Source organism: Phocoena sinus, chromosome 15, assembly GCF_008692025.1.
Source record: "Phocoena sinus isolate mPhoSin1 chromosome 15, mPhoSin1.pri, whole genome shotgun sequence".
NCBI classification, from domain to species: domain Eukaryota; kingdom Metazoa; phylum Chordata; class Mammalia; order Artiodactyla; family Phocoenidae; genus Phocoena; species Phocoena sinus.
In genome coordinates this window covers 1,194,095-1,263,256 of record NC_045777.1, presented here as the reverse complement: position 1 = coordinate 1,263,256, position 69,162 = coordinate 1,194,095, and the positions used below count along the sequence as shown (strand labels likewise).

General features: G+C 60.4%; 1 protein-coding gene across 8 annotated transcripts; it reads left to right on the top strand.

Moving 5' to 3' along the window:
- Positions 1-44,327: 44,327 nt before the first annotated feature.
- On the top strand, positions 44,328-68,733 carry SLCO4A1 (solute carrier organic anion transporter family member 4A1). Of its 8 annotated transcripts, none has more exons than XM_032606024.1 (13): positions 44,328-44,424; positions 55,173-56,098; positions 57,040-57,130; positions 58,139-58,260; positions 58,662-58,773; positions 61,632-61,786; positions 63,091-63,286; positions 64,311-64,476; positions 64,582-64,754; positions 64,998-65,062; positions 65,447-65,595; positions 66,491-66,569; positions 67,539-68,733. In XM_032606024.1, exons 1-13 carry the CDS (start codon positions 44,354-44,356, stop codon positions 67,763-67,765), a joined length of 2,532 nt encoding a protein of 843 aa, XP_032461915.1. In that variant the 5' UTR covers positions 44,328-44,353; the 3' UTR covers positions 67,766-68,733. The 8 variants fall into 8 exon arrangements, 7 of the variants coding, with proteins under 7 accessions (XP_032461915.1, XP_032461918.1, XP_032461917.1 ...); XM_032606026.1 differs by having other exon boundaries at positions 44,333-44,424; positions 55,308-56,098; XM_032606030.1 differs by lacking the exon at positions 44,328-44,424 and adding an exon at positions 44,955-45,403 and having other exon boundaries at positions 55,308-56,098.
- The last annotated feature ends 429 nt before the right edge of the window (positions 68,734-69,162 follow it).

Below are 69,162 nucleotides of genomic sequence, written 5' to 3'. Positions count from 1 at the left end.
CAGAGGAAAACCAGGGAGCTGTTAGCAACAGGGGAAGAAGGATGCGGGGTGGACAGAGCCAGGCTCCTCGCACATGGAGCCATCCCACCGTGCTGAGGGCCGCGGGCACGGGAGGGCTGGCCGATGGCCAGGGTCACTTCCACAGCTCAGCCACCCCACTGCAGCGGCGGTGGCTGTCCAGCTGCTTTACTGTGCTTTGGCCTTAGTTTATTTCTAAAAATAAGTGAAAGTAGAAATATTAGAATGCGGACGTCAACGAGAAGAAGCACACATCTTGTAAACTTAACATAACTGAGACCAGGATGGACAATGTGAGGGCCGTCGAGCGGCTTGTGTTTGTGGATTTTAGTAACGCTTTCCAGGCCTGCGTTGTGTCCACAGTGAGAGAGGCCCACAGAAGGACACACACTGGCCCCTGGGGCCGCACCTCCCGCGAGGGGGTCAAGCGTCTGAAGACACGGGGCGCTTTCCTGGCGGTGGGTGGCAGTGCGGAGCCCTGACAGGCACCCGGGGTGGGTGGCTTGTCTCCGGCTTGTGGGCGAGGTCCGTCAGTAAGTTCACTGGCAGACGGTGGGGTCGTCTGCTCCCAGTTAAGATCGGAGTGAAAAACACATGACAAACAACAGATCACAAGGCGTTTCCCACCCATACACAGCTGGACCGTATTTCTCAGCTCACCCGCCAGAAATGGGCTTTCTCGGGGGAGCAGGGCCAGACCGTACGGAAACTTCTAGATGGAGGCTTTCTGCGTCTTCCAGCACCAACCAGGGGACACAATGACTGACGGGATCACTTGCACCTGTTAAATGAAAGCCCGACATGACTGCAGAGACACCGATGATGACCTGTATGAATCTGCTCGCCCCTCGCTTTGGCTAAGTGCCCCGTCTACGTAAAGATATCTGATCGATAGCCACACACTTGCTCTTCCCGAACGAGCCGAATGGCAGCTTCCCCGATCTGCTTCTCGCTGGCTGGGCCTTTTCCTCCTGACCTGCCACCCTGCTGGTGTTGGGGGCTGGCTCAGGCATCTCTCCGGAGGGCCCCAGGGGCTGGGCTGAAGAGGAGGGTGTTCTGTGTCCCCCAGAACTTGGAAAATGCCTGGAGAGCAGGTCTGGGGGGCTCTGAACTTTTTCTGAGGGTATCTGGGGTTGCCTCTGCCTTTGGACAAGGTTTTCCGGAGGTTTTAGAGTAGCACCATTGCCAGGGTAATTGTTCCAACCTGGTGTGCCCCCTTCCAGTCCCCCTTCCTCTTAAGGCCGCAGAGGGGCGTGGGGGGCGGGCAGAAGCCCACGTTCCCCCAGCCAGCTGGTTGGTCAGGAGCAGGGGGGCCGACGCTCTGGTTGAAGACCTGTCAAGGGTGGGGCTGGACGCTTCAGTCCATCAGGGAGGGGAGGGGTCTCTGGCCAGCACAGTGCAGAAGGGGGCCCAGTGGGGACTCCAGGTCCAGCCCTCTCCTTGCTAGGCACACCAGAGACACAAAGGTGGGCTGACGTCATTGGCAGTGTGGCGGGGCTGCAGGCAGGCTGGCTGGCATCTGCTGAGGAAAACCAGGGCCACGGACATCTGACCTTCGCCACAGGACCGAAGGGCACTGGGTCCCTGGAAAACCAGGGCCACGGACATCTGACCTTCGCCACAGGACCGAAGGGCACTGGGTCCCTGGCCCAGGTTTGTCCGAGAAGCTTCTCTGTTCAAGCAGCAGAGGCCAGCATCCCCTCCGAGAGTGAATTCCTGGAACCAAGAACGAGGGAAATTGCCCCAAGGAGCGGGTTTCTCCTGTCCTTGTTACTTTGTCGCGAATCAGACACGTTGGAGCCTGAGAGCTGGGTTGAGCTCGTGTGGGGCAGGGCTGACACCCACCACCCGCCTCGCCCACCCTGGTAGCTGCAAGCTGGACCCCTGTCCATGTGGCCGCTATCCAGAGGGAGATGAGAGCCAGGGAGGGAGATGGGAGCCAGCAGAGCAGGGGCGGGGCCAAGCCCGCTGGGAGATCAGGAGAGGCCTCTTAGGTGGACCTAAATGCAGAGTCGGCCCTGCACTGAGGACGGCGCTGGGAGCCCATGGGCCAAAGCCCCGAGGGAGGCCATGTGCCGCCCTGAAGCCTCCTGGGCTTGCGTGCGGAAGCCTCAGCAAGTTCCTGGTCTGGGACCTTGGGGAAGGTCCCCAAGCCTGTCCTCATCTGTAAGCCGGGGCTGCCCTGCATTCTTCCTACGGTGAGGGTGAGGGACCAAAGACGCAGGGCCCGGGGTTCACAGCCCACGAGGGGCACCCCTCCACCCCCAGCCCTGCTCTGTCTCGTGCAGTCTGACAAGCAGGGAATCTGGGGGCACAGAGAAGTGGGGAGCCCCCCGGGATGCAGGATGTGCTCCCTTGAACATCCAAACTCCCCTGGACCCCAAGTCTCTCACTAGGGGGAAGGCGCCATGGTCTCCACGCCAGCCTTACTCCTGTCCCTCCTTCCAGGTCAGCAGAGGCCCCCCTCCAAGAGGCCCCCCTCCAAACCTTCAGCCATCCTGGTGGGTCTCTCCCCATCCACAGCAGTGACCTCGGCCACTCTCAGTGAACGACATGTCAGCTGTTGATGGCACAGTTTCCAATCGGTTCTGTCATAATATTAACACAATAATAAAAATAGCATCTGCGCACCATGTGCCTCATCACCCCCAAGCGGAAGGCCCTCCTGCCCCCCAGGAGTTCCCTGCGTGGGAAGAGATGGCGCAGGGAACTGGATGGGGCACAGAGGAAGGCTCGGGGACGGGAACTTCCAGGACGGGCCAGTGGTTCGTGGAGGGTCTGCACCTGAGCGACACCTGCCCAAGAAGGCCAGCCGGGTCAGGCCAGAGGATGTGGGCACAGCGCTTCATTCAACAGTAGAAAAAGGCCACGTTGTCAGAGCCTTTTCAGGACCTGCCTGCGGACAGCTCCTGCTGCAGTGCTCACCGCGGGTCCCCAGGCGAACCCTGCGCTGGGCGGGCCGGGGAGTCGAGGACGCCCGTGGGCACACGTGGGTTTGCAGGAACCCGGCACCCAGTCCCCTCCCCTCCGTGTGTCTCTGGGTCTCAGGCACTGATAGTCTGTCCAGAGGAGGACAGCCCCAGCTCTATCACACGGACCTCGAGCTGGAAGCCGAGCGCCGTTCATCTGACCCTCATCAAGTTAATTAAAATGCTTGCTTGGTTTGGGGCACAACTTGGAATGAGGGTGTTAACACAGAGACTCGCTGTATTTGGGGACGCCCTGGCCTGAAAACAGGCCTGACAAGCTTCTACTACACCCTCCGCAGATGGAGCGCCGATGCGTGAATTATTCAGGGGGGGCTGCACTAACTGTATGGATGTATTAATAATTAATAATGACATGCTGATAACTGCCGCTGTGGCCAGTCCGCGGCGCTCGCTCACGCCGTCCCGTGGTGTCCGCCCTGGGGGGAAGGGCGTACAGCTCCAAGGCGCTGGATCCTGGCTGAAGGGCAGCAGAGAGCGGTGGGCGCGTCCCGCGGCAGTGTCCCCCTCCCCCCGCTCCCCGCCGCAGGGAGGTGCCGGGAAAGCGGCGCCGGATGGCATGGTGATGCAGCTCCGCCTCCAGGTGTTCCCGGGGGGTGGGGGGGGGGAGCCCAAGGACGCAGCCAGGCGTGTCCCTGAGCTGACCGTTTGCACAGGTGTCCCCGACAGTCGGCTGCGAGCTCCGTGCTGCTGCGTCAGGCCTGTGGGGGTGGGGTGCGTGAGCTCCGGGCCCACGCGATCCGCTTTGCCATCTGCAGAATGGATACAGCAGTTGGATCGCCTTTGCGGAGGGTTCCCACGGGGCAGGAGTGCGGCACCTGTCGAAAGCAGGCGCCTGGACTCGCTTTTTCATCCCCCTGAGGGCTTTGCCTGATTTCCTTCCTTGGGAAGCATGGCGGTAAGTTCTAGAAACTGCTGCGCTGCTTAGCGCCATGCCCCTCCTGGCCCAGAAAGGGGGCGAGGGGTGGGGCATAGGCTTGTTTTAAAAACAAGGTCTAGGGGGTGGTGTTGGGAGAACGCCGTGGAGGCCGGTGCCGAGCCCTCCCGACACTGCGTTCTCAGTCCCTCCTCATGGCGACACTTCCACCCAGACCACTGTCATTAGCCCCATTTTACAGGGCTGGAAGGGAGACTGGCAAGTCAGTGCCTTGTCCGAGGTCACAGCCACAGACAGGCCAGACTGGGCTTCAAATACAGGCAGAAGCTTCCAGAACCAGAGACCATAACCACTAGGTGTCCCCCCTCCCGTCCGAGAGGCTGGCACCATGGGCCCGTCAGACGGCCCCTCGCCCTGCATGGTCCTGCAGCCCCTCCCCCTCTTTCTCTCTGCGTGTCTCTCTCTCTCTCTTTTCTCTCTGCCCCCGGTAATGATGGCTCCAGCATGATTATCTGGAGGGGGCCCCGAGCATATGAAGCCTGTCCCCGATGGGGGCCTTCCAAGCACACGTGGGGACCCTTGGCAGCCTCACACCTGCCCGCACAGGCTCGTGTCCTTGGCCTTTGGGGGCTGGCTCCTCTGGGGCAGCATGACTCGGAGTGGAGCTGTCACAAAGAACAAAAGCTGTGGAACGTGCTTTTATGCCCTTTTGGCAACTTACCCCAGAATAGGCCTCTCACTCCTGAGCAAAGCATCCCCCCCGAGCCCGGCATCTCGGCGAGATCCCGGAGGGGCCCAGCGAGGCTTTGTCCCCTGGTGCTTCCTGGGGGAGGGGCAGGGTCATCAAGGACGCCGGGAGGATGGGCTCATGTGCGCACAATGAGTTCTCCCTGGAGGCTGGCTCTCATCCCAGCCAGGAAACGGGGGTTTGCTCTGCCAGGCCCGCACTGGGGCAGGGCTCCTGTCCAGAGTGGTCCAGGGAAGGGCCGCTGGGCACTGTCGGTCCCCCCAGTGCCGGCTGTGCGCTGGCGTGGCGTCCTTGAGCCTCGAGCCTTGGGGACGCCTCGGGGACGAAGGCTGGGCTGACGCAGCCCCTCTTGGGTGGCGTCTCCCCGCAGGGCTCAGCAACCATGCAGGGAACTAGGACTGTGCAGGTGGGGTTTGCGGTGGGACGGGGAGGGGGGCCATTGGGGTCCTGGGTGGGCCATGGGTTTGAGGGCAGGAGGCCTCCCAGGAGAAGCCAAGGTGCAGAGGCTGTGTGACACATGGGACCTGCTGGGCGACTGTGGCCAAGTGACCATATGTCCTGACGTCAGTGTCCCGGGCCAGCCGAGCATCCTCATGGCTGCCCGAGGGTCAGAGGGAAGACCTTGCTCAGCATCTGATGGGGAGAGCTGGGTAGGTGGGCAGGAGAGCCCAGCCCCTTGGTGGCCCCTGGACCCAGAGGGCTGTGGGTGCCACTGGGGTGCAGCCCCCTTCCCAGGCCTGGCCTCCTTCTCTGTGCGAAGATGCTGTTCCTGCCTGAACTGCCCTCGAGGAGGAAACTCCTGTAGCGGGAGGCCCTGCAGGCCTGCGTGGCGATGGTGCAGCCACACCAAAGCTGCTCGGCAGCAGCTGCAAAGATTGCGGGGGGTCTGCGGGCACCGAGCCCCAAAGCCGGGGAACCTGTGGTGATGAGAGGCTGTGCGGTCCCATCAGGGGATTCACTCTAAAGCGAGTTTGACCAAGGAGCTGCTGCTAAGGCTTTGGAGAAACTGCTGGGCAGACGACTTGGGGGAGGGGCAAGGGGCGGGCGGGCGGGGTGATTGGCACTTTTCTCACAGTCCGGATGTTCAACCAGCTGCAACGGCTGCTTGCATTTAAAAATGGGCCTTGAAAACTTTTGGAACACGAAGCTCAGGCGAGGAGGGAGATGCAGACCCCAGGTCACGAGAAACCAGGTTTGAGCGCCCCCCAGCCCCCAGCACCCTTCCTTTGTGAAGCCCCGGCAGGATGGAGGAGTCCCAGAGCCTCCACCCTCACCCCAGAGGCCTTCACAAGGGCGCTGCGGGTCTCTCACTTAACTTCTATTAGCTCCGCGTGTCAGGGCTGTTTAGAGAGAAAGCATTAGTACTTCCGCCAGGGTTTGCAGCCCAGCACAGGTGTGATATATGAGTGCTCTGTGATTCAGACCTACAGTCCCAGGCTGCCCATAATATCTGTCCAGGAACCTGGGCGTGCGTGCAGGTCGGGGAGGCAGACAAGCCCCCGCCCCCCACCCCCTGCTCCAGAGGGGCGTGCCAGTCGCTGCCTCTCTGGGCTGAGAGGAAAGATGGGCAAACAGTAAAACCACTGAAACCGATGCTGGTAAATGGTAGCCACTCCCCACCCTCCCCAGTGGGGCCACAGCTGGGCTGGACGCACCCACTCGCATCTCCGGCTGAAGGGCCGCCTACCCACCGTGTGCCCACAGAAGGAGGGGGCCTTGCCGGGGAGACATCAGTCTTTGCTCTTGCGGCCTCAGCTGCTTGGATGGCCCACCCACATCGCAGAGGGTCACCCACTTTCCTTGAAGTCGGCTGGTTTAAGTGTTGATCACATCTGAAAATGCCTTCACGCAACATCTGAACTGGTGTTTGACCAAAGAACTGGGTCCCGAGGCCCAGCCAATCAACGCAGAAAATCACCTTTGCCTTCCCCAGGGTGATGGGGGTGGCGGGTGTCTTCTGAACTTCACTGCCAAGAAGAGCAGAAGTCTGGTGTTCCTGGGAATTAGGTCAGATCTTCCGCCCATTTTCCCAAGGAGGCCAGTGATCCAGTGGCATGAGTCACAGACGGATTTGTGGCTCTCTGGTCCAAGGAAATCTGCAGGCCTGGGTACCGCTGAGCTCTGCGTTCATCCACACCTTACTGTGCCCAGGAAATACCCGAGGAGGTTCTGTGCCAGGCATTGCAGAGTTCAGTGAGGGGCAGGGCACGTGGGGTGTGGGGCTCATGGCAGGTACTCGTTACCTGCTTTGGGTGAGTGGTCAGGGAGGACTTCCTGGAGGAAGGGATGTGTAAAATGAGACCCAGATGACGGGTAGGAGTTCTGAGCAGGTGAATTCTCCCCAGTTGTCCCCACACCTGCTGGCTACCTCAGACCTGAGGTGCCCCCTGAGCCCGGGGACAGGTATGTACAACTTGTTCTGAGAACCAGCAACAGGCCCCTGCAGGTCTTGGCCACACCAACTGCAGGGCTTGTTCTGCGATGACAGTGGACTTGCCCCCCGTTCCCCGGCCTCACGTGGACACTCACAGCAGAGCTGAACACACGATGTGTGGGCGGAACCCCCCTCAGACCCAACTTGCAGTGTGAGGCCCACCTGCGCCACGAGTCAGGTGTGACATGGCCGCACAAACACACACCGCACACCCTGAAACACACATGCCACTCACACATGTCCCCTGTAGGTGATGGGTCGCCACACAGACAAGGTGGTGGCTGGCGTCTAGTGCAGTGCACGCGTGACCACAGCCAGCGGGGATCTGGCATCGCCAGCCCAAGGTGGCGGCAGGAGGCTCTGCACAGAGCTGTGTCTCCCGCTGGCCACATTCTTCAGCACAGCTCAGCCGGACTCTCCGAGGCAGAGTGGGCCGGGAGGCTGGGGCCTGTGTGACCTGGGCAAGAGGCTGCCTCTGTCTGGGCCTCGGTTTCCTCATCTGTAAAGTACGATGACAGAAAACCAGCACGTTGGAGGGGGCGCCACTCAGGCCCAGACCCGGGTGGAGAGATGCCCGAGGCTGGAGGCGCCTCAGGTTCCCCCCTACCCTGAGGCTGCCACCCAAGTAGAACCTGGCATTGCACGTGGCTCATCCTTGCCACCAACACTTACTGGGTTGCCTGGGGCTCTGCCATGGGGCTCTGGAAACACAAACCGGGATGATGCATCACTGCCGCTCCGGGATTTCACAGATGTGTGAACTACATGTTCCTGAGGCCGAGTGTGGAAATCTAATCTGATGGCTTCACGCTATTTAAACGCGCTAAGGAAAGCCACTCTGGGAGCATGTCCAATCAGTTCCTCCATGAGCTGCGAGCCACCAGGAAGCACGGGTTCTGGGACACGGGTTGACAGCTGTCAGCAGAAAGAAGGGTTTCCTGGACGAGTTCATTGGGGGACCACCTGGCACCAAGGTCACAGAGCCCCTCCTGCTGGCCTGTGGGCCACCTCTGGGAAGCCGTGTGCTGAGGCTCGTGGAGCGTCCATGGGACCAAGGGTCCTGGGTACCACTGTGGGAAGAGCTGCTTCCAGCCGACTTCACCCCGGGACCGTGAGGCTGGGCCCCCGCTGGCACTGTTGAAGCTGGAGGGCGGACGTGGGGCGCCTCTGTCAAGAAAAACTTGGTGTGACACATTCCCCAGGGTTGCCACAAGTGGGGAGCGCTGGTGTCTTCATCTGGGTCCCTGACACAGGCCCTGGACAAAGGTTTGGGGCACATAGTTTGTATGGAGGTGATGCCAGCAAATGCCGTGAGGAGCTGGGAGGAGAGGCCAGGAGGGGAGGAAAGGCAGAGAGGCGGAGCTGATGAGAAGTGACCGCCGAGGACTCTCTGATGCGGTCCCGAGTGGGGGACCCCCAGGTGGGGGATGCTGAGTGTCTACCACCAACTCCCGCCCCTTTTGGTTGGGGTCTCTCTCTGCTGGAGGCTCTCCACCTGCCCCGCACGCCGTCCACTCAGGCCAGAGATGTTCTTGGGTGGGTGGGAGAGGCCGGAACTGTCCAAGGTGGCCTCGAGAACGTCCATGGCCCCCCACCTCCCATTGTGAGGCTCGCTTTCAGCACCGAGGAGAGTGGCCTCCGGGCCTGTGCTGGTCCCACACCGGGATCCGTGTTCTCCGGGAAGCCGACGCCAGGCTCGGCTCACGTCAAAGGCAGGGTTTTATGTCCCCGCCGGCCGCCGGCCGAGGCAGAAGGCGCTGCACCTGCTGAGGGTAACATCTCAAGCAGCGATTTACACGGGGGCGAGATTTACTCTTTCATTTGGGGCACGAATAACCAATTTCCTTCTGATCTCCCGGCGCTCTTGTTAACGTTACATGAGTTTCAGTTGTATAGCACTACAGTTTGACGTCTGTATACACTACAGAGTGGTCCCCACCACAAGTCCAGCTGTAGCCCACCCCCAACCCGTCCCCTCTGGTAACTGCCAACCTGTTCTCTGTATCTATGCGTTTGTTTTGTTTCATTTTGTTTGTTGTTTGTTTTGTATTTTTAGGTACCGTATGTGAGTGGAATCATATGATATTTGTCTTTCTCTGTCTTTCTCACTTAGCATCATACCTTCAAGGTCCATCTATGTTGTACAAATCGCAGGACTGCATTCTTTTTTATGGCTGAGTAGTATTCCGTGGTGTATATACCGCATCTCCTTTATCCATTCATCCACTGATGGACCCTTGGATTGTTTCCATGTCTTGGGATTTCTTTATCTATCCATCCATCCATCCATCCATCTATCCATCCATCCATCCATCCATCCATCCACCCACCCGTCTGTCGGTCTGTCCGTCCGTCCGTCCATCCATCCATCCATCCATCCATCCACCCACCCGTCTGTCGGTCCGTCTGTCCGTCCGTCCATCCATCCATCCATCCATCCATCTATCCATCCATCCATCTATATATCTCCTTGCTTATTGCGGGCAGGACAGGGCTGGCACAGGCCTGGAGATTCATGGGGCCCTTCCCTCAGCAGAGCTGTTGCCAAAGGTTTACAGGGGCCCACATATTCGGGGGGACGTTCTGGATAAACCAGCAGCAAACGGCAGTGATAAGCCCCAAAACCAAACCCGGGGAAGCCAACGCTGAGCAGGCCCGCGGCACGCAGGGCCCGAGCTCCAAATCCTGCCCGGCCAGGACCTTTGCACGTCTCTGCACGTGTGCAAGTGTCTGCACATGTACACAGGGGAGCCAGAGGGCAATGGAAGCTGTGCTGAGTGCAAAGTGTTGCACGTGTGACTCATGCAGGAACCTTTTCACGCACACGCACACGCACACGCATGTGTGCACACACAGGCACAGCCCAGAGCGTGCCCTCCCCGTGGCCCTGGGAAGCACTTTTTGAGAAAACAAGGCAAACCATGTGCAATCCCAGCCTGCGGAGCCTTGGAGCCCGTTTCCATCCCGGGTCCTTGCCTGGCTGGCGGTGGGGGGTGGAGGTCAGCTCGGTGACTGGGTGGAGCCTGTTTGCAGCGCTGGGCCTGGCGCAGTGAACGTGGCCCCCGCGGGCAGTGGAGGCAGGGCTTGGGCCGGCGTGGCTGCGGCAGTCTCCGCTGTGGGTCCATTAACAGCGTGGGCGGAGGCTCCAAGCTGCAGCCAGAGATGACTTAAGAGAGCGCCAGACGGAAGGGACGTGGTCCGGGAGGGCGCCCCCGGCCCCCCTCACCGGCCTCGTCCGGCCGGGGGCGCCCTGTGCCGAGTGAAAAATGCAGCAGGCCGGCTGGGACAGGCGGGCAGGGCGGCTCCGGGCAGCCAGCGAAGGGCGGGCAGGACGAGGGCTGCGGGGGCGCGTATGTGCTCCGTGGGTTCCGTGTCATCCCCACGCCCCCGGAGAGAGCAAGCGGTGACTATTTCAGAGCTGGGCAAGCTGAGGCCTGGAGGGCTCCCTGCCCAGCCCCTGGGCTGGCTCCGCGGCACAGCAGGCCCGCTCCCTCCGCTGCAGAGGTGACATCAGGGCCCCGGGGCCTCCAGGAGCAGAGCGCACCTCCCGGGGGGAGCAGCAGGGCTTCCCGGCCAGGACACAATGGCTGCTTCCTCCTGCCCTGGCCCCAGATGCTCTGACCGGCCCCTAGCTTAGCGAGGACATCCTGAGCCCCCGAGATCTGGAGCCCACCCAGCCACTCGCCGGGACCAGGCGAGAAGCGATCTCTGCTGTGGCCCCGCAGAGGGATCGGCGCGGCTGGGAGGGCTGCCTCCTGGGGTCTGCCCTGGGGCTCCTCAGGCGTCCCAGGTGGGCACACCGCCTCCCCTGCTCCAGCTCCCTTTCCCAGGGAGGCCCTGCCCAGCCTGGCAGGAGCGCTGTCGGACCCCTGGCAGCTGCCTGGAATCTTTCTGGGCTGGGCACGGACCCCACGGCAGCAGCCTCCCTCCAGGACCTGCCTGTGGTGCGGATGGAGCGTGGGAGAGCACCCACGTGAGCACGTCCCCAGACAGGACGAGGCCGTGGTCCCCCCGAGGTGGGTTCAAGCCCCACTCCGCTGCTCACTGCTGTGTGTCTCCATTTCTTCATCCACACGATGGGCAGCACTGATCCAGGAAACCTCTGAACCGGATAGAGGAGGTCGCTGCCCCCAGGGGCTCACGTTCTAGTGGGAGGTATCGGGGGGCAGTGCCTATATAAGAGCAGCTGAGACAATGTCAGGTTTTTATAGGAGATAGGCAGATGGGGGCGTGGAAGGCCAAGAAGGACTCCCCCCGGAAGAAATGTCTGATTCATGCCTGAGCCGCCATGCAGCCTCGTGGGAGAGCATTGCAGGCCGCAGGAGCAGCAGGTGCAAAGGCCCTGAGGCAAACGGGCCGGAGGGCAGTCCACGGCCAGAGGGGAGACCCATGCGGCTGGAGCCCAGGCGGAGAGGGCCTGCGGCAGGTCTTGGGGGACATTGTGGACCCCAGTAAGGAGCAGGTTTTGTTCTGAATGAGGTGGGGGCAGAGACGGCAGGATCTAATCCGTGTTTTCACAAGGTGCCTTTGGCTGCTGTGGGAGGGAGGTGGAGGGGTGGAGCCTACGGGCAGAGGGAAACTTGAGGCTTATTGTGAAGGAGGAACCACAAAGCACAGAAGGGATGGGACGAGGCGGCTGAACTGGTGGCGGGGCCGTGGGATGGCCTGGGCCTGACGGAGCAGCAGGGCGGTGCTGCCTGGCCACACTGGGCCTGAGGCTCCCGCTGGCCTTCACGTGGACAAGCAGGCCTTCGAGGGCTAAGACGAGCTCAGGGGAAATGTAGGGAATGTGGACGTGAATTTCAGGTCGTCAATGTCCGGGTGACATTGAAGCCCTGGGACTGGCTGAGGTCATGAGGGGTGTGGACAGCGGGGAGAGGAGGCCTGGGTCCCGTGGCCCTGGGAAGCAGAGAGAAGAGGAGGGGCCTGGATGGGGGAGTGGGAGGGGAAGTTGGAGGACGGTGTGTGTGGTCAGGGCGGGCGTACAGTAAGTGCTCAATAAATGCAAAGTCAGTAAGTTATTGACACAAAGTTCCCTGGTCAAGAGACAGTGGGACTTAGCTGTCTGAGTCCGGATGGACAGTGAACGGGTCCCTGGTGTCGGGGGTGGTGCCGTCGCCATGGCAGGGCGCCCACGTGGTTCCCACAGAGGGAAACGGAGGCTCGGGTTACACAACCTGCGCAGTGTGAGGGCCGCTCCGGGACCCACACGGGCCTTCGCGCACCTCCCGTGTGCTCTCCCCTCGAGGCCGGGGGAAGGGCCTCCCGTGGACCTCTGCCCTGGGCCACGCCCACTGTGACTGCAGGGCAGGTGTTCAAGCCCATCATCCAGGTGAGGTGACTGAGGCTCCCACAGGCAGGAGGGCAGCAGCCAGGTGGAGGCCCAGCGCAGTAGGACAGAACCCCCACCCCTGGGCCCCTAACACCCGAATCAGTGGAGATGAGCCCCCTGGAGTCACCTCCATAGGGCAATGACAGTGACCCTCCAGCAGCCGGGAGGGGAGACGGCTCCAGGCCAGGTGGTCAGCCTGGGACAGACGCCGGCTGTGTCTTCCCGGGAGCACCGCTCCCCATGAGTCCCCGTGTGGCCTGGTGGGGAGGGGCTGGCTGTAGGGGTGCTCAGCCCAGGTCAGCTCGGTAGCCCCAGGGGCCTCTGGCCATGTCGGCCCCGTGCAGGTCAGGCCCGGGTGCTGGAGCGTATTCTGGACCTCACCTGGACAGCCTGAGGGGAGGCCGGGCCACATGAACATCAATACTGCCTTAGCCAGCTAGGCTGCCTCGATAAAATACCACAGCCTGGGTAGTTTGAACACTAGAAACTCATTTTCTCACAGGTCTGGAGGCTGCAAGTCCGAGATCAGTGTGCTGGCACAATCTGGTTTTGGCGAGGGCTCCCCTTTGTGCCGGCAGTCGGCAGCCTTCTTGCTATGTCCTCACGGGGCCTCTCCTTGGTGTGCATGCAGGTAGAGTGGCTCTTCTCATGGGGCCACTAATCCTACCATGAGGGCCACATCCTCATGACCTAATCTAACCCTAATTACCTCCCAAAGCCCCCTCTCCAAATACCATCACATTGGAGATAAGGCTTCAACACATGGGTTTCAGGGTAGTTTTAGGGGCACCCAAAGGTTCAGTCCATAATGTGCAAAAATCCCCAACAGATACTAGGAAATTGAATCTAGCAAAAATAATGAGTCTGTCGTAACTGAGTGGAGCCATCTCTGAATGCATGGCTGGCTCGATACTCGATATTCCAGTTACAATACCTGGGCAGTGCCGTTAGCTCAGGGAGGCAGTGAGGACTCCATGGGCAGCCACCACAGCTGTCCTGCAGCTGGCAGGGGAGGCCGAGTGTCAGCAGCCGGTCGGGTGGGGCGTGGTGTCAGCACATTGATGCAACCTCTTCTTTTTCTGCGTCAAAGTCGACCAACATCCCTGGACTTGGGCAGCAGCTGCACATCCTCCCGCCTCGACCGTGGGGAAAGTGGGGCAGGGCCGGACTCCAAGTCTGAGCTGGGAGCTGGGAGCCACTCGGCCACACATGGAGTTAGGAGCAGAGGGGCTGGAGCCCACACTGGCCTCTGCCCACCATTCTCCGAGCCACTCAAGCTGCCTGGGACCCAAAGCCCCTGTCAGATCCAAGTTTCTCGCCCCACACCCCAGCTCTGGGGGTGAATAATGGATGACAGAGGTGATGAGCTCAGAGCTGGTGGGGTGGGGGGCGGTCTGGCTGGATTGCGGTGACTCAGTAAGGAGGAGGAGACGGGAAGAGACGCGTCTCAGCACACCGGCCCAGCGGTAACGGGCAGGAAGGGGGACGTGAGACATATGGGCTGTGACAGCTTAATGGCCTTTGGTTAGAGCAGCCCCTGAATGTGCTAGCTTGGGGAGGCTCTGAGGTGAGGCCACACCATTGGCCGGGCTGGGAGGGCGGGGTGGCGCCTCCCGCTGCAGCACCTGCTGACCTCGGAGGGGCGGTGGTTGGGTGGGAAAGAGGCTGCATCTTGGGGACCCGCACCACCCGGCCACACCTAGATGGGGACGCATCAGGGCCGGACCCGGGCCCACCCTGTCTGTTCACCGTGACGCTTGCCTCCCCTGGGGGCCCTCCCGGGACCTGCCCGCAGAGGCTGGGAGGCCGGGGTAGTGAGGGCCTGACTACATGGGTTCCCGTTACTGCTGCATCACGGGTGCCCAGACTTGGGCTGTAAGATGACCCAGTCCATTGCTTTCGGAGCCTGTGTCGCAGGATTCAGACAGGCCCCATGGGATGGCCTGGTTTGTTCCTCAAGGTCTGGGAAGACTTGCGCCTGGGGGTCCCGTCACCTGAGGGCGTCTCCTGCAGTCGTGGCCTCTGTCAGCAGGAACCTTGGCTAGGACCCCTCCCAGGGCCCTGAACATGGCTCCGACTTCTGCACCTGGCGCCCAGCAGACACCAGTGCAGCCTGGGTCACCTTTTATGGCCAAGACTCTGGAGTGGAATGGCGTCATTTCCACCATGGTTACAAAGCCGCCGGATTCCAGAAGAGGGGACAGAGACCCCCACCCCTCCACGGAAGGGTGTCAGAGTAACACTGGAGAAGAGCCTGGGGCTGGGAGAGACCTGTCTTTGGAAAAGTGCATCCGACCCTTGAGTGGCTGCCAGCAAGGCCCAGAGCTACGTGCAGCCACCCACAGGCCCTGCCGCCAGACCCCGCGGACCGTCCTGCTCCGCCAGGCAGCCCTCCTTCCTTGGAGCCCTGGGTACAGCGGGAGCTGCTTCTCTGATTACTGTGACCCCTGGGGGAAGGGGTGCACCCCACACACACCTAAACACTCCCAGAGCTCGCCCAGGACAGGACTCAGGTCGGGGCCTCCCTGCTCAGAGCCTGGGGGAGAAAGCACACCCACTCCCGGCTGAGCCCAGACAAGCTCCTAGACCCTGACTGCGGTCATGCTTCTGTGACCGGCTGCCCTCCCAGCCGTGCTCCCAGGTGAGAGGCCCAGCCCCCAGCCTCCTTGCCTGTCTGGAGCCACTGGAACCACACTGGTGGCCTGGCACCCACCAGCCTGCTGTGCTCAGCCCTCTGTGAATGTGGGGCCCCTCCCCTGCTCTGTACCACCCAGCTGGGCTCCACTGGTCACAGACGTCTCATCCCAGCCCAGCCCGGTGATCCACTGGTCTGCCTTGGGATGTCTGCTTTTCTGTTGCATCGGTGACGGGGGTTGGGGGGTGTGATGAGAGGTGGGGGTCTCAGCCTGGCTGGGGTCTGAGGACGTGGTCCCTACACCCCCTCCAAGGAGACTGTGCCCACTCCCCTCCAGCTGTGCGGGGCAGCAGGGGAGCGGCCGGGTGGGAGGGGGAGAGGCTGAGCGGAAGGGGCCCCGAGTGGGGAGACGGGGCCACCTGGACCAGCCCTAAGCCCCAGATCTCTGGCAGCTCCGGTCGAGCCCCACTTGGGGCCCCTTTGGGGCCTGATGCCACCTTTCCCTGACCCTGCAACACTCCTGCGGCCCTCAGCAATGGCCGGCCATTCTCTGCCAGGGCCGGCCCACGCGCAGGGACAGTGGGAGGAGGGGTGCCCTGCAGGCCCATCCTCATGGGGCCGATGGACAGCTCACAGCAGCTTTAGGACCCAGCGGGCCTGCAGGTGGCCCCTCACTGGTGGCTAGCCTTCCAGGTGAGTGAGCCACTGGTGGAGACTGGCTGGCCGTTGGGAATCATGTGAACTGTTATTTGTCATTAACTCTTTTTTTTATAGTTTTTTTTTTTTTTTTTTTTTGGCTGCGTTGGGTCTTTGTCGCTGCACACGAGTTTTCTCTGGTTGAGGCGAGCGGGGGCTGCTCTTCATTGCAGCGCATGGGCTTCTCATTGCAGTGGCTTCTCTTGTTACAGAGCACGGGCTCTGGGCACGCGGGCTTCAGTAGTTGTGGCGCATGGGCTTAGTTGCTCCACAGCATGTGGGATCTTCCCAGACCAGGGCTCGAACCCGTGTCCACTGCATTGGTAGGCAGGTTCTTCACCACTGTGACACCGGGGAAGTCCTGTCATTAACTCTTCTCTGATGTCACTCTATGACTTGATGAATAGTTGAGCTGGGCGGCCCCAGAATGTTTAAACTTTTTCGCATTCGGGAATTGCAGGGAAGCACACATCTCCGGAATGTTCTCCCTCACACCTGTCCGGGCAACTTTATAAAATCCAAATTGCCACTCCCACCTTTTGGCCACCATCTCATTAGTAACGAATAGAGCACTTATGGACGACACCTTCCTCTAAATGCAACGACTAACCTACTTGGCTTTCATGCAAGTGGGTGGCATCATCTGAAATTCCAAAAGGAGAGAAAGACACTGCTGGTCAGAGAGCGGGGAAAGCAGGGAGGGCCGGGGGCTGATGAAAGACACTGCTGGTCAGAGAGGGGGGGAAAGCAGGGAGGGCCAGGGGCTGATGAAGTCCCTGCCATCAAGAACAATTCCTTGCTGGAGAACAAAGGGTAAAAATAGCAACCCAGCTAAATGGACCACACTCCTGGCGAGCGATGCCGGCTCTTCCTGCCCCCAGCTCTCCGAGGACCTGCGGGTTGACCCTGAGCTGGGAAGTGCTGGGCTGGGGGCCAGTGAAGCACTCAGCGCTGAGAGCAGCCCAGTTTTAACTGGTGTTATTCATTAGCTGATTTACTCAGCTGGCTGGCAGGGCCCCAGCATGGCCCCAGCTGCCTCCACGGCTGGAGGGACACGGGACTCTGGGTGAACGCGTCCCCCAGGGCCAGGCAGGGTGCACCCCCCACCACAGCATCCTCTCCTCCCTACTCTCTGGGGGCGTGTCCCGGAAGACCCGTACCCCCAGCGCTCACCACCCGTCCCCAGGCCCCGCCCGAGGAAGCTGGCTGCCAGCTCTCACTTTCTGTGGGTGACTGAGGCCCTGGCCTGGGGAACCCCTTGACTGCATGCCTGTCACGAGCGGATTCTCCGAGCTGCGGCCCAGCCAGAAACGCAGCTCATTTCAGCTCAATGTTCACACTGAGGGGTATGAGGGTCCGCTATGTGTCCACTGTGGGCGCACGCATTTTAGGGAATTGGTTCCTCCTTAAATAGCATTCGAGGGGACTAGCAAACTCGCCCCCCAACCAAGCTCCCGACAGAGTAAAGGGCCTTGTACGCAGCGTGCTCCCCAACGACGCTCGCCCAGACTGCAGCTAAAGTCTCCCTGTGCCCAACACTGCCCAGGCCTAAAAAGGAACGAAATAATGCCATTTGCGGCAACATGGATGTGACTAGAGGTGACCATACTAAGTGAAGTCAGCCAGAAAGAGAAGGACGGATACCATATGACATCACTTACATGTGGAATCTAAAATACGGCACAAGTGAACATATCTATGGAACAGAAACAGAATCACGGACATAGAGAACAGACTGGTGGTTGCCAGGGGAAGGGGGTGGGGGAGGGATGGAGTGGAAGGTTGGGGTCAGCAGATGTAAGCTTTTATGTATAGACTGGATACACAACAAGGTCCTACTGTAGAGCACAGGGAACTATATTCGATACCCTGTGATAAACCATAATGGGAAAGAATATTTTTAAAAAATGAGAAGCTATATATGTATAACTGAATCATTTTGCTGTATAGCAGTAACTAATACAACATTGTAAATCAACTAGACTTCAATTTAAAAAAATTTATATATATAATATATATAATTATATATATATACATTTTATATATATATAGGGCCTACCTTCAAACCAAGGCGACAACGCCCACATTTAGAAATCCATTCTGCTTTATTGTCTCTTGCCTGGAAACTATTGCAGGGGTGCAAACACTGCATCTCACACTCTATGATGGTCTGAGATGGGCCGATAAAATGTCTCGTAAACCTAAAAACGACGCTCCCCTGACCCCCTGCTCCGTGGCCACTTACAGCGGAGTTCTGCAGCTCCGAGGCCACAGGGAGATCGGGTCGCTTGGGACTTCCTTCCCCGCTGCAGAGGACATCTGTGGGAGGACCCCGTTCTTGAGGTGGGGGGACCTGGTTTCTCCTGGGGGTCCACCCCTGCCCCATCCCAGCCCGCGTGTCCCAGGTCTGGCTGGCTGGCCCTGGTCCAGGGCTGGCCCGTGGCCTTGGCAGCATCAAGGAGACAGTTCTACGAGCAGTGATGAAAGGAGCAGCCTCTGTCTTTTCGGGGGGCTGCTTCTATGCTGGCAAGATGGGCCTGCAAGGGCGGATCAGCGTGGGTAGGGTGGATCTCGTGTTCATAAATGTGCAGTGGGGCCCGAGAATCACTGATTTAAGGCCTTGTTGGCCATGATAAAGGTGAAATGTTTAAATGAATCAGGTGCTGTGCAGAGAACAGCCTGGGAGGAAAAGGGTGAAGTCGGGGTCCCCCCACCGTTGGCCAGCCTGGGGCGGCAGGGACAGGGAGGGTGGGAGAAGACACTGGGGGCCAAGGGGCTCCCCGCAGTGGCAGGTGACCCCCACCCCCCCAAAGCCATGTCCTGGCTGGTGGCCGCCCTGTCAGGGGACCCAGGGGAGTGAGCGGAGTGGGGAGGAGAGGGAAGAGGTCGCTGGAAACGTCCAGGGGGCCCCTGGAACACCGGGTGGAGGGCCCTGCCCCCCACCGCCTGGGCCAGGGGACACTGGGAGGCCCCTGCAGGCGTGTGGGAGCTGGACCGGCATGCACACCCTCATTGGGCGTGTCCCCGAGCCCCCGAGGACAGGCCCACGTGGGCGAGGGGCCCAAGCCGGCGGGCCTGGGAGCATTTTTTTTTTTTTTTTTGCGGTACGCGGGCCTCTCACTGTTGTGGCCTCTCCCGTTGTGGAGCACAGGCTCCGGACGCGCAGGCTCAGCGGCCATGGCTCACGGGCCCAGCCGCTCTGCGGCATGTGGGATCTTCCCAGACCGGGGCACAAACCCGCGTCCCCTGCATCGGCAGGCGGACTCTCAACCACTGCGCCACCAGGCAAGCCCCTGGGAGCATTTTAGTTGCGAATGGAAGGATGGGTGGTGCTTAACTGGGAGGGAGGAGGACGGCCCATTCCAGGGAGTCGGTGTGGTCAGAGGCTGAAGGGAAGCTGGGCCAGGCCACTGGGAGGGGTTTGGTCTGTTTCTAACGCAATAGAGAACCACTAATGGGCTTTTAAACTGGGCTGACGGGGAGGGGGACGTGATATGATTCAGCAGCTTGTGTCTTTCAAAGATCACTGCTCTTGTGACTGGATTGGAGGGGGCAGGGTGAGGGATGATGGGGTGGTGGGGGGATGTGTTAGGTGTCAGGTGACAGAAGGTGACGGTTTGTACGGGGCGGGGGGCAGGGGGAGGAGAGACGCCCACAGACACCAAGGATGCTCAGGGGCGAAGTCAGAGGGATGAGTCCCAGCCATGCTCAGCCGAGGCCCCTCCTGCATCGGTCAGCTGTCACCGTGTGACCAGCATCCCGGCAGGCGCCCCAGGCGTGTCCCCCTCACTCCCGGGCCTGTGGGTTGGTTGGGGGTGGGCTGTGGAGCCACAAGCTCTACCCACTGTGTTTCTTGTTCTTCCGGAAGCAGCGGCCTGCCAGGGCCAGTCCTTCCCACGGAGACGCCGAAGCAGAGCACAGCCCACCCGCCGACGCGCAGAGCAAACCTTTGCTGGTCGAGTACAGGGTCCCTACGGGGTGTGGAGTCCCAGGACTGCCCCTGGGAACAAGGGCCTCTGGCCCGGACAGCGCTCCCGTCCCCGGTCATCTCAGAGGACTCAAGGGCCAGTGACCAGCAACCTTTATCGTAGGTCAAAGGAAAAGCTTCACAAAGCGGGAGGTACTGGCATCAAGTCATCTTACGGGGCAATGTTCACTAGGCGCGTAAACTGTTTTAAAAGGCCTCTCCCCCGGGGTATGTCCGATGCAAACCTGGGTCAAATGAACAAAGAAATGCGGGGCGGGGGGGGGGGGGGGCTCCCAGGCTGTCCACGTGGAGGAGCAGGAAGGCTGAGCGGAGTCCCGCCCAGAGGTCTCAGCTCTGCCCCCGAGGGGTCGTCAAAGGACCAGGTGCTTTGGGGACAGCGCACCCGCCTTCTGCATCCCCGTCTGGCCAGCAGCCCCAGTACAGTCATCGGTCGTGAGGATGCTCAACACAAAAGAGTTGCTTTCCGGGAAAACTGCTGACGCGCAGGACTCTGGCACAGAGAGAGCTTGAGGCAGTCGGGCCTCCCGGATCCACACGACCCGTAATCAATTTTCAATCCTTGGAACAAAAATAGTCTTGATTTATGAAGTTCCACAAGTTGTTTCTTTTCTGCATCGCCCGGCGTTAGAAGCGGGGACGTCCTGCCAGGCAGCCCCATCGGGCGCGGGGCGGGGGGCCTCAGACAGGCACATCCATGACCCTCCCGGGCTCCCACAGGGCCCAGTGCCTCGCACGCTGACTCCAAACACAGCAGCAGCAACCCAAGCGTTCACGTCTCCCGCGGGAACCCGGCCACACCCACGCTGGCCATATCTGGGGGACCGTGTTTCTGTGCTTTTGTGGCGCTCATGGGCTCTCCTCTCTGAGACCTTGTGCTCGCTGGGGTCAGCAGTGGCTCTGAAACTGACTGTTACTTCGGGGGGGTCACTGCCCGGTAGAGGGAAGATGACCGATTAAGGGAAAACAATTCTCTCCAAGTCCACTGACCTGGGAAAACTTTGTATTCAGAGGGGTTGATGAAGATCTATAGGATCTATAGGAAAAATCAGCTTCTACCCATTTAAAAACCATATAATCATATTCCATCTGCAATCTCTGGTCACTAATGCAAGATCCTCAGCTAATTTTTAAGTAAAGCATCTGAAGCGTATTAGAAGCTTTACGTCACCACATATCCCAGTCCACCAGACAGATAAAATAGTGGGCATATAGATGAATCATTTCATTATTCTGGGATGGTGAGGCCCTTCCAAGCACCGCAGAGGAAAAGAGTGATATATTTGGCTACATGAAAATTCAAAATGTCTGTATGGTTAAAGATACCATAAACCAAAATTAAAAGCAAATGGCAAACCGGGAGTAAGTGTTTCAATCCATGTTACAGACAAATGGTTAATAATGTTCTGAAAAAGCAGTATGTTTCTGAAGGACAAGCACATCCACAGAAAATGGGCAAAAGACTTGAACAGGCATCTCACAAACCGCGCTGATCGGCTCATGACAAACACTTGATTTCGCCTGAATCAAAGAAGTGCAATGAAAGCACTGATGATAGTCTATTTGTCTTCTGTCAGACTGGCAAATAATGGTTTAAATTTTAAAGCCGATACTGGCCAAAGAAGAGAGAAAAGACATCCTCATGCCCTGCCAGTAGAAGTATAAATTGGCACGTCATTTTTGGAGGGTGCACAGATGGACTAAAATCCCAATAAAATCCGTGGAACTACGTCCTAAGGAAATAAGTTTCTGCCTGAAGATTCGCAGGCAAGAATAGTCATTACACATAATCCCCAAAGCTGGGAACAATCTACATAAGTTAGATAAATTATGGTAGAACAGGATGTAGCCCCCGAGAAAGCTGTAGACGACTATTTATGGGCACAGAATGTTATCCATTATACACTGCTAAGCGGAGGAAAGAGGGTTACAAAAAACAGCGGGCATCGCGTGTGTGCTATTTTATAAGAAAGGAGCGAGTGAATAAATAGATGGTCGAGGACGTGTGCATGCTGGTCATCGCTCTCACGTGACCACAGGCCCTTCATAAACTTTCTTGCTACAAATCAGAAGAAATTACAAGACAGGCGGATCAGTTTCCTAGCTACCCTCTGACTGATCGTCATTCTGTTCCCAATAATTTTGCTCTACGAATCATTTCCAATTGAGTTATTTGGAATCATAATGCCAAGAGGCACGCACTTGCCTGAGACCGGCAAACACAGACGAGGAAGACGGGCACCCCCCAGTCAGCCGGATCCAGCAAGTCAATTACTGTAATAACAGAGGGGGAAGCAGCAGACGGCCGGGGCAGGCCTACTGTCATAATATTTTCCTTGCAATTAAAACCGAATTTCTAAAAGGTAACGTGAGTGGTGGAGAGGAAGACAAGCGCCTACCTTTCAGAGGTGAATAAAGGCCGTGTGAGTCGTGGGGACCAGTGCCGCCGGATCTGCATTCCAGCTCCCCACTCACCCGCAGGGGGATCTGGGCAAGCTACCTCACCTCAGGGTTTATCCTGACCTGAGACGCTGGGGAACGATCGCGTCTGGCCCACGGAGGGGTTGTCACAGGGTTAGAATCCACTTTGCAAGTATTTGAGAAATACGTGTGGCGACTGTCAACCTTGGTATGTTACTGTATTTAAGCACAAGACAACTCCTTTCCAGGGAATTTTGCATGGATAAGGCTTGTGAAAAGCCAGTTAAGGGCTTCCCTGGTGGCTCAGGGGTTGAGAATCCTCCTGCCAATCCAGGGGACACGGGTTCGAGCCCCGGCCCGGGAAGATCCCATGTGCCACGGAGCAGCTGAGCCCGTGTGCCACAAGTGCTGAGCCCGCGCTCTAGAGCCCGCGAGCCACAACTACTGAAGCCCGTGCGTCGCAACTGTTGAGCCCACGCACTGCAACTACTGAAGCCCGCGCTCTTTAGGGCCCAAGTACCGCAACTACTGAAGCCCGCATGCCTAGAGCCCGTGCTCCCCGACAAGAGAAGCCACCGCAATGAGAAGCCCACGCACCGCGACAAAGAGTAGCCCCCTCTTGCCGCAGCTAGAGAAAGCCCACGTGCAGCAACAAAGACCCAATGCAGCCAAAAATAAATAAATAAATTTATTTTTAAAAATCCAGTTGAGGCACATGCATACCCTGGACCCATCAGCTCTGCACAGGTCTCCCCAGGCACGGGCTATGATGTGCAGGTGGCGCTATTCGTAACAGCCCCAAACTGGAGACAGCCTAGCGTCCACGAGCCATTTAATGGATAAATTGTTGTGTGTTTGTACAATGGCACACAACAAAGCAGTGCAAAGAAACAGTCTGCCACTGTATGTGACAACCAGGGTGAATCTCACGAATATAATGTCACATGAAGGAAGCCAGACACACACACGTACTGAACGATTCCACTTAAGGTAAAAGACGGGAAGACTGGAAAACAGGACGGCAGTTCCTCAGAAAAGTAAAAGCATAGAATTACTGTCTGATGGGACTTCCCTGGTGGCACAGTGGTTGGGACTCCGAGCTCCCAGTGCAGGGGGCCCGGGTTCGATCCCTGGTCGGGGAACTAGATCCCACATGCGTGCCGCAACTAAGAGTTCACATGCCACAACTGGGGAGCCGGCGAGCTGCAACTAAGGAGCTGGTGCAACCAACCAACCAAACAAATAAATAAACAAAAGAAGAATTACCATCTTATCCAGCAACTCTGCTTCTGGGTATTTACCTGAGGAATGAAAGCAGGGTCTTGCAAAGATATTTGCACACACGTCTTCATAGCAGCATTATTCACAATCACCAAAAGACAGAAACAACCCGGATGTCCACTGATGGATGAATGGACAAAAAAATGTGGTCCATGCAATGCAATATTATTCAGCCTTAAAAAGGAAGGGAATTCTGACACCAGCTTCAACATGGATGAACCCCGAGGGCACGATGCTAAGTGAAATAAGCCACTTATAGGAGGTCCCCAGAGGAGTTGAATCCATAGACAGAAAGTACAATGGTGGGTGCCAGGGGCTGGGGCAGGGGGGATGGAGGGGTCAGTGTTTAGCATGTAGTCAGTCTCCGTCCCAGCAATGCAGAGGCTGGGCTGGCTGGCTCCACGGCACCAGAGGGCATTTCTCCTTTTCTCCAGGCCAGAAGGAAGGAAAGGAATCTCTGCTTTGCACCCAGCACCCTGACGTCTGATCCAGCACAGGGATTTGGGAGACTGGCCCCTGCCCTCCCCAAAGAGCAGCCCCCAAGCGCAGAAAGTCAAGCTCCACCTCTATCTCTGCTGTGCAGCGGGGAGACAAGCGCAGAGGAGAGAACATTCAGGAATCCTTCAGGGAGGGAGGCGGAGAAGTGGGGGGAGGGAGGACCAGTCCTGAGAGTCGCATCCTTGGAGGCCCTGGAGGAGAGGAGAAAGAGTGTTGAGTGGAAAAAACATTTAAAGAAATAGTGGCTGAAAACTCCCCCAATTTGGTGAAAGACATAACTTCGCAGATTCAAGAAGTTCAGTGGACCCCGACCAGAATCAGTTCAAACAACACCACGCCCAGACACATCATCATCAAACTGCCAAAAACCAAAGGTGAAGAAAACTCTGGGAAGCAGCCATGGAGAGGTGGAGAGGAGGCGGAGAGGAGGCAGAGAGGAGGGAGGGAGGGCGGAGCTGAGGGAGGGGGGCGGAGCTGAGGGAGGGAGGGCGGAGCTGAAGGAGGGATGGCAGAGCCCCCAGGGATGCCAGGCCCGGGGCTGACACCAAGGCATGCAGCTCCAGTGCCGGCTGGGCTGTTCCCTCAGTGGGATGCTTTGCGATGCAGACCCAGACAGCAGGGAAGCCCGCTAGAGGGAAAAGGGAGGCTCCTACCAGGGCTGCCCCTTCTGGGCTGTCTCACCTGGAAGAATCAGAAAATGGGATTTCACGGGTTACAGACAAAGGGGAGACCGATCTGGGGATGTGAAGGACACCACAGCTGCAGGTCAAGGACGAGAAGCAGAACCCCAGAGCTGGGCCCAAGAGTTAGAGGGACCTGTAGGACAGACGGAGTTGGAGGGGAGGATGGTCCAGCCTCTTGTCGTGGACCCAAGGGCAGAGCGCATCCTGCGGATGCCTTCCCCCAGGCTGGAAGGGGCTCAGGACCTGGTTCAAAGCCAGCTCTCTCTGCCACTAGCTGGTGGTGGGCTCTGGACCAAATCTCTTACCTGGGAGACTCAGTTATCCCATCTATAAAGTGGGGATAAGACAGTCTGTGTTCCATAGGCTTGTTGTGAAAGGCCATGCTCGGTGCCTGGCCCGTGGCTCCCACGTATGGCTGTTACTGTTATTTTCCATGGTCCCGCCCAACCCCTAGACAGGCAGGACTCTGAGTGGGGTGGCCTCCCTCCTGGCCAGCTGGTAAAAGCGTGGAGGTTTGTTTTCCTGAATCTACTCTCTGTGGATTCAAATCTCAGGGCAGATGCCGAGGAGAAGCTGCTCGCAGAAGAACAGTTGAAAGTGGACTCCATTCAAGCAGAGCCCACTGGGTTCTCATCACCTGGGCAGACAGAGCAAAGAGGCAGAGGCCAGAGGACCGGCAGATACCCTCCCCCGCCCGTTGCCCAGCCGAGGACCTGACACAGCACTTCCTGCAGGTGGATCCGCACTTGTGCACGGTGCGCCCTCCCCTCACCCACGCACAGGGGCTTCCTCCACAGGTCCCGCCTCCAGACAGCCCCCTGCCCGTGGCGTCCCATGGCAGCCAGCTGTAAGCACGAGGTGATGGCTCTGGAAGAGGTGGTGTCCCCTAGGTCTCCCACACCCACCTTCCTGTCACCCTCTTTCTCCTGTTTGGGGGAATGTGGAGCCCAGGCCTGCCCTGGAGGAGCCGTGGCCTTGATGATTCAAGACAGGGCTCAGATCAGTTCATTCAGTATCTGAGTCCAGAGGACTCGGTCGAGGATGCCCCCTCCTGAGAGGATCCGAGTGGACACCGGAGGCCCTGCGGGTGCGGGGCAGACATGGGAACCGGAGAACGGAGCCTCCTGGGGGATTTTGTAGCTTCCTTTCCTGCTGCAGCAGAGACAGGGACTGTTGGGCATGGAAGAGCCATGCCTGTCTGGACACAGAGCCACGGGCAGGAATCCGGCTCAGAAGCCAGTGCTCACAAGGTCACCAAGCAAGGTCACCTTCCTAGGCGATGCCGCTTCACTCCCCCCCTGGGAAGGCAGTCCCAGGTTCTCCCTCAGCAGGACCAGCAGCCGCCCCTCCCCTCCAGCCCACAGACACCAGCAAAGACACCGCCTGTCCTGTGGCTGCCGCAGCCAGGGCGGCCAGGGCGGGACCGGGGCCTGGGCGGGCTTTCTCACCTGGCTCCGGGGCCCGGGGCAGCCGGTGTGTTCTGAGCCGTGAGTGCGGAGAAGCCGGCTACCATCCCTCACGTATACCTGATCCTTGCTCACAGAGCCCCTTCCTCCAAGGGCAGGCTTCCTGCGTGGCTGTACCCCTCTCAGGGCCAGGAAGGAGGGCAGGAGGGGGTGGTGACAAGACATGCCCGGCTGGCCTGCCTGTGTTCTCGGTGGCTCCAGGGTCCCCCGATGGCAGCCAGCTGACTTATCACCTTCCTGCATCATCGACCTTCTCAGACCCGAGTCCCAGGGAGGAGCTGCCTGAGGGGCAAGATGGAAACACAAAGGAAGGACACAGGTAGGAAACACAGGTGCTGGGGGCCAGCTGGGTGGCGTCCAGCTCTCTGCGGCCTTGTAAGCAGCTACCGTCCAGGCCCACTGGGCTTTCATCGCACCTGCTACCCCAGGGAGGCACCAGGAGAAGCGGGTGTCAGACCGCCTTCCTTCTTATCCACCCTCAGTGGCCGTGGGAAAGGCCGACGGGCACCTCCCGGCTTTTGCGAGGCAGGTGACCTCGAGGGGGACACAGGACAGCGGGCTGAGCATCCCGGGGAAAGAGCCACGGCCACCCCGGCAGACCCAGGCCAGGAGGATGGACGTCCCGCAGTGGGTGTGGGCCAGCCCTTACCGTGGCCCGGCTCTAGGGGGGGTCCCGCGGCCCCAGCCCGCTCGCCACCAAGCTCCCCCGCTTCTTGCCTCAGCCTGGCTTTGCCAGCAGCCCTGGCGGGGACACTGAGGAAACAGGGCCTGGGCCACACAGACTCCCTGCTGGAGCCCAGCAGGTCAGGCCACCGTGCTCCCCTCCCCATCCCACCCTCACCCCCCTCACGGCCAGGGCTGCCAGACCCCTCCCCCGGCCTGGTGTCCAGCCCGGAGCCACCCGGGAGCCCGAGGGGTTGGTGGCCCCCTTCCCAGTCCGGGCTCAGGTCAGCTCCCCACCAACACCTCCCCCAGGCCCGCCCGGGGAACTCGTGGTCCTGCGGGAGACTGGAGAGTTTCCCAAAGAACGAGTTCCGACTTGTCAACGTCTCCACTGTGGCTGCGGATGGCAAGTGCCCCCCATGTGACCTCCGCTTCCTGAGCACGGGGGTGGGGGGGCGGGGAAGAAGGAGCTGAACAATTCTGGGACCGCAGAGCCCCAGGAAGTGGCCTTGATGGGAGGGTGACGAGACCGCAGCTCAAGAGCAGCTAGCAACCAGCGAAGCCCAGCCCCTCCCTGGAAACACCCCATGCGAGGCCTGCCACCTTGCAGGGGAACCACCTGTCACCCAGATTTGCCTTCCTGACAACCACCCTCTGCCCAGGGATCTGCCTCCCCTGACACGCAGGGGCTGGGGGCTGGGACGCCCCTCAGGCCCCAAGAACCTCTATGTGATCCAGCTGCACGCAGGGGCTGGGGGCTGGGACGCCCCTCAGGCCCCAAGAACCTCTATGTGATCCAGCTGTGTGGCTCTCAGAAGAGGAAGCTTCCAGCCTGGACCACCCTCCAGGGAGTCCTGTTTCTGGATGGAGAGCAACCTCTCCCCTGGGCTCCAGCCAGTGAGCTGGGCTACCCCCCACAAAGGAGGGGTCAGTGGGGCATCCACTCTGCCCACTGTGCTGGGGACTGTGGCCCAGACTGGCCCTCTGGAGGCAGAGACCACGGGCTTCACATCCTTGTGTGGCCAGCACTGTGCCCTGTGCCACACAGACACACAGAGACACAGACACACAGACACAGAAGCACAGAGACACAGACACGCACGCGCACACACACACACACAGACACAGAGACACACATAGACACAGACACAGAAACACAGACACACGCATACACACACAGACACACATAGACACAGACACAGACACACAGAGACACAGACATATAGAAACGCTGACACATACAGACACACACACGGAGACACAGACACACATACACACACACACACGTACACACACACATTCCCACCACCCTGCAGAGACGCTCACAGCCCCCAGCTGCCCTTTCGAAGTTGCCACTAGGTGGTGCATTAAACTTTCAGGTTTTGTTTTTTAAACTTTTGTGCATCTAGACCACCACAGTTCAATAAAAATATAATAGAGCCATATATGTAATTTTCCATGAAACAGGTCAAAGTAATTTTAATATCTTTTAATTTAACCCTAAATAGCCCCCACATTATCATTTCAACATATAATCAACATAAGGAATTATTAATGAGATATCTTACTTTCCCTTTTTTCTGGTGAGTCTTCAAAATCCCACGTATGTTTTATGTTTACAGTACATCTAAATTCAGAACCTAAATCTTTATCAGAAATCATTGCTTATACTTAAATTTCATAAAATTTATGGTCAGAAAAGGATACTCATTTACTTAAGTTGTTTCAAACATAAAAGTTTTCAGAAACTGCATGGGTATCGGTTTAAGTTTTTAAATTTAACTTAAAATCAGAATAAAATGCTCCATGGCTGCTGCATGGGACTGAGTTTCAGAGACGGTGTCTCCAGCCCCCACCTTCAGGCAGCCCACCTGGCTGAGCAGCTGTGAGATGACATTATCGGTGTTCTGAGGGACAAACAAGGTGGGATGGTAGCAGACGCGTCCCCTGCCAGCACAGCACCGACAGCAGAAAAACCACAGGGGCCAGGCGCTAGCAGGGTGACCCTGGGGGGCCAGCTCCACCCTGACAGAAAGAAGGGACACCAGCCGAGACCCCAGAGTGAGAAGGATGGCCAGGCTGAGGGATTGAAAGCCCCTGGGAGCAGGCACAAAGAGGGAGGAAGGACAGCAAGGTGACCAGTGGAGGGAGGGTGCCTCTTGGCCCCAACAGCACCGCGTCCTAACCCCCGAATCTGCGAATATGTTACCTTACCTGGCAAAGGAGTATGAACTGTGAGATGGAAGATGAGCCTGGTGGTCTGGGTGGCCCACTGGTCTCCAGCGTTCCAAGAGGAGGGAGGCCAGAGGGTCAGAGCCAGAGGAGACGCAGCGATAGAAGCAGAGGTTGGGGTGATGCGAGGAAAGGGCCATGAGCCACGGGGCGTGGAGCCTCTGAGGGCTGGAACGGAAGAGAAAGCCTCCAGGAGCTCCATCCCACAGACACCGCACCCGGGGGACCCAAGACTCTGGCCCCAGAGCTGCAGGGTGCTGTCTGCGTGCTGCTCCCAGTCTGGCTCGGTGATCTATCACAGCAGCCGAGACTCACCACCTCCTGGGGAGGAGCTGGGTGCCGGAAGCCATGGATGCTTTAGGCAGGAAAGGGACAGTCTAATCCGTGCTTCTGAAATACGGGCTCGTGATGGGATGGCCACCCCAGGGCCAGCCCGATCGATGCTCACACCGTTCTGGGCAGCTTGTGGCCTTGTCTCCGGAGCTCCTACAGCCCTGCTGGCTCCCCCACTGCACAGACGGACAGACTGAGGCCCACGATGCAGCCTGTGTGCTGGCCTCTTGGGCACAGGATCGTGGAGGAACCCGGAAGGGTTGACGTCGTCATGCGGACATATCATGTGTCTAGGGTTAGGGTCGGCTGCTCCGGTTTGCCCTTGTTTCCACCCGTCAAGTTTTATGTGGCCCCGGACGGACCCGAGCGGAGCTGTGTGTAACTTCCCAGTGGCTTCTCCCCTGGAGCGTTTAGGAACCTTCCCTGTGACTGACGGGGTTTACCTGTGTGTGCTGGTGTGACACCCACACAGGGGGGACAGGTGCCCCAACCAGGGACAGAGGGAGATCAGAGGGGGTCACGTTCCCTCCTCGATCAGAGAGGAGGGAGAGGGGTGACACAAATATTCAGATCAGTGGCATCTACAGACCTGAACGGCATCACCAGTGCAGGTTGGGGAGCCCAGTGGGCTCTAGACCTGCCCCCCACCCCAGGACTTCCAGCCTTAAGTAGGCTGCTTGGCAATTATGTTTTCTGCTGTAATGATTTAGCTGGTACTCAACCCACTTTCCATATTTACCTGACTTCTAGGTGCTTTGAAAGGGAGTTTGCCCAGGGAGGGTGGGGGAGGGCCCGGACTCCTGCGCACATAGGAAGCATTTCAGGCAGTCTCTGGGGTTTGCCATGCTTTCCAGAAGGAGTCCATGTGTCTGAACTCACAACTTAGGGTTTGCACCTGTTCCAAAGGGCAGAGCCGCTTCTCTGACAAACTAGCTTGTGTCCATGAGGACAGTCTGGGACACGGCTTTCCTGCTGCCAGAGGATCAGGAAAGCGGTTCTAATAAAGGTTGCCAGGAGCCAGTGTCTGTCCTCGCAGTCTGAGACCAGTCGGGAAATTCTCTCTCAAACTGCCCCAGGGCAGAAACCTCCCTAGCTTCCTGGCCTGGTAATTTTCCAGAGCAGAAACTTTCCTCTCAAGGGGCAGGAAGGACGTTCAGCCACTGACAGCTCAACCAGAAACATTTCTGACCCACCAGAAGCCACAGCCGCCCTGAGCGGGAACGGAACGTGACTCAGCAGGGTGGGGGGCGGGGCAGCCCGGGGACCGCCGTGTCGGGCCGGGGTGGGATGGCCTGGCCGCCCCCCAACTTTTCAAATCACGTGCGTCTCTGGCCTCACGTGAGCAGCCTTGACGGGTATAGATCGGTCCGGGGGCGGAGGCTCAGGACTGGGCCGAAGGTGGGAGAGAGGCCACGGAAGTACCTGGCCCCTGTTCCCATTTGGTGGGAGCATGGGGAGAAGGGAGGGTCCGCAGACTCAGGTTCCTCCCCGTCACAGTGCAGATGGTGGGGCCGGGTGCCTGAGCTCTGCCAGCTCCCCCGAGATGACCCCTGGATCAGACCCAAACGAAAAGAAGTGTCAGGCCGCGACTCTGTCCGGAAGTCCTTCTCTGGCCTCAGGGCACGTGACAGGAGGTCACCTCCCCGCACCGGGGGTGGAGGCCCCCGTGGAAATTGAGGTTCAGGTGGGAGCCCTCAGGGCTCAGCAGGTGTGAGGCTCACCTGCCCCTCCTCCCCTGACAACCTGGGCCCCTGCACTGGCCCCTCTGGGGCCACCTGGGACGGAGCCCCTGGACCTTGGGCCTGCTCGTTACGGCGGCAGAACAGGGTCTGTCGACTCATGCCCCTCTGAACCGGGCTCAGCCCCAGAAGTGCTGCTAACAGAGCCCCCTCTACTAAGCAGCTTCTGCAATTCTCTATTTGGATATCTTTAAGGGGAGTGCTTTATTATTATCTAAATATGTCACTGTCAAAAAAAAGGGGGGGAAAAGAAAAAAGGGAAATGCCCATCCAAACCACACTTCTGCCAGTTTCACCAGAAAGACCAGATAAAACCGGAACTTGCATGAAGGGACAGAGTGAGGCCTTCATCCAGATAGAGGAAGCGGGCATCACATCCTCTTGCTTCCAGAGGGGCCACACTGTCTCCACCCTCGAGTGTCTGCCAGGGACAAGTGTGGATGACACAGACTGTGTCCCCACGTCCCCATGTCCCCGAGTCCCTGTTGGCCACTGACAGTTACAGATTGGTCTGAATAGAATCCCTTGGAGTCCACGCAGGTCACTGGAGCCCTGGCATGTGCTTCCAGAATCACCTGTGTGGAGACACCCCACCTTTGCTTTCCTCCCCAGAAATGAGGGCAAAGAAAACTTAAATGCAAATCCCCATTTTATGAGTTTGGTTTTCATTATAAAACGTCTCCCCATTTCCAGGCAACTGCCTGTGAAGTAGAACAGAAGCCGAGAAAGCTCTGTAAGGGCTGGAACCCGCAGCCCCACGCAGCAGGCAGAGCAGGGCATCACCAGGGTGGCAACTGAGAGCCTCGTCTGTGGCAGCACCTGGGCCCCGAGAGCACTTTCCTTGACCGCCACCCTCATGAGAAGTCCGCTCCGCTGCCAAGATCAGTGAAATTCCCACCATTTTCCACCCTTTGGTTTGTGACTTAATGCTGCTCCGACTAAGAGAGAACAAAGCAGCGCACGGAAAAGCCCTCCCTGTGGCCGCCTTCCTGCCCCCGCGGCGCCAGGACGACAGCTGCCAGGATCGATTTCCTTGTTGGGCCCATCCTGCCAAGGGTGTGGTCGGCCCGGGAAAGCAGTGCCAAGGACAGGAAGGGCGCAGCCGTGGGTGATCCAGGAAGGAGACTGCAGAAATCAGACAGGTGGGTCTCCGTGAAATGGGAGCAACCACAGACCCCAGCGCGACCTCACCTGCAGGAGGTGGGCGGAGCTTTGCGGGCAGGACCCTTGCTGCCCCCAGGCCTGGTCCCCATGCCCCGTGCCCCCAGGCCTTTGCACAGTGAAGCAGCTGAGCTCAATCTGGGATGTGCCGGGGTTGGGGGGCTGCTCAGACCTGAGTCCAGGGCAAGCGGCCCAGGGCGAGGAGCCCAGGGGAGGATGGGGTGACAGGTGACTCAGTGAGCAACAGACCGCCCTCCTCCCTGCAGCCTGGCCTTTGCTGTGTGCTCTCCCCTCCTTGCTCCAGATAACTCGGGGCCCACTGAGACCTCAGACCAGGGAGCAGGGATCTCCGGGTAGAAGGACACCTGGGGAGAGGTCAGCAGCCTTCACATGGGCTTCTTGGGTGCTGCTGTCAGCTGTCAGGGTCATGGGGGAGGAGCTGATGCCCCCTCCTCCTCTCCACGCCCCTCTTCTCTGTTGGCGCCTCCTTCCCAGGCTCCTCCCTGCCAACCTCCACCCCGGGGGCCCCAAGCCCCACATAAGTACCGCCTAATTTCTGCAGATGAAGTCCCATTTCTTGCATCCAGGCCTGACTGTCCCTGAAACCCAGAGCAGTGTGTCCAGCTGCTGACCCTGGGTGTCCAACAGGCATCTCTGAGCAGCTGAATTCAGAAACTTTGGTCCAGGTCTGCTCTCCCCACCTCCACATCTCGTGGTTGATTCTCTCCCTTAACTGTCACATCTGCTCCAAGAGCTAGTCCTGGGCTCTACCTCCAATACATCTCTTGAATCTGCTGCCTTCTCATCAGCCCTCCTGCCCCCATCACCTCCTGCATGACTCCTTGTGCTCCTTCTGGTCCCCTGCACCCACTATGGAGTCTGACTCCATACTGTGACATCCCCCAAGAACACACTTAGAATCATGTCCCAAAGCAGTGAAAACATCTCCATGGCTCACCATCATTCTCCAGATAAAGTCCAAGCTCTTTATCATGTGCTAGGAGGAGCGCTGACGTAGGAGGACCTCCATACATCACTGTCACCACCATCACCACCACCATCACCATCACCACCATCATCACCACCATCATCACCATCACCATCATCACCACCATCACCATCATCACCACCATCACCACCATCACCACCATCACCACCATCACCACCACCACCATTATCACCACCACCACCATCACCATCACCACCATCACCACCACCATCACCATCATCACCATCACCACCATCACCGTCATCACCATTGTCATCACCATAGTTTGCCTACAAAGCAAGGGAGAATCTCCCTACAAGTGGAACCCAGGAGGCAAGGACACCCCCAGACAGTGCTTCTGTCACTGTGAGCGAGGCCCGGAAAGAAGGAAATTAACACCTCCCAGGCCATGTAGAGACATAATTAATGAAGGTGATGAGGAAAATATTTATTAAACACTCAGGGTTTTTCCACTTCCCTGACCTGAGCCAACCGGCTATGAGTCACTTGTCACTCGCGGTTGAGTTAAGCAGGCTGGGCAGCCCCCACCTCACTCAGCCAAGTGTGGAGCCTGCCATCTGGAGCCCCGCCCAGCACAGCTGCCCCACACGGGCTCCTGAGGCCTGAATTCTATTCCATTGTGCGGATAGGCACCTTTTGTTTATCCTTCACCCATCGACGGGCACTTAGTCCGCTTCCATCTCTTGCCAGTTGTTAATAATGCTGCTTTGAACATGGGCGTGCAAACATCTTTTCAAGTCCCTGCTTTCAGTTCTCTTGGGGATAATATACCCAGAGGTAGAATTGCAGGATCACACCGTAATTCTGTTTTTAGGGTGCTTTTTTTTCGGAATTGCCAGACTGTTTTCCACAGTGGCTGCGGCATTTTACATTCCCATCGGCAATACATGCAGGCAGACTTTTTGAAAAGCCCCCAGCAGGTAGAGGATGGGGTGGGTGTGCTCTTGAGAAATGCTGACATAAATTCCCTGGAAACTGAGGTCCTAGCTACCCCTGGCCTCCCCCAGTGGCCCCAGCCCACGGAGGAGCCGGGCTCCCGTGTCACTTGCAAACACGGAAAGGATGAGAACAGGAAACAAAGGCTGAATCAGAGCAGCTACAACTCTGAGGAGGTGCAAGCCTGGTGCGGGCGGCAGAGGAGGCTTCCAGGGAAAGAGAATGGCTTGGCCGGGGAGGGGTGGGTCCTCCTCAGGGCTGGGTCCTCAGTGGAGCCAGGCACCCCCAGCCCAGTGCATGGGGAGCAGCCTGGAGAAGGGACCTTCCCCAGGAATGGCTGAGCCCAGGAGGGTGTCCAGCCCGGGCCCAGCACACCTGGGGGCAGGCAGCCAGCCTTTCTGGTCTCTGACCCTGAAAGCTGCAGCTCCCAGCCCATCAGCTTGATCTCCTCCCCAAAACCATTCTCTGGGTTACTTGGTCTGGGCTGCCAGGCTGCCAGGGCAGCCCCCTCTCCTGGGAGTTGCACCGCCACCCACCCAAAAGCAGTAAGGGTCCCCCACAGGGGGTAGAGTGGGCTGGGGGCACCTTCTCTGCAGGTTCCAGGCCTGGGATTCTGGAAGGGGATTTAAAGGGGCACAAGTGGAGCCTGGATCGCAGCCGGAGAGACGGCAGAATGCGTACTGGCTGTAGGAGATGCAGAGGCCGGAACAGGAACAAGGTAGGGGTGGGAAAGGGGGAAGCAAAGGGGCAAGGTCACACCTGGGGCAGAGCCTAGTGATGTGTTGGACGGTGACACCGCTGGGCAAGGGAGGGAGGAGGGAGGAGGGAGGAGGGGGAGAGGAGCTGCAGGTTTGAGGACCAAGGGCTCGAAGGTGGGAGCCCAGCCCCCTCCCTCGGTGGGTGGTGTGTGAACTGGGGACCATGCTGGGAGATGCCCAGCTGCCCACCGCTGGACCGGCTCGGGACAGGCGTGAGTGGGAGGTGCTGGGTGATAACTGCTGGGTGAGGAGGCCACCCAGGAAGCCGGTGCTGCAGTGGGGAAATAGCTCTGGCCTCGAGAATGTGCTGTCCTGGGCCCGGCTCTCCACCAAGGTCCGTTCTCTCGCTGCTTCCCGTGCGCTGGGCTGGGGGTGCCTGGAGCCCACTGAGGAACCAGCCCTGCACCCCCAGTGGACCAGGTTAGGGGTGTCTAGGAAGTCAGCACCCCCGCCCACACCCCCCAGGGTGGACAGTGGGTGCCCTCCCCACCTTTTGCTAAGACAGGTGCCAGGCCCCAGGGGTGCAGCTCCCGGGTACCTCTCTCTGAGGCATCAGCGCAGCACGGATGTCCTCCAATAGCAAGGACCTTGCTCTTCCATCACGCACCCTCTGCTCCCCTGCCAACGGGCACTGGGCTGTCTGCACGAGCTTGGTGGGGTTACGTGCAGTCTGTGTTTTAGCAGCTCTGCCAGGTCATTGCCCCCAAAGTGGAGGCAGGTAACCACAGCCACCAGTCCTCTCTGGAGTCACCTGTGCCAGCTCCTCAGGGACCTCAGAGACGTTCCCGAGACGAGGAACAAAGAAAAACACAGAGCACAAGTGGCCCCCACGGCGGCCAAGCAGGGAAAAGGGCCCCAGCCCCGTGTCCATGCCAGGGCATGGCCATCAGCACGAGGGCGGGACCACACTGGTGACAGGGATGGGGCAGTGGGTAAATGTGGACGCAGTGGCAGGAGAGGGTGTCTCTCAAGCTGTGTGATGCAAAAGAGGCCGTCACCAGCCAGGACTGGAGAGAACGTGGACACAGGAACGCAGCCGCTGTGCACGTGTGGAACCACGAGCGAACGGTTCTCCTTTAAAAATATCCTTTAACATTGTTATAATGTCGATCTTGCAATAAATAAGATGCTGGGACAAACAGGAGGCAGAGAACGAGACAAACAGAGGGATAGAGACGGAGAGACACACAGAGAGCCAAGGGGAGAATAAAGCCTGGCAGGGGCAGATCAGCAGGGCCGGGGAGGGAGCAAATGGAAGTGGCCTGATGAGGGCTGTGGGACGTCCTGGCCCAGGGCTCTGGGGTTTCTGGGGAGCCCTGGCAGTTGGACACTGGGGAGGGCAGGGCTGGGGCAATGCGTGGGGTGCAGACAGCGGACAGAAGAGAGGCTGGTCGATATTCTTGGTGAAATGCAGGGGCCTGTCTGCACTGGTGGCCAGCACAGCCCCTGAGCTGGAATCCCGCATGCAAGCGCTGCACAAAGGCACACAGATCTGGCCAGGGGACCCATGCGGACAGCGGCAAGCAGAGGTGATGGGCCAGGTGCAGAATGGGGAACAGGAAGAGCGAATCAAGCCTGGCTGTGGGCAGAGGGGACTCGGGCTGTCTCCTGAGCAGATTCACTGAGCCATTTGGGGTCCGAGGAGGGGGTCCTGGGCCATGACCGCATCTGGGGGACCACTGGAGAGACCCATGTGGACACCTCGCAGGACCACAGGCCTCCACAAGGAGAAGTGGGAGGACGCCTGGTGGGAACATGGGTTTGGGGCACATGGACAGAGGAAAGAAGCTGGCCTGAGCCACAGCAGTGCCCGCTCTGAGGCCAAGGGCACAGAGAGGCAGTGACAAAGGACACCAGGCTGGTGAGGCCTTGGAGGGCGGGGGGATGAGTTCCCAGGAGGTGCCGCTGGAGGGGGGCTTCCAGGGGAAAGCACGGGAGTGGTTTGGGGATGGCAGATGATGGGCGGGGCCTGTCGGGGGCTTCGGGGCTGGATGGAGCCCAGGGCAGCAGGCGCAGCATGGGGGTGGGGTCTGCACAGGAGGAGGACGTGGGGACCCGGCCACGGTCACCAAGGTGCCCAGGTTCAGAGGTGACCTCAGGGGGGCTGCTGGCCCAGCCAGGGGCGTCTGGAAAGGTCTGTGGGAAGCATTTCCCACAGAAATGAGAGGTGTGGCTGCAGAGGGCATCCAACAGGCCTGGCCCCAGCCCGGGGGAGGGAGGAGCCACGGGGCGGGAAGACGGGCGGGTCGCGGGGGTGCCTGTGCAGGCTGCGCAGAGTCCCAGAGGCGCCTCGCGGGGCCTGCACACACGGGCACCCTCGGGCCCTGCAGAGCCACCAGCCACCCCACTTCCTGTGGTGATCAAGTCATCTGGGACCCGGAAATTGAGCCGGCTCTTCAAATCCCCTCTGGGTCTGCGTGTTCCTGGGGTTTAATAGAACATTCAGGCCTCTCAGTGAGCCAGAAAATCGCGTTTCTCCCCTGGAATGAGAAAGTGAGAGTTCTCCCAAGTGGGAAAGGGCCCAGCTCCTCTGCAGGGCGCTGGCCACGGGCCACACAATCATGGAGAGTTTTGGAAAGATTTCCTCACCACTAAGTGGGTTTAGATGTCGTTCACCCTCCCTGAGAACTCACTTGAACCAGCCTCGCCCACTGGCTGGCCTGTTCAGGTCAGAGCAAGCTGGTACAAGCTGGATGGGGTCCCGGTGGCCGCCAGGCTTCCCGGGCCCCAAAGACAGCAGACACCTCCCCGGAAGGAATCTCGGGGACCAGGAGGCACCCCTCTTTTATGCCCCTGGGTGCTCTCTCCTGACATCCCCTGTAGCCCTTCCAGTGGCCTTGGCCAGGCTCCGGGGACTTGGAGAGGGCCAGTCAGGGACCCACACACCTCAGGCAAAGCCCCAGAGTCTCAGCTGGTCCCCAGGAGGGTCAGCCTGGCCCAAGGAGCTTCTCCCGGCCGCAGGCCTGACCAGCCCCATCTCTCGTCCAGACGCAGCGGCTCTGTCTCCTCGCAAACCCCGGGCCCTCCAGGAGTCAGACCACGCCCAACCGGGGCTGGCAGCGCCCCTGCCTGCGGCCACAGCGCCCGCCTGGCTCTCCCGGCCCCACCTGCAGCCTTGCCACCCCTGCCGGCCTGGAGCTACACTTGGCCCTCCTTTCCAGCTGCCCCAGAGCCATGTCAACACCAGCATCAAGGCCACAACACATGCTCTTGTCAGGACCTGGGTGGCAGTGCCCCCAGAGGTGGCATCTCCCTCCCAGCAAACTCCCAGACCCCCACCCCACCCTGGCAACTGCCCCAGGGCAGCAGCAGCTACAGCCTTGTCGTTGCAGCCCCTGGAGCTCGGCTTCTCAGATGGGAATTTGTCTCTTATTTTCCAGGGGAGGGGCTCTCAGGCCTGGGCACCTGTCAGCAGGTTGGAGCAGGGCCGACCAGGATATCTGGCCGTGGCTGCCCCTCTGGAGGTCAAAAAGGTCCTGGGCTGGGGAGGAAGGTGGGTCAAGGGCTCAGGCCACTCCGCCCTGGCTCGGCCAGTCCTGGTGACTCAATGAGTGTGGTCGGCAGGAAGGGGCCAGCCCAGGTCACAGTTCTGGGACTCTGATAAAGCCTTCCTGAGCAGAGGGGACACTGGGGCCCTCTTTACAGAACTACAGAGCCCAGCAATACATTGGTTTCCAGGGGTGAAGAAGAGGGAAGAGAGGACAAGTGGTTCTGGAGGACTTCCTGGAGGAGGCGGGGTAGAGATTTGCATAGTCAACAAAGGAGGAAGCTTTCAAGAACACTGTAAGTGCCAAGGCACGGGGGTGGTGGATGACCTGCAGGGTACCTTTGCGAGAGGAAGGTCCTGGCTGGAGTGGACACGGAAGGCGGATCACTGGGAGGCTGAGGGTTAGGGTGACGGTTAGGTGGGGCGGTGGGGCAGGCCGGGCAGGGAGCCAGGAGCCAGGCAGGGGGTTGTGAGCTCCAGCACCAGGCCAGTGGGGGACACGGGACAAGGCCACTGAACGAGGGAAGGACGGGGCAGGAGGGGCACAGGGGAATCCAGAGGCTGAGAGCAGGACGGTCCACCCCGGCTCCACTGAAGAAGCAGAGGCCCCTGCCTCTCGGCGGCCTGGGTCTATCCCTCCCTTCCACGGTCTGCCGCGCTTTTCTGCTGGTTGTCTTGAGTAGCAGGGCATTTGCTCCTGGGGAGGTAGCAGCTTGTGGGTGAAGAGACCAAGGGCAGGGTCTCAGCAGCACGGTTTGCTGAGATTCCCGCCCAAAGAAAACACGAAGAAAGGCCGGAGCAGCACAGCAAATGGTTGTTGATAATTTGAAGGTCTGCGTTTATTGTCTTTAACACAAAAACGCCCTCGATGCCATATAATCTTCCTAGTCGCAAGGCAATTGTAGGATCGATGAATAACGCTGTGCGTTACAGGGGGGAGGCTGGCGGGCGTCTCTCTGCCATGATGGACCCCGCGATGCATACATAGCTGTGTTTGAAGCTAAAGCAGCGACTCACCTGAAGCGGGGTCCTTCCGGAACGTGAAGAAGTCTCCACCAGGTGGACCTTCTGAGCGCACCTCCACCCTCATACTGGCAGGGCGGGCACTGGGCAGGCCTGGGCAGTTCCCATGCCCTCCGCCTGGCAAAGACACTCGCCTCTTTATGGAAGCGGATGCAGAAAGACATCCTCATACTGGCAGGGCAGGCACTGGGCAGGCCTGGGCAGTCCCCATGCCCTCCGCCTGGCAAAGACACTCGCCTCTTTATGGAAGCGGATGCAGAAGGACCGCACAAGTGAGTCCACAATGAAATTCAAATGATTTTTATAGGGAAATGCTGGGCAGCCGAGGCCCTGGGTCTGGACAGTGTTGGGCTCTGCGGGCGCCGGGGGGCCTGGCACGTCCCTTCCCGCAGTTTCGGCAACGCCTGTGCCGTGGAGCCCCCAGCACGGAGGGGGGCTTCTCCTCACTCTGCTGTCTGCCTTTCCTGGAACTTAGGGTGCCCCAGGGTGTCCTCAGATGGTGTCCTTAGGGCTCAGGGCTCTAAGGGAGGGCGGGGAAGTCCAGACTCCATCTTTTTCTACTCAAAACCTAATCTCTAACTCCAAGCTCTCTGAGCAATTTCCAGTGGCTTCTAGAGAGAACATGACACCGCCGGCATCTGCCTGTCCAGACGCCTGAGTTATCACCGGCGGAATAAGCCGATCCAAGTAAGTGCTTGTGAATGAGGGTCTCTGTTCTCCTGGGCCCAAAGCTCCCATCACCGCCGCCAGAAGGGCAGCCTTTGGGACGGTAAACGCGTGTTACTCCGTGTGGTTTATCTGTGAATCTGTAACCCCAGGGAGAGCCTCCCGCGTCCACCAGCGTTTTGGGAGAATGCCCGGGACCTGTGCAGGGGAATTAGATTCCCCAGCAGCTGCCTTCAAAGGCCGCAGATACTCTAAAAAAGACAAAGATGGAATTGAAACTCCGAGAGTCACCTTGCTGGGGAGACACAAAGAGTGAGGAACAGCGGGGAGGTTTGTGGCCCCGTCGGCCCTTCACAGTTTGCCTGGACCAGCCAGCAGGCGCTTGCACCGAGCTGGACGGTGTCCCGGCCCCCGAGGCCGACATCTCAGTTCACATCAGAGGTTAGCAAAGCAGTGCTGTTGGAGCACAGAGATCCTGCCACGACGGTGGCAGCTTGAGTGGAGGGCCTGCGTACCCCCAACACAGCACTGAGCGCTGTGAGAGGTGCGGGAAGCTGATAACGTTTACCCAGGGAGAGGTCAGCAGGCAGCCACGCAGAGTCCAGAGCCGTCTGCTCTGCTCCAAAGGGGCTCTCCCCGCCTAGGGTGGAATTACAACTTTGAGGACAGAAAACGGTTTGACCATACATAGACTCTTGCTACCAAAGACCCTCCCAGTGGCCCATGCCCTCCTCTCACCTGACAAGCTTAATCCCCCATGAAGCTCTGCCTTCCAGGAAGTTTGGGCGTCTCTGGGCTGAGTCTCTTCCTGGGACCACTCTGACCTCGTGATTCTCTTCTTCGGTAAGCCAGCTGTCAGCCCACAGCTGGACCGCACTGAATAATCCTCCTCACCTGGCCATAGCGTCCGACAGATCACAACAGCTCACAAAGCCACTGTCTGTAACCAAGCCTGACCTCCTTAACCTTCAGCAAAATCCTCTTTCTCATGCGAAACAGTGAAATCAGCCTCCTTTGTTGCAACATGTTTTCATCATTTCTGAGGTGTGGTGTCAGTTGTCATTAGGTGGAAATGGACATCTTGGGTAGTCAAAAAAGGAAGAACATCGGCAGTTTCAAATGATTCAACGGATACATAAGCAAAATTCACCAAAATAGAAGTGAACATAGGATTTTAAGTGTTCTTCAAATAAAGCACGCTAGCTAAGCTATGTTGTTTTCAGATACCATGTCTGATGGTCCCTTTTCCGGGCCAGACCACCAGACTGGGGTGTCAAGTCTCGTGTGGCAGCGGGGGAGCTTCCTGTCTCCAACGACGTGGAGAAAGTTTCTGTCTCTCTCTCTCTTCACTTCTCTTCTGATCTCAGGAGGAGACACACTTTCCCCAAAGTGAGACGTCCACAGAGCCAGCTGAAGTCCATGGAGAGAGGGGCTGTGTCCGCACCAGCTCCTCCATTTCAGTTCTTGGGCGGAGGGGCTCCAAACACTATGTCAGAGGACCATGATTGACCATAAAAGTGTGAAGCGCCCCTGTTCTGAGCCCCTAGAGCTGCCGGGACAGGCAGCAGAGGGGAGCCAGAGGGACCTGGGTTCGCGCTTTCTTTCCCTTTTAATGACTTCCTCTGCAGACAAAGCCCCACCGGGATAGAACTTAGCGAGTTCAGAATGTTCCAGGACACTTTATCAGGCTACCCTTGTTCTCAAAGGCTGCTGTGCTCTGCGGGTGACCTCTAGGGCCTCCTCCCACGCCTCCTAGCTCCTGCAAGGCGAGGATAGAGTCTCCTGACCCCACGGTGCTGGTGGCCGGTGGGGGGTGGTCTGAGCTAGATCTTGGACCCCTTGACATCCGGGGCTGCACAGCACGTGGTCCCAGGGCGCACAGGTGTTCCCGGGGCCCCTCAAGGTGCCTGAGCTCAGGGTTAGCCTTGGGCGCCAGAGATCTGCGTTTTGCGTTAATACACCTGAAATGTGTGTTCCCGATTTACCTTTCAAATTGTGCCCGTAGCCGAGTCCTGTAGGAGGATCCCTGGTGCAGACACGGTCCAACAAGACAGGGCTCCTCGGGGGCCTCGGGGCCAGTGTTTCCCCCCAGGGCGGGTGAGGGCCTGTGTGGCCTGTGGGTAATGGACGCAATGCCCCCAGGGAGCTGGCTCCTTCCACCCTCTCGTTCCTCTGTGCCGGTCACATCGAAGAAAACGTCTTAGTTAGTGACAGTCCATCTCCAGCACCTGTCTGACACTCGCCAGTGTCCCTTTACAAACAAGGAATGCGCAGGTCTAAGGCTCAGGGGCCCTTCTCAGGCAGCAGTACTTGGCTAACGTCAAATACCACTTTCTCTTGTACCCATTTTTTTATGGTAACCTCTCTATGGTAATGACACAGATTTACCTTTTTAAAACTCAACTCACTCTTTTAATAAAATACATAAATTGTTCAGAGGAAAAAAAAGTGTAAATAATGGTTTCAAGGAATAAAATCCAAAATGAAGTTTGGAAACCCCAAGTCTGATCCTGCTTCTGCCATTGGAAATGCTTTCACGGCATCACCGTCAGAAGGTGGGCTAGTTCTGCTCACACACCTCCCGTGATGGGGAGCTCACTACCTACAAAAAGCATCTCCATTCAGCTCTCCTGGGAAATGCTGCTCCCAGCAGTTTCCACACTGAGCCCAGGTCTGCAGGGCAGCTCAATTCCCTGTCCTCATGGGGAAATCTTCATGGAGCGGGCACCCTCTGCCAGGCAGAACGGCCGACTCCCCAGCAGTCCCTCATCCTCTTGGAGGGAACTTCTCCATCCAGGAACAACAGTTGCTGGTTTTTTACTCTTAAAGGGCAGTGCCAGGAGCGGAGACCAGTCTTCTAGGAGTAACTGGACATCGCCCCAGCTTCCAGGAGTGGAGGCATGGAGGCGGCCGGGAGCCCTGCAGACATCACTAGGGACTCCCAGCACCAGATGTGAGTGGGCAAAAGCCCAGCACTGAAGGAAGAGCATTTCACAATTAACTGTGAACGGGACATTCTCCCATAAGCCCCAGCACCTCCTTCTCTAGTTCTGACTCCCCACCCCCGCACAGGAAGAGGCCAGCCTCTTGCATCTCCTTTGTGGTTCCATGGGCTTTACCAGGCTAAGGTCACACTGGTCATTACTCCCTTACCCAACTTATCTCAGGATTCAAATACACACACACACACACACACACACGGTTGACTTTTGTAGGCTTCTTTTTAAAATAAATTGATTTTAAGGAAAATAAAAAGGAAAAATTGTGGACTGTTATTATGATCAGCTATTAATACGTCACTTCTTGGCAACTCTTTTGAGCCCTTACATGGGCCAACCTCTGGCCCTGTTTTATTTCATTCAGTGTTTTCAACAGCCCTTTAAGGAAGCTCCATCATCACTCCTCTTTCACAGATGAGGAAACTGAGGCTCAGAGGAATTAAGCACTGTGTTCAAGGTCACACAGCAGGAATATTGGGAGGATTCAAACAGGCCCCCCTGTTGAGGGCAGTGTGTCTGGTGCCTCCCCTTCTCCTGACATCAGCGCTGACGTCAAAAGAGGATCGTTTTACTGAAAAGGCAACAGACGGAAAACAGTGGATTCCCCAGGGGAAGGTGCTGGCCTCACCGTGCGCCCAGGGCACGTCCCCAAACCCGCATTCCCAACTCCCACGGGCGCCGGGGGCCCACCACAGGGGCTGCTCCCAGGGGGGCGTCCCAGCCCGGACCTGGGTCTAGACCACTCCTGCGCCTCTGCCCCGGCCCCCACCTGGCCACAGGTGGCCTTGCCGAAGGGGTAGCGCGGGAAACTCCCTCCCTCCCACGTCCTCTCCCAAAGGTCTCGGCCCTACACGCCCTGCTTCAATTCCGAGTCAGTTCGAAACTGAGTAGTCGCGCGGCCTGGGGAACACACTTCACCGCTCGGCTCTCGGTTTCCCAGCCTGTAGCTCGGAGATCGGGGTCTCCTGGGGTTGGGAGGGATTAGTCAGCGAAGGCGCGCGCCGGCGCCCGTGCGGCGGCGACCTGGGGGATGGAGGGGCGTCCCAGCCCCCGCCCCTCCTCCATTCGCCCCGTCGGGTCTCGCGCCCCCTCCTCCCTGCTCCAGCCCCGGGCCCCGCCCCTCGCCAGCTCCCTCCCCAGCCGCGCACTCAGGCCTCTGTCACCTCTCAGTGGGCGGGCCCGGGGGTGGGGGGCGCGGCCCCAGACCGCTCGGCACAGCCATTGGCCGCAGTAGGTGAGGCCGGGCAGCCTCCTCCCCGCGGCGGGGCGGGCCCGGGAGGGGATGAATGAAGCTGGAGTGGGCGCTGAGCGGCAGCCAGAGCTTGGTTCGCAGCGCGGCGGCTGGGTCCTCTGGACGGTGAGTGCTCGGGGCAGCGTGGGCCGCGGAGGGTCAGGCCACCTTCGTGGGCGCGCCGCCCAGGTGCGCCGGGCCCAGACCTGCTGATGTCAGGAGCGCGGCAGGTGCCCTCAGACGTTGGGCGGGGACCAGGGGATCGGGGAGGCCGCGCGGGGCGGGACTCGGGGCGCCGGCAGTGCGCCCCAAGCCCCTCCGCGGCCGGGAAGGCGGGACCGAGCGCGGACCGGCACCCCACAGCCCGCCTGCCTCCAGGGAATCGGCTGCACAATGCGCCCCTTCTAGCTGCCCGCTCCCCAGGCGGGGAGCTTCCGAGGAGGCGGGCCGAGGGGGAGGGGATGGATGGTGGTTGGGGTCAGGCGGGGTTGGAGGGAGCGGCCAGGGCTAGCGGCCGGGGCAGGTGGCCGGGCGCGCACGCGGGCGCAGGCCACGAGAGTCGCACCAGGGACAGATGAGCCTCCCAGAGCTGCAGGCTTGCGGCGGGGCCCACACCTGCGGCGGATGCCGCTGCCGCTGAGTCAAGTAGGAAATCGTCTTGAACTGAAGTTTCTCGCGGGCGGCAGGGCTTTGTTCGCGCCAGCCGAGCTCCAGGCACCTCGGGGAGGGGAGCGCGGGCGGAGCCGGCCCCGCGGGCCGAGCTACTGGGTGGGCGCGAGGGACTGGTCCCAGCCTGGGCGATACGGGCCACGCCCCTGTCCCCGCCCCACTATGCGAGGTCCCCGCGTCCGGTAGAGAGCCGGCACTGGAAGACCGGGCGCCCCCGGGTGCAGGCGGAGGCTGAGGGAGGATGGAAACGAGGGGCCCACCCTCTGCACCCAGTGGGCACGCTTGGCTCCGGACGGGAAAACCTAGGCAGATGCTGAGATTTCCAGCCCGGAGGAGCAAGCCTGGGCGGTGTGGAAGCCGGTGGGGAGAAGCCCATCAGGCAGTGGGGTCCGGGCCCCATCCTCCATGTGGGTGCCTGGAGGCTCCTGCTGCCAAGGTCAGACTTGGTGACGGGGCCTGTTTCTGTCTGGAGCCGCTAGGAGCTGCAGTAGTTTTCCACAGTGAAGGAACCAGCTTCCTAGTGGCCGCTTTTCGCGGTGCTTTGGGGAACTTGGGTTTCCTCTATCTAATCAGAAACTGGCTCCAGGGAGCTGGCGGGGCGGCGAACCGTGAGCAGGGGGGTGCTGTGGGCAGATGGACTTCAGAGGAGAGAAAGCACGTGGTTTTAGCCGGGTTGGAGGGTGAATCTAGCACCGGCCGTAATCATAACGACCACAGGCGTCTTTATTGGTCCCTTAGAATGTGCAGGCCCTGTGTTGCGTGCTTTGAGCATCATCTCATTGGATCCTTACCACCACCCACGAGGGAGCTACTGTCACTCCCATTCCACAGATGAGTAAGCCGAGGCACTTGTCCAAAGTCACGCGGGCAGAACTTGGTGGAGAGGTCTGAACCACACTTGCGTGATTCCAGACATTTTACAGCTCTGTTCCCGGGGGAGAAGAAGGCCCAAGAGGGCCAGGCCTGACACAGAGCAGGGTGTCTTCTGCTGCCACCGAAAGATGGGCGGCACCTAAGGGGACAAGAGCATTTGGCCAGGACAGTCCAGGCCTGTGGGATGCAGGCAGGATGCCTCTGGGCCTCCACAGCCTAGCTTTCCCATGTGCTGCTGGAGGGAGGGAAGGGAGAGCCCTCCTGGTTGGACCCCCGCACCCCTGACTGCCCTGAATCAGCAGGACCCGTCCTGCTGGGCAGGGCTGGCAGATATCGTCTGGAAATTCTTCACGGGGCTGCTTCCGTCCCGGGTGGCTATGACCTAATCCATGGTTCCTCGGGTGTAGTCCCTGCAACAGGTGCTGGGCAGATCCCAACCACGCCCTTCCCCGCCGCTGTGGTGAGGTGGCTGGGAGCCGGGAGGTCAGGATGAGGGCCGTGTGAATGAGGCAGGATGAGGGCTGTGTGGACGAGGTCTTGGGGCCGGCATCCGGTCCCGTCTGAGTGCCCGATTCCGAGCAACTCAACTTGGACAGCCAGCAGGTAGTGGGACAGAGCCTACTGCTCTCGGTCTGGATGGAGCTGTGCCGGTGCAGAGGGCCCGGCAGGGGACCCAGAGGACGTGCCCCGGCCACACTCCCGCTTCCTCCGTTGTCTCCTCCAACTGGGGAGTGGACAGAGACCCCGCAATATTCCCGTCCTCAGGCGTGGCCGAGAGCCCACTGCCCGCTTCTGGGGGGACGTATGCAGTCATCCTCAGGACTCTTGGCCGCTTTTGTTTCTGGACATTCAGCTGCTGTGTGACCTCGGTGTGGTCGTGGTGGGCATGGGCGTCCACATCAGGGCAGGACCCCCGTCTTCTCCACGGCAGGTAACCGGACAGGCCTGCCGGGATCCTGCCCCCACAGCGGGAGGGGGGCCCCAGCTCAGGCCTCAGGTGACCAGGGCTCTCAGTGACTTGGTGGAGCCAGGCCCTGCCGTGGGGGAGGGGGACCAGCCGATCTGCCGCCCGCGGGGCCCGGGCTGTGTCTCCTGCAGGCTGCTCGTGGGGACTCTACCTGCCACTGCCCCGGCTCAGCCTTCAGCCCCCTGGCCTCAGACATCCCTGTTGCCCTTGGCCACGGCGCAGCCCCCTTCCCGCAGCGTTACCCAGAGTTAGCCTCTTGGACCACATTTCCGGGGGTGGGGAGAGGCACTCACAAACCACATGTCCCTTACGTGAGCTGCTCACCCACGGTGTGGCCGGTGAGGCCACTGAGGTCCAAGCACCAGGCCGGCTGGGTCCGCTTTCCTGGGTTCAGAGTCGCGGGCTCCTGGCTGGGGGCTGCTTGCAGCAGGTCCTTTCCGCCCACGCTGCCGGGCACCACACAAGCTCCCTCACCGCGGGGGCCGCCTTTCCTCCGCGGCTTTTCTATCCAGCAAGCCTTGGGAGTACCTGAGGCATTGCCCTTCCACCCAAAACACAGAAGGCTCAGGATCACTGGGCTGAGGGCAACGCCCCCTTCCCACCCCAGCTTGCTCGGGGCCCTGCCTCTCGGCAGATGCCGTGGGCCTGGTACTTGGACCCAAGGGCCTAAGGGGCCACCTGGGAGTGGCAGAGTCCAGCCTGCGCCAGGGCAGGCCCCTCACGTGGACGGAACCTTCCCCGGCACCCCCAAACCCGTGAGGGCCTCTGCAAGTCTGCTCACCCCACGCTCCCACACACCGGGCTCAGGCCGTGGAGACAGGGTGGAAGTAGGAACATCCACGCTGAGACAGCAGGACGCTCCCTGAGGGACGGGTCTTTCCAGGTCTCCCTGAGACAGTCCTTCACTGTGGCCTCCATGCAAAGCAGCCAGCTTCCTGCCCACTCACCTGTGTGTGTGGCCATCAGGTATGCAGATTAGGGGGCGCCAGCCCTGCGGTGGCCACCCAGGTCCTGCCACCCGGTGCTTGCTCCATAAATAGCTTTGAGTCTCATCTTTAGGAATTGAAGGCCCCCTCCACTCACCCACTCGGAGGACGAGAGAGCAGGTTGGGTTTGGGAGGCGAGGGGAGAGAGTGGCCTGCAGGGTCCCAGGGGTCGTGGGGTACTGAAGGTGCAGGGATGGGAGGCGGGGAGGCAGGAGCACGGCCGAGGGGGCCGTGTGACTGTGGCTGGCGGCCTCGGGGCGGTCAGATCGAGGCGTCTGCTGGCTGGAGCGCGAGGCAGAGGAGAAATGAAACCTGTGGTTCTTCCCTGGCTGCCAAGCTCCCAGCGTGGCCAGGACAGAGCCCGGGAGCACCCCTGGCATGGGGACGGGCCCCACGTGGCTCAGCCTCAGGCCCCTTGGGGCATTTGCTCCAGCTGCAGCCAGACTGTCCCACGGGAACCCAGGCCGAGGAGGCCCAGGGGCCAAGGGGCCGCCACCTGAGGCTTAGCACGTTACTCTGGGTAATCCTGCACCCTTCCCACCCGCTACGCTTTGCGGACAGCCTTCAGCTAGGAGAGAAGTAAATGGCTGCAGCAGACCCGAGGAAAGAAGTGGGCAGAGCCACGCATGTGGATATGAAAAGCATCTCAGTCCTTGACTGACGCCAGCATCTCAGCTCTCACAGGTGGAGCTACGGCGAGCCACCCAAGTGGGGGCCACTGACCTCCTACCGTACAGCTGTCGGAGGGGGGGGAGCTTGTGAGGCTGTGAGGAGCGGGGGGAGGCAAAGTGGGGGAGGGGCCGGGAGTTCCTCGGCACAGACACCTCTGGGCTCGGCTGATGGGCCGGGCCAGCTTGGGAGTCCGAAGAAACCTGTGGTTTCCTGCTAAGATAGCCGTGCACACACACAAAAGTACGCTCACACGTGTGCACACGCGTGCACACCCTCACTCACCCGGCTGAAGCCCCGGGTGCAGGGCTGCTGGCCTGAGGCCCCAGCGTACACATCATCCCCCCTGCCAGTCAGCCTGCCCAATCCCGCAGGCTCTGACTCTCCCCAGGGGACAGGGGAGGGAGGCCTCCGGCAGTGGGGCATGCTCCCACGGCCCCTCCACCTGCTGCCGACCTGCTGCCGCCTGGCCGGGGACAGCCCGGGAGGGTGGGACAAGATTCCCCCTTGAGAGGGGGCTCCCTGCGGAGAGCTGCGTGCCTCCTGCGAGGAGGACGGTCTCTTCTCTGTACAAGGAGGGGTTCTCCGAGGCCAGGAGAGCTGTCAAAGTCTTCATCAGAGCTGCTCCCGGCCTCAGACGTCTTTCTCAGAGAATGCCGGCAGCAGGACAGCAGGGAGGCCTGCCTGAGGGCTGAGCGGGGGCTCCAGGGCCGCCAGCGCCCTGCTGCCCCAGTTTGGGGGTCACATGGCTGGAGCACCCCGGAGACTTTGTCCTAGGGCGGCGGTCCAGCACGGGGCCCGGGGGAGGGTGCCCGGCTCGGGGGTGAAAGTCACATCCCTAACGTGGGTGCGCCCGTGGTGGGGGATTTCACGGGTCTGCCGTGCGCAGGAGGGTGGCTCAGCTGAGCTGGGCCCGTGGGACGGGCGTCGATGTGATGGTGGCGGCGTCCTGTCAGATGCCCTGCCCTGCAGCCCAGCTCCCCGGCCTTTGTCGGCTCCAAGCTGTGTGTGTCTTGCTGCCACCGGCTCTCGGCAGCTTGCGCTGTTTGGATTTGCAGCTGGGACGGTTTGCTGCTGGCCCGGGACAGCCTTGGGTGTGGCGGCTGTGAGCTCCTGTGGACAGGACGGTGTCCCGCGGTCCCCAAACCCGCCGCCCGGCACAGTCCTCGCACAAGCAGGTGTTGGCACAGGACTACCTGCTGCATAAGTCGGGGGTCTCCGGAGAAGCCCAGCCAATAGCAGATAGGTCGCTATAAGAAGAGACTAATTCTAGGAACTCAGCCTACGAGACTTTGTAAGATACGTGGTCGGCAAGCTGCAGACCCAGCAGAGGTGATGTCGTGGCTGCCGTCTGAAAGCCGGCAGCCTCAAGACCCAGAGAGAGCGGTGATGTTTCCGTGTGAGTGAAGGCAGGAGAAAGCCGGTCCCAGTTCAAAGGCAGCCCTGCAGGGCAATTCAGGGCTCAGCCTTTCCATTCTATTCAACCCTTCAGCTGATTGGCTGAGGCCCACGGGCTCTAAATATACCGATTCAAATGCTAATTGATTCCAGAACCTTCCAGAACCGGCCTCACAGCCGCACCTGGAATGTTTGCGCAATGTCTGGGCGCCCTGGGACCCACCAGACCGACAGGTAGAAGCTATAATCATTCTGCTCTTGGCTCTGAGATCATGGACCGGGCACCAGACTCTGAGGCGTGGGCTCCGCGGAGGGTAGGGAGGAGAGGCCGGGATTTAGATGGCATCGGGGTCTCTCAGGTGAGGATACCCGTGCACTGGACCTGGGATGCTGGCAGGAGCTGGCCCGTCCTTCCTGGGGTGCAGTCTCCACCCAGCTTGGCTGCAGTCACCAGGGCCCCGCTCAACCATCAGCCAAGCCCGAGAATTCAGGTCCCGGAAGAGGCGCCACACCGTACATCAGGCCTCAGCAGCAGGTGGGAAGCAGATACGCTTTTTTGCTAAAACGATTTCCAAGCGGAGAGAAACCGTAGGCCATGTGCACACACTCACAGTGCCCAGAGGGGCAGTTGGTGGGGAGGCCTGACTTCCACCCCAAGCCCAGCTGTGCTGTCCACTCCTTGGGGGAGCCAGCTGGCATCTGAGTGGCGCTGCCACCGGACCCTGCAGCCCCTGTCACCCTCCCACCAGCTTGACCACAGGGACCTGAGACAGGAACAAAAGGCAATGGCCTCGGGGCCACCAGCCTGGCCTTAATGGGGGTTGGCCACCTGCAGGGAGTCACCAGCCATGAAGTCACCTTCTCCTGGCTGAGCCCCGCGGGGAGTCAACTCTGGCCCTCTCAGAAGCATGTCCAGGACAGAAATCACCCCGAGTGGCCTGCGTTGCACCCCCAGGCCCCAGCAGCGTTGTCGTGAGGGTGCTGTTGACCGGGAGACCAAGAGCAGCTGGCCGTGCCCACCCAGTCCACATCTGAGTCTGCGTCCTGGACTCAGCCACGGTGGCTGAGACGCCCTCGTGCTGGAGCTGGCAGCTCCTGCAGGCCCGTTTATGCAGCAGACCTTTGCCGTGAGAGTCAGTCCTCGAGCTGCACACACAGCAAAGTGTCCTTTAAGTCCGGGGCAGGCGTCAACATGACTGTCTGTGTCCATTTCTGGAGCTGTCTCCTGACACCGTGCACGCCCAGCATGTGTCGCCCGGGCGCAGCCGCATGAGATCTGGGTACAAACTCAGGAATCTCCCCCTGAAGACCCGAGAACGTGTGACCGTCCTCGTGGCTGTGAGATTCCAGGTGTCACACAGCCCCGGACCCAGGATCCGGCGCTGCCTGCTGACGGAGGGGACATTCCAGACACACTGGCTCCACGTCGCAGGTGTTTCTGTCCGCCTTCCCCCCCACCCCCACCACACCTCACACCTCGGCGCCTGCGTCATGGGAGGGCCCAGCCTCCTTTCTCATCGAGACGCTGCTGGTAAGGGTGAACGCCTTCCAACTGGAACACGGCAGGTGGAGCAGAATCTGGGCTTAGTGAGAGATTGGGTAGACGCTGTCCTCGCGCTGCCTCGAAGGCGGGCGGGGGCGTGCAGTCTGCACTCAGGCTGCTGTGTCCTGGCCATCACAGCCGCTCTTGACGGACCCAGGGAGGAGACCCGGGGGCTGCCCACCCGAGCGGCGCCATTTACTTCTCATCCCGTGCGGGTGGTGACCACCGCCGGTCGCCTGGCTGGTGTCTAAGATGGGATTTTCAGTCTGAATCAACAAGCAAGTGATGTGCGGGACTGCAGGTTGACTTTATGTGTTTACGTCAGAGATCAGAGCTCTTAGCTCAGGTAAACTTTACGCTGACGTGGAGCTGTTTGGGCCACACACCAGTGGCACTGGAGTCTTGTTAAGGGCTGTATTTTCAAATAGGAAGGACTCTATTTCTTCATGACCATCCCTAGTCGCGCTAGCTCAGCGATCTGGCTCCCTCCTTAGCCCTGCTGGGGTCCGATCCTTCCCGTCCCGGCCCCTGCATTTCTCCTTGCGGGGGATGGGCAGGACGGTTAAAAGAGCTGGGGGGAGGCGGTTCTGCAGATCCCTCCTAGGAAGGCCCACCCACCAATAATAATTCCCCGGCCCAGTACTGACCGTCCATCCCCACAGGCCGCTGGAGCGACCTCTCAGAGCAGCCGCTGCCCCTCGGCCCGCTTGGATGCCTTCCCTTCGGGTCCATCCCAGCTGGGAAGGGGTCCAGGGCCCTGCTGGTTATGTGCGTGCGTTCACGTGTTTCCGTGTGGAAGGTGTGTGCACAGATGTGTGTGTGTGTGTGTGTGTGTGTGTGTGTGTGTGCACATGGCGGAGGAATGTATCCCCACGGCAGGAACACGCAGCCGCCTCTGGGCAAGCTCGAGCTTCTCCGTGCTTCTGTTTCGGGAGCCCGTCTGAGCCGCGGGGCTGTGAGCTGACAGCTTGTCACCGTCTGCTCTGTTCCACGGCGGCCCAAGTGCCTACAGCGCCTGTTTTGGGAGCAGGTGCGTGGCTTTCTGTCCCTCCTGGAGGCTTGACGACCCTTCACGCGGCGTGAACTTTGCTCCTTCCGTGGGCACCCTCCTCATCCGCGTGACTGAGCCTGGCGCGCCAGGGTGCGCAGAGCAGATGGTGGCTCTATACGTACAGCCCTGGGCGTGGTCGCGGGCCCTGGGGAATGACTCAGGAGGGAGGCCTCGACGTCTGGCCGCCGATCGCCTGGCAGTGCCAGTTTCCAGAGCAAAGACTTGGCCCCGTGTGTCAATGCCACACAGTTGGTCTTGGTTCTTTGAGTGAAACGTTGGCGAGGACAGCCAGCGTGCTCGTGGGCTCTGAAGCCTTACCACGTGGTCTCGTCCTAACTGGCCCTGGATGGCTGTGTGGCCTTGGGGAAACTCCTGACTCCTCTGGGCCCACTCCCCTTTTCTGTACGATGGGCTGTGCGTGGAGCTCAGACTCCGCCAGGAAGTGGGATGCTGCAGTGTCTATGGCATTTGCGCCCACGGCCTGGCCCCGGGGGAGGCCGGAGAGGAGGGCGGGGTGAGGCTAAAATTAGCTAAGACAGTGCGGCGGAGGAGAGGCAGAGGTCTGACAGAAAGACCTGGCGCCCCAGCCTCAACGCACGGGGTGCGAGGGGATCAGGAGAGGCGGAGCTCCCAGACCCCCCCCCCCACGCAAAACTGCCTCCCAGACCCGGGTGTGGTCCCACCACGGCCCACTCCCCTCACCCTGGGCCGCTTCCCAGTTTGCAAGGTTAACACAAGATAAAGCCAATCTTTTGTTTAAAAATAGTCCTAACCTGGAGGCCCAGGGGTTGGGACTCTGAGCTTCCCTGCGGGGGCACAGGTTTGACCCTTGGTCGGGAACTAAGAGCCCGCATGCCACGTGGCTTGGCCCAGAAACAAAAAACAAAACGAAACAAAGCAAGCGAACAAACAGAAACCAGCCCACAGAAGCCAAAAACCTGTCGTCGCCAGGGCTGAAGGATCTGCCTGTGGCCAGCACGGCTGAAAAGTCCTCTCTGCCCTCTGCCAGCTGGGCCCCTGCCAGGCGCAGCTCCCCCAGAGGCACCCCACGTCCCCTCCCGCCCCGCCGCCCAGGACTCTCAGTGGTACCGCCCTCTGCACTCACCACTGGGCTCACGTCCTGTTCTGAGTGTCTGTTAGACTCCACCTCCCTCCAGGCCTGTGGTCTCCTGAAAGCCGGGCCTCCTCGGGGGCTGCGTGAGTGTCCTGTAATGAAGGACCACAAACTGGGGGCTTAAAAGAACAGAACTCTATTCCCCGCCCAGTTCTGGAAGCCAAGAGTCTGAAGTCAGGGTGGGGGCAGGGCTGCCCTCCCTCTGGAGGCTCCGGAGGAGGGTCCTTCCCACCGCTTCCAGCTTCCCCCAGGCGTCCTTGGCTTCTGGCCTCATCACCGTAGTTTCTGCTTCCGCCTTCATGTGGCTTCTCTAATAAGGACACTGTCGCTGGATTTGGGGCCCTCCCCAAGCCAGGAGGACCTCATCTCAAATCACCCATCACATCTGCAAAGGCACTTTTTCCAAATAAGGTCAATCTCTTCGGGCCGGGGGTGGGGACCACCGTTCTGCCCTCCGCGTCCCCGGCTCGGGGCCCAGCAGAGTGGTGCTCTGTTACTAGCTGCCTGAAGGACTCGGTCCACCAAGCCTAACCTGAGACAAGTCTGGGGGCAGCGGCAGCCCTCTGGGCAGCGACCTCTCCCGACATCACTGACACCCGTGCGCAGTGGGGGGGTCTGAGGCCGCCTCGGGCCCTGAGTGGCCGACAGCGGGTTCTCCCTGTGTGCCTGTCTGGGTCCAGAGTCCTTCCTTTAAAGGACAGTAACCGCAGTGGACCAGGCTCCCCCCCCGTGACCTCATTTTACCTGTCACCTCCTTAGAGGCCCCCCCTCCAAATCACTCACATTCCAGGGGACACGGTTCAGCCCATAGCGAGAGGTAACCCGATGGAAGTGTGCTGAGTTGGGCAGAAGACCCTCGCACAGGGCCCCAGGGGCTGTGGGTACAGCCAAGGTCAGGTGTTTCCTATCACAGCGACTGTACTTGCGCCGACCGGCTTACTTCTGTTGGGAAAGTCAGTGTTTTTCCTCTTAAGATGCAGAGCGGTTGTTGCCACCTGTGGGGTCCAGAAAGATCTGTTTACCTGGCAATAGGTCCCGCCTTTTCTCAAAGCTTGGGGGTGTTTGGGAGCCCCGGGAGCCTCGAGATGCAGCCATTTCTCAGGCCCGACTGAGCTCCTTTTGGTCCGTGGGCTGGGAGTCAAAGTGAGCGCCCAGATGGGGCAACGGGAACAGGCCGGGCTGGGGGTTTGCAGAAAGATGGAGTGCTGGCACAGTGTCCCTTGAATCTGTCTGTGGGGCTGCGACCTGCAGCGGTTTCAGCATCTCGAGATACCAGCCACGGGCGGGGCCCAGCGCCAGCCAACCCTCCCGCCCGGTGCCATCCCGGGGGCCCGGGTGGGCCTGCCTGTACCCGCTTCCTCACTTCGCACACTCTCCACACGCTGGACTAAGTTGGATTTCCCTTTCATGCTAAAGAGCACAAGGCCGGCCGGGTGTGAGTTCAGGGAAGAATGGAGGCCCGGCTTGGAGTTGAGGGCGGGCGCGGTCAGCTGCCCCTGGCGGAGCGTACAGCTCAGGCCGGCGGGCCAAGGCCGTGGGGAGGGTGCGGGTCGGGGTGGACCAGGGGCTCACATGGCGTCTGATTCAGTCCTTCTGTGTCTCAGCTCCACTCTCAGCTCTGTGGCCTCATTCAGGCCGGGGGCTGCCCTCACTAGGCTGGGTAGCGGACAGGCAGAGCCGTCGGTGCCCCCGGGGACAGGCCGGGGGAGGGTTCTTCTGGAGATGGATTCTTCCCGCAGATCGGACCGCCGCTGGAATTCCGCATCCACTCCCGCTGCCATCGCTGTCACGGCCTCGGAGATGCCGCAGCTGGTCTTCCCCGGCCCCCCGCTGGCCACCAACAGCGAGTGTGACTGCACGCCCCCCAGCAGGCGGGCGTCCCTCGGCTCACCCCTGAGCCAGCCGCTGTGCCAGCCGCAGCCCGAGAAGCACGGGCCCCAGGCGGCCCGGGAGGTGCGCTACGTGGCGACGGGGCGGCCGGACGAGGCCTGCGGCTGGCGGGCCTTCGCGCCCACGTGCCTGCAGGCCTTCAACACACCCCGGGGCTTCCTGCTATTCCTGTGCGCGGCCTCCTTCCTGCAGGGCATGACAGTGAATGGCCTCATCAACACTGTCATCACGTCCATCGAGCGGCGCTACGACCTGCACAGCTACCACAGTGGCCTCATCGCCAGCTCCTACGATGTAGCCGCCTGCCTCTGCCTCACCTTCGTTGGCTACTTCGGAGGCCACGGCCACAAGCCTCGCTGGCTGGGCTGGGGCGTGCTGGTCATGGGCGCTGGCTCGCTGGTCTTCTCACTGCCCCACTTCACCACCGGCCCCTACGAGGTGCAGGTAGACGAGGCCGTCGGAACATGCCGGGCCAACCACAGCACAACCTGCGGGGGCCGCGCCTCTGGCCTGTCCAGCTACCAGCTGGTCTTCATGCTGGGCCAGTTCCTACACGGCATGGGCGCCACCCCGCTGTACACGCTGGGCGTCACCTACCTGGACGAGAATGTCAAGTCCAGCTACTCGCCTGTCTACATCGGTGAGTGGGAGGGGTGTGATGGTGGTGACGCCAGCCGGCCGTCTACTCAGAGCCCTGCCCCGTCCAAGCCCCCTACATGCGTGTCCCTGTTGGCCACACGCGGCCCCAAATGGCCCCAGGTGCTCCTAGGCGAGGTGACACCTCAGGTGATGGAGGTGGTGCTCGCCAGCCTCAGCCCGACCCCTGGCATATCCCACGGGGTCTGGAGCGCGGACACGCGTGGTCCAGCGGTTAGGGCTCTGCACTGCCACTGCAGGGGGTCCAGGTTTGATCCCTGGTCAGGGAACTAAGATCCCGCGAGCCGGGCTCGGCCGGTGGCTGGGCTGCAGAACTGGGGGCTGCCACGCCGCCCTCGGGGGTTGGGCTCGAGCCTCGAGCTGCCCCCGAGACCCTCTCGTTTATCTGGGGTGAGATTTCCGTGTTCTCAGCCTCAGGCCAGCCGCTTCTCCGAGTCCCTCCTGCGAGGTCAGCTCTCCCAGGGAAGGGGTCGAGGTCAGTGGAGAGCCCGCGGCCGACGCCCCGGCCCAGCCAGATTTGCTCGCTGTTCTGCTCCCTTACGTCCGCCTTGGACTCTGCTCATCTGTGTCACGTAGCGGTTGCCATTCCGGGGGCATTTGGGACCCGGGCGAGCCTGCAGCGCTGCATGGTGCCGCCCTCATCCTGCAAAATGAGTCTTAGGATCTTTGCTCTTTTGAGGGGGAAAGAGTCCAAATGGTGTCTATAGGGGCTTTGAGGGAAATAATTTTAAAACACCTTGAAAGATGGATGCCAGCTGATATCAGACACAGTGGAGACTGGGCAACGAAAACCCCAGTTTAAAGGAGTTCATGCCTGGGGATAGGGGTGGAGGTGCAGAAATGCAAGCGGGGCTTGTCTTAGGTGGGCCGGAGTGGCGGCGCAGAGGGCGCAGCGGGTCCCCGACAGCTCTCCTTCCCTTCCAGCCATCTTCTACACCGCGGCCATCCTCGGCCCCGCAGCCGGCTACCTGGTCGGAGGTGCCCTGCTGAATATTTACACCGAAATAGGCCAGCGGTGAGTGACCTGGGCCCACAGAGAAGACGCCTACTCTTGGTGCAGGAGGACGGCGGCCCGGGTGGGGTAGGTCCAGGCCGACCTTGCTCTGGTGGACCTGGGAGTCTGGGCAGCTTGGAGAGTATGGCCTGAGGGAGGGGACTGCATGGATGGACGGCCTCCCGAAGCTGGAAGGGACCAGGCCACAATCGCTCCAATGCCCTTTGCAGAACCAAGAGGGGATTTCCTGCCGCCACCGGGAGGTTCTTTTTTGGGGGGGGTGGTCTACACCAAACAATTCTCCGGACACCAGCTGGGTGTCCCCAGTTCACCTCAATCTGACACTGACTTCCGGAGTCAGCTCAGACCCCACAGGTAGGCGAGAGCACCCACACTTCAGACGCCAACTGCAGTGGCGGCTCCCGGTTACCCACGCTTCTGTCCAACTTGGCTGCAAAGTGGAGGGTCCCAGGACCCCTCCTTCTAGTAATTTGCTAGAATGGCTCACAGAACTCAGGAAAGCACAGCACTGGCTCAGTCGCCAGCTTCTTCCCCAGAACACAGCTCGGGGGCAGCCGGCTGGCCTCTGCCAGCCCCTTGTCTCCTGTCCACCTGGCTGTCCAGCCCAGGGTTCTTTCCCACGTGCCTTTGAATTTAAAGGTGCACTTGTGTGCAGGCGGGGGTCGCAGGCAAGCCCCCTGAGCTTCACGAGGCCAGGGCACCAGCCACCCACCCTCTGCCCTGCCCCTCCTGGGCCCCCAGCCCCTATGGCCTCGTCGGGAGGCAGCCTCGCAGGTCCCAGAGGAAGGGGTGGGCCTGGGCAGGGTCCCCTGGTGCATGTCCACCCCATGTCCGTCCCGATGCCCTCCGTCCACTGCTGGCCCCAGACCGGGGGTGGTGGGGCATCGGGGCGGGGGCCTCAAGCAGAGCCTTTGGTCTCCGCCTCTCCCAACCAGCAAAAAGGATGCCCGGTGTGCGTGCCCTAGGTGCTGTGAGCACAACGCTGTCCCCACGTGCCTCTTCCCGCAGGACGGAGCTGACCACCGAGAGCCCGCTGTGGGTCGGCGCCTGGTGGGTGGGCTTCCTGGGCACTGGAGTGGCCGCCTTCCTCATCGCCGTGCCCATTCTTGGCTACCCGCGGCAGCTGCCAGGTGGGTGCGTCCCGCAGAAGGACACCCCATGCCCTTCTCCTGCTGCCTGCCAGGAGCAGAGGGGCCGGGATCGTCGTCCTCTGGATGGGGGCTGCCATCCGGCAGGGCGGCCCGGCCGGTGTGCGCCCTCCACCCCTGCGGCCTCTGCCCGCTCGGGGACCACGGAAGAGGCTTGTTTCACCGGGGGATGGGCGCCCCTTTCGATACCTTCCGTCTCCCTCTGGTCCCAGGTTGGGCCCGTGGGCTCTCTCCCACCTCGCCATCCCTGCCACCCGTCACCATGGTGCATCTGTACGGGCCGTCTGTCTGGGCGCCCTCGTCCACCGGCTGGTCCCACACCCAGGAGGAGGGGCATCGGGGCCTTTGGTCTCTGCCCCTCACAGATGTTCACATCCTTCCAGGCTCCCAGCGCTATGTGGTCATGACAGCATCTGATACACACCAGTTAAAGGACAGCAGCCACAGGGTGACCAGCAACCCCGACTTCGGGAAAACCATCAGAGACCTGCCTCTGTAAGGACCTGGGGGGCCTCTTGTCTGTGTCTGTGTGTCCTGAAGACCCTTTAGGGTCCTACGCGTGCTGGGTCTTGACCCTAAGCTAGGAGAGTCCTGTGACCCTTCCAGGGCCACATGGGGAGCCCACAGCCCCTAAATCTCCTTCTGACCCAACCATCTTCAGGGCTTGGCCCCAAAACTTGGGCTAAGGGATTAAGGGGGAGCGGACAGAGCCTCCTGGCTTGGGGGCACCAAGGGCCTGGTGCGACGGAAGGCCCAGGGCCTCAGCCTCGTGGTGCCCACCCCTCACTTCCCGGGCCTGCGGGGGACCCAGAGACACGCACCCGGGGACCTGTCTGCGCTCCCGCACGGCAGGCTCTGGGGGCTGTGCCTGACGCCTCACGGTCACAGAGTGAATCCCTGACGCTCAGCGAGTTGCCCCACAGCCAGCTTGTCCACGGTCCCCAGGAAAGCAACTGACCACCCCGCCCAAGATCATTCCCCAGGAGTCACCCCTGCACCCCGTTCTCTGACCGTTTCACTGGGAGTCACCCACACGTGCCCACAGGGCTCCAAGGAGGGGACCGTCCGGCTGCCCGTCCTCGCTGCCCTGCAGCCGCCCCTCCTCTCGGGCAGTGACCTCTTGTTTATCTTGTACGTGACCTGGTCTTACTGTGCTGTCTTCACACACTGTTGGAACAAACAGAGCCTGGGCTGCTGGGGCCTCAGAGGGACAGCGTGGGGCTGGGGGCTCCTGGCCGGCCGGTGCCCCTCATCAGGGCATTCCATGGGGGGCTCTCCTGGCCAGGGGGAGGCGGCCCTCGGAGGGTCCCCTGCCCGAGTCCTCGGCCTCACCGAGCGCCCACCTGCCCCGCAACTTCCTGAGCCCGTGAGTGTCCACGTGGCAGGTAGAGGCTGTTAGTGGCGGGAATGAGCCCCCGCCGTCTGTCTTCAACACGGGGAGGGTGACGTGGGGTCAGGGAACCCCCCTGGCTGCCCGTTGCCTGCTTAGAGCCCCCAGAAGAGCCGCCCACTCAGGAGGCTGCCACCAAGGCCGGCAGAGCTGGCCCAGGGCCACAGTGGCCAGGGAGGCGGGGTCACCCAGGCAAGGCAGGCTCGCCCCGTGCAGCCGGGGCAGGGCCACCTGGGAGCACTGGCACCAAGGGCGTCAACAGCTTGGTCCCCAGTGGACCCGGGGGGACGCCCGAGATAAGGAGGTTTATGCCCAGGCTTGGTTCCCCAAACTGGTTGCTGATAGTGAAATAAATACCGGAACATGGGCCCTCTGTCAAGGTCATGACTAGTTCTCTGAGCAAATTCAACATGGGAGTTGCAGCCAAGCAACCTGCAGGCTGAGATTAAGAAATAAGGAAGTTCACATACTTCTGGGGAGAGTCACCTGCCCCTGAGCCCAGGCGAGCATCCCTGAAGCCTGGGCAAGTCTGGGCAGGACCGGGAAGGGACTGGCTGCACCTGGGCTTCCCCTCAACACACACGCACACCACACGCACGCACACCACACGCACGCACTCTGCTCCCAGAGAGCCCCACCAGGACGGCATTTCCTCTGCATCTTGTTTCCTTTGTGGATGTGGGACTTGGGCTGTTGACCAGAAAGAAACCTTTTCAAGTCCTTGAGTTTGAAAGTCAGTTTTGAAGGAATTGGGTCCCTGTTTGAAGCAGGATGGGGAAGGAGGCCGCTCTGCAGTTACCCTGAGAAGCCGCAGGGGCCGGGGGTGTGGGGGGACTTCCTTAGCGTCAGTTCCCTCCCAGGGCACGAAGGCTAACTGGCCGCCCTGCATGCTCCTTGGCAGAGTCCAGTTTACTGTTGGCCCGTGTCCTCAAAACGAAGAACACCGGAGCGTCAGGGTGTCTGTGCTGCTCTGACACGCGCAGGGAGGTGTCGGCATTGACGGCTGGCCGGGTGGAGGTCTCCCTCCTGGTGGAAGATGACCCGTAGGGTCGGTAGGGGCTGGTTCTCTGGGTGGAGGCCTTAGCTGCAGACACGGAGAATGTGAGCAAAGGCAGCCTTGTCGGAGCCGCTGTGATGGGGGTCGGGCCACAGTCGTTTGTCACCAGGCTTTGCCTGCTCATGGGTGCCCGAGATGGACCCAGGGCTCCAGGGGAAACTGTCCCCAGCCCACATCACTCACGAGTCCTGGACCTGCCATCCGGTGGCTGAGAGGGGCTGGGCCCGGGAAAGGCAGGCGGGGTGTAGAGCCGTGTGCACTGGGTTCAAGGGGGAACTCTCAGGCCAGGTCCAAGGCCCATTTCTCAGGCCCCTGGCATCACTACACCGGCCACTGCCCCCCAGGTGCACACCAAGAGAAGTCGGAGAGACAGCCAAGCCCACACGGGGTCTCCTTGGAGGGGCCTCTCGGTCCAAACCCTCAGGGATTTCTGTCCCTCCTTTTCACCAGCTGGCGACTGAGAAGTGGTCCCACCGCTCAGGCCCCGTTCCCCTCTCCTGGGGGCCACCCAGTCCTGGACTTGGTGACAGCCGCCTCCCCCGCAGCCTCTGGCTCCTGGCTCAGGCCCCTCTGCTGGTTCTCCCGGCTGCCCCTGGGGCAGATTCAACAGTGTCACAGTCACTCAGGGTCTCCTTCCCCACTGCAGCTGACCTCTGTGACGGCGGCTTTCACAACAAGCCACAGCCTCTGGATCCTGGTGCCAGCTCTCCCCCCGCCCCAGCCCAGCCCCACACCCACGCTCGGTTTCTCTGGAGTAAATGTGGGGTGCTCCCTGGCTCTCCCACACCCCACTCCACTCCCCTCTCAGCACCAGGCTCTTTGTGCTCTGTTGGGAAGGGCCAGGGCTCTGGCCCACTCTGACCCTCTGTCTCTTCTCTCTGGTCTCCATTCCCCTCCCACATCCAGCTCCATCTGGCTCCTCCTGAAGAACCCCACGTTCATCCTGCTCTGCCTCGCCGGGGCCACAGAGGCCACGCTCATCGCGGGCATGTCCACGTTTGGCCCCAAGTTCCTCGAGTCCCAGTTCAGCCTCAGTGCCTCGGAAGCTGCCACCTTGTTTGGTGAGAATGCTCCCTGAATCTTGTGGTGGTGGGGGTCCTCCGTTTTTTCACTGGTTCTCAGAGACTGAGGGGCCTTTGAAGGTCTCTTCTAGAAAGACGGGGCGCACATCCTGGCCGTGTGGTCCCCCCAGGCAGGGGCCCCGGAGCAGGTGTCTGGGCTCTTACACAACAGCTCTAATCACACTTACAAAGGCTGCCGCCGCGATGGGCAGGACAGTCCTTCCCGAGGGCAGTTTGGGAAGCGCTAAACACAGCCTGCTGACCCGTTCTCTCTGCCGCCCCCCTTGCCACCCAGAGCCTGGGCCTTACGCGTCATCCCTGGCTTGTGGCGGAGAGGGTTTGGGTGGCAGGTCCCACCATGCTCCCTCGGGCCTGGCGGTCCCCGTGAGCCAGGCAGTGGGTGTCCCGGGGTCTCCCTGAGGCTGGAGCCCTGGGCCTGCCTGACCGGAGGCGTTCAGGGGCCAAAGTGAGAGTCCCCCTCAGAAGCCCCCCTTCTGGCCCTGTCCACGGGTAGCACTGGGCGGGGGGGGCAGCCACAGCCTCACCGAGAACCTGCCAGGCAGGAGGTGTGCGTGGGTAGGTCCTGGCCGGGCGCCTCCCCCGAGGGAGGACGGTGTCAGACTGGGGCTCCCCGGTGACTAGTGCCCCAGACTCCCCTCCTTGCTGGCCTCTTGGCTGTGACCCCACCTGCAAGAGCCCCACCCCCGCCAGCTGCTTCCCTGCCCCACAGCGGCCGACAGCCCTCCTGGGACAGCGGTGTCCTCTGGGTCCCCCCCTCTGCCCCCAGAGCCGCTCTCCATCTGGGGAGACGGGCTCACCGCACCCAGGGTCTTTGAGATCTCCTCCAGCCTTGGAGAGCCCCCCTCCCATCTGCACCCCATCCCAGGGCAGAAGCCACATGCCTACGAAGCCCAGCTTGCTACCAAACGGCGGCCACCAGCTCCTCCAAACACCCCCTTGTGGTCAGACTCCGCAGAGGCCGTGTGGGCCAGGGGAGCGCGATTGTCCTTGGGTCTCCCCAGTGGGAGGGGCAGGGCCCAGGGACCTCTCCTCCTCCCTCTCCTGCTCTGCCCCTGCACCCTGGGCCTCTGAGCAGCTGGCCGGGCGGCCTCCCCAGGCTCCGAGGTCCCCTGTGAGCACCGGTCAGGGTCCCCACATTGAGAGCAGAGCCCGGTGCCGCCACGCAGATCAGGGCCATGGCTGTGGGCCTCTGTCTCCCGTCGCTGAAGCGGAGACCAGGCCCAGGGGCTGCTGGCCCCACCCCCGTGGCTCCGGGACGTCACCGAGCCCCTCCCTCCCCACAGGGTACCTGGTGGTGCCGGCAGGTGGTGGAGGCACGTTCCTGGGCGGCTTCTTTGTGAACAAGTGCAAGCTCCGGGGCTCAGGCATCGTCAGGTTCTGCCTGCTCTGCAGCCTGGCCAGCATGCTGGCCTTCCTCGTCTTCTTCACGCACTGCCCCAACGTGCCCATGGCGGGCGTGACCGCCAGCTACAACGGGAGGTAAGGGCCAGGTGGCACCTGGGCGAGGGGAGACCTCTGCACACCTGTTGGGGGCACCGGTGGTCCCTGGGGAGGACGGGGGGTGTCGGGCACTTGAGGTGAGGTCATCGGAGACGGTCGTAACGGTGAGGATGGTGTCCTCAGCGGCGACCGATGGCCAGTCACTCACACGCGGCACCTGAGCCCCAGTCCTCTGTAAAACGGGACAGTCCCAGCCCCACCTCCTCTCTACGAGTTGTCTTGGAAAGTGGGGCTCCCGTGCGTCACTGCGTTGGGAACGTGAGGGGAACAGCCCGCTGGGGGTGATTTGGAAATATCTGACGTAGACGCAGGCGAGCGACTGCTGGCCAGGAATTCCCCGTAGAGATGGCAGTGTGAGTGCCGAGGGCAAGGATGCCATCGTACCGTTACAGCCAAACTAGCCAAGAGTTGGTGCAGAGCGGAGGGCTTGGTGCCACGGAATAGGGAGGAGTCTAGTCCTTGGGCGCCTCCCAGATAGTGCGGAGCGGGAAAAGGAAGGAGCGGGACGAAACGATGTGTGCAGTGGGCTCCATCTGAGCGCGGAGGGAGAGTGCGTGTCTGTGAGAGTGTGGGCAAGCGATCTGTGGGACGTCCACGCGCCTGCACTGGAGGGCAGGGACCGGGGCCATGGGGACGCTTTGCACCTGGCACTCGAGCAGTGAGAGTGTGGGCAAGCGATCTGTGGGACGTCCACGCGCCTGCACTGTAGGGCAGGGACCGGGGCCATGGGGACACTTTGCACCTGGCACTCGAGCAGTTTTTGCACTTCGAGCCCTGTGAACGCACTGCCCACCCAAAACCAAGCCAGGTAGGGAGTGCGCCGTGCAGGGTTGGTTTGCTTCGCTCTGAGCACATGCAGCGATTCTAGGAGCCAAGGTGATGCAGGAAGCCCCGGTCCTCGGGTGGAACAAACCCAGCGAGTTTGGAAACCTGCAGACGTGGGCCCTCAGGGACCAGACCCCACGCTGGCCTGCGCCCCACCGTCGCTCTCTCCCACCCGCAGCCTCCTGCCCGAAGGCCACCTGGGGCTGACAGACGCCTGCAACGCCGCCTGCGGCTGCCAGCCAGAGCACTACAGCCCCGTGTGTGGCCCCGACGGCCTCATGTACTACTCACCCTGCCACGCGGGGTGCCCGGAGGCGGCCTCGCCTGGCCCCGGTGGCCAGAAGGTGAGTGTGCGTGGCTGCTGCCCAGGCGGTCGGTGGCGCGGACGCGGGGGCGGGGCGGCCTCCGCCCCTTCCTCCTGTAATCAGCGCTGTTGTTGCGCTCCCCAGGTGTACCGAGACTGTAGCTGTGTCCCTCAGAATTTTTCCTCTGGTTTTGGCCATGCCACGGCAGGGAAATGCACTTCAGCTTGTCACAGAAAGCCCCTCCTTCTGCTTTTCATATTCGTTGTAATTGCCTTTACATTCCTCAGCAGCATTCCTGCACTAACGGCAACTCTACGGTAAGCCCGGGCCGGTTCACTCCGGCCCAGAACCTTCCCTTTGCAGCTAAGGCGGAGCTCTGCAGACCCCTGCGGGGGACGTGCCGGGCCCCCGGAGAGCTGTGGAAGGAGAGCGCTAACTGCCTCCGTGAGGTCCTTGCCACCTGGGGATGCGGCCCGGGGCTCGGCCAGGACTCGGCCACTGGCGTGGGGTGTGACTTGGCCACGCTTCCCGGGCGTTGATGCGCCGGTTTTCCATTACAGGTGTGTCTGTGACCGGCAGCGATCCTTTGCACTAGGAATCCAGTGGATCGTGGTTAGAACTCTAGGTACTGTGCCGTGGGAGGGAGCCATGCACAGCTGTGGTGTGCATTCACTGCACAAGGGCACGCGTCAGGCTGGTGTGCATCCCAGCACGAGGCTGTGCCCACCTAGGGGAAGGGCTCCGTTCCCTAACAGTCCGCTAGAGGGACCCATGGCCATGTTTTTGCCCAGAGGGACCCATTTCCTCATTAACACACGGGCTCCACCAGTCGAAGACCGTGGGGAATCTCCCGGCATGGAGGCAAGCCCCCAGAGAAAGGAACATTAAGCCCCCTTTGCGCCCGCTGTGAACACCAGTGGCCGAAGCCACGTTCCTTAGAGCCCGCCTGGTCTGGGTCTCTGGACGCCCCCGCAGGCTGTCGGGGTACTGAATGTGCCTCTCTCCGCAGGGGGTATCCCGGGCCCCATCGCCTTCGGCTGGGTGATCGACAAGGCGTGCCTGCTCTGGCAGACGCAGTGCGGCCAGCAGGGCTCCTGCTTCGTGTACCAGAACTCAGCCATGAGCCAGTACCTGCTTATCGCAGGGCTGGCGTACAAGGTGAGTGGGGTGGCCTCGCCCCCAGGTGAGCTGGCGGCGGGAGGGAGTCCCAGAGTCTGCTCCAGAGGACCGAGAGCCTTTTGCAACTAGCTCGGGCACCTGGGCATGCCACTGAGATCTTCCCACTGGAACCCCGGGCATCATCCTGCAGCCTGGCTTCCAGAAGTGGGATCCTTCCCCCTTTCGAGCTGTTGTTGTTGGGGATCGTGATGCCGTGATGCCAGTGGTGGGAACAGTGGGACAGCAGGCCCAGGTCACAGGGGCTCACTCTCCAGGCCCCCTGCCCTCCAGGGCCCCTCACCATCCCGGCTTGGTGGTTTGCCCCCGGGCTCTGGTCAGCTAAGGCTTTGGAGAAATCAAAACTGCTCCCCCTGCAAGAGCCCGGGCAGGCCTGCTTGCTCTGGGCCGGGTCGCCTGGCTGGGTCCACAAGCGGCGCTTCTCCTTCTCCATCCTTAGTGGGTCTTGAGTTACATCCCGCTTCTTAGCCTGACCCTCTGCTTTCAAGCTGTTAATGGAAACTTCCTGCTGTATCTCTTGGCGTATGCTACGTGGGGTGAAGCATAGTATTTATATTTTGAGTTGCCCCCCGTTGGAGGAAAAGGCACACAACTTCCCAAATAAAATGAAATCCTAGGGCTGGTATATAAGAATGTCTTGGATTTCTTCTTTGGGTGGAGGGTGGACTCGGGAATGTCCCACTGGCAGAGCCTTTTCGGGAGGGGCCTCAGAGAGAGAGGATTCTCAGCCACGCTTGGGTTTATCTCCCCGCAGGTTAGCTTAAAAACAGCCAAGTGTGAGAAGGGATTTGCGCGGCTCTGGACAAACGGGTCAGTTCAAATAGACGCACCCCGCGCAGGGAGCCGGCCCTTGCTTTTCTTTTTCCCTGTGTTGTAGGGTCCCTCGGCCAGAGCAGCAGGCTGGACCCCGGGACGGCTGTCTGCCCAGATAGTCCCCCCGCGGCCTCGGCACAGGGGTAGGATCGGCTCCCAGAGTCAGTGCTAATTTTAGCGGGGGCGGGGGCAGCCGGGTGCACCCCCGAAGTGCTATCCCGCTCGCTCACGGGGCCACAGAGTGGAAACAGCCTCTCGTTCCTGTGGCTTCAGGCCCATCTGCCTGGGCGGTGCTACAGGAAACCCAGGGTTCCCACGCTGAGCGCATACACCCGTGCACAGAGGCTAGCACGCGCGCCCACACTGTTATCTTCCAGGCTGCACGTGATTCCCAGGGAGCTCAAGGTGGTGGCTGCGGTGGAGTGACCGCCGAAGCTGGCCACCTCTGACTTAGGTTCTGGGGTGGCCGTGACGAAAGACCCCACACCAGGTGGCTCCAACAAATTCATTTTTTCTCGTTCTGGAAAGCCAGACGTGCAAAATCAAGGTGTCTGCAGTGCCCGTCCCCCCTGGGGGCTCTGAGGGGACTCTGTCCCGTGCCCCTCCCGGCTCCTGGTGGCTCCTCCATCCTTGGGGCTCCTGGGCTTGTACACTCCTCACCCTGTCTCTGCCTCTGTCATCACGGGGCTGCTCCCGGTGTGTCACTGTGTTAAACCTTCCTCCCCTTTCTCTGTTTGGACACCTGTCACTGGATCTGGAGTCCACCCTAACCCAGAGTGATCTCAAGATCCCTAACTTAATTACATCTACAAAGACCCTATTTCCAAATCAAGGTCCCATTCACAGGTTCCGGGGGTCAGGACTTGGGCACACCTTTTGCGGGGACCCTGTTCAGCCCACGACAAGCACCTCCACTTCATCCAGTGCCTCTGTATTTAAGTCAAATCATACTTTTCATTCCCCCCTAACAATATCGGGGTCCAGGCTAGGGACTGGCTATGCAGAACGGATGGACCCTCTGGCCAGAGTAGGGTTGGTTCCCCAGGACCTCGTGAGAAAGCCGGGGCTGGGCGGGTGGCTCAAGAGAGGTCCAGCGGCTCCCTTCTCCCCAGGTCCTGGGCTTCATCTTCTTCACCACTGCCTGCTTCCTGTACAAGCCCCTGTCGGGGTCTTCGGACGGCCTGGAGGCTTCTCTGCCCAGCCAGTCCTCAGCCTCCGACAACCCCACGGACCTTCAGGAAACCCCCTCGGCCCTCCAGATCCAGAGCAACATCTGACAGCCCACCCGCCTGCCCAGGGGCACGGGCCTGCCACGGCACTTCCTAGGAACACTATCTAATTTCTCCCCGGAAGGGCTGACCCCTCCCTGATTGATCCCCGGCACTGAGGACCCTGCAAAAATCTGCCATTGGGTCTGGGGGGACTGAGCCTCAAAGGCACTGAGGAGAAGGAATGCAAGACGTCCGAATGGACGCCCCTGCCCCAGCCCCTCAGACCTCGCCAGAGAGAGTGGGGTGACCAGCTCCTGGCTCGGAAGGAGTGGCCCACTTCCCGCCGGATGCAGGGCTGCCTCTCTCTGGTCCGCTCACACTCTGGCCCTCTCCCACGGACTTAGCCAAATAGCATCCCCTGGGGCCTCAGGATCCCTCGGAAACACGAACAGCTGTGCTTCTAGAGCAACGTGTGCGATTCCTACGTAACTCCGTCAGTAGTTACGAAAAGTGCGAGGCCACCTGTGGACTTCGGGGAGATACTTCTGGCATCTCTCCTTTGAACGGCGGATGTGGAGCTGGTGGCTGCCCGGCGGTTTACAAGCTCTCTTCTCTCTGGAGACGTTAAGGCCGGTGATGCTGGCGCTGTTGGAGCTGCTCCGTGGAAGGGACAAAGCACCCACCCCCCGTGGGTGAGCTGGAGCTGGCGGTGCTTCTGCGCGGGTCCACACCATCCTGTGCGCGGCCTGGCCCTGACTTCCTGTGTTTCTCCTGACGCGGAGGAGGCCGGTGGGCTGCCGTCCCCGGGGCACATCCACGTGGACCCCTCTCCTGCGTGTGTTCTAAACCCGCTGTCACCTCCTGTCCTTGGGGCCGCACAGCGCTGCAGCTGGACGGGAGCGACTTGCATAAGGATGTATTTACGGACGCGTATTTTGCATAAACACCTATTTATAGAATTTGTTTTTTACCTGACGGTGTGCTAAGCACTTGTGAATTCTACCTGGAGGGCGTCGGGACTTGCGTGGAATGTCTATTGTTGGTAATCTCAGTTAAAACTGTGGGTATGTAAATATATTTTAATATTTAAAGCATATATTCCTGCCCCGTGTGTTTTATTTCTACAAATCTGCAAAGTTCGGCAGCTTTGCAGGTCCTCCAAGTGGGCTTTTGTGAGTTTGTTTCGCCGCGGACTGCCCGGGGTGAGCGCTCGCTTGGCTGGGTTCCCCCGGTGGGTGTCCCCCCACCCTTCGAAATGACCCCTCCGCAGTCGTGACCCAAGAGTCTCCTCCATTCAGGACCCGGCACCCAGGTTCGTGGCGGGGGGGGGCTGGGTCCTCAGCCAGTGTCCCACTTCCCGCCACTGTCATGGCGTGCTGGGATTCGGTCGGGGTGGCCAGCGCTGCGGTCAGCACACACGTGCGTGAACACGTGTACGCACGCAGGTGAGAGCCGGCACTGGGTTACTCTTTCCCTAAATGTCCAAATGTGGCAGAGCCGTGACCAGCCTGGGTCGCGACCCTGT

Bases quoted from the DNA above. Each gene is read 5' to 3' on its own strand.
- SLCO4A1 (XM_032606023.1), top strand. From the start codon at position 54,976: ATGCTAAAGAGCACAAGGCCGGCCGGGTGTGAGTTCAGGGAAGAATGG. The intron at 65,063-65,446 runs GTACTGTGCCGT...CTCTCTCCGCAG, and splicing joins GATCGTGGTTAGAACTCTAG to GGGGTATCCCGGGCCCCATC. The intron at 65,596-66,490 runs GTGAGTGGGGTG...CCTGTGTTGTAG, and splicing joins TCGCAGGGCTGGCGTACAAG to GGTCCCTCGGCCAGAGCAGC.